The following is a 72,089-nucleotide window of genomic DNA, read 5'->3' as shown; positions in this document are numbered from 1 at the left end:
ATCATCAAAAAGATAAAAAACAACAAATGAGGATGCTGAGAAAAGGAATTTACATTCCCACACTATTGGTGGGAATGTAATTTAGTACAGCCATTATGAAAAATAGTATGAAGATTCCTAAAAAAACTAAAAATATAGCTATTTTACAACCCAACATTTCTACTACTGAATTTATAGCCAAAGGAGTTAAAAAATCTTTATACCAAAACGACACATGCATGCCCAGCACTATTCATAATAGCCAAGAAATAGAATCAACCCAGACACCCTTCAGCAGATGAAAGGATAGAAAAAATGGTAAATTTACATAGTGAACTACTTCCTAATCAGCAAAAAAAGTGAGGTTTCATAATTTATAGCAATATGAACACAACTGGAGAACATTATGCTGAGTGACACAAGCTAGACACCAAAAGACAGATAATACATGTTCTCTCTCCTTTAAGGAATTAGTAAGTCACCTTTTAAAAAAAATACAGAATAGAATTGTGGTCACTCGGGATGAGGGCAAGGAGACAGAAAGAAATTAAGATGGACTTTTCAGAACTGGGAAGTGTGCTGGGGAGGGAGAGAGGCTGGGAGTGGAAAGGTGGTTGAGGATAATTAATGCATGATGTTTGCATGTATGGAAATATCAACAATTTGTACAATTAATATGTGTTAAAATTATCATTTTTAAAACTAAAAAAATCACTGCAGGTAAAGAAAGGGAATTGTGTATAACTCAAATATGCCAAAGGCCTTACATATATTATTAAATTTTGTCTGTATGACTTTGCAAGAAAAGGAACTTATTAAAAATATAACCTTGTTTCTCTCAGATATAAATGTTGATATTCATAGTGATGAAGCACTATGTAGTTTTTTATTTCACTTAGTACTTGGTAGGTTTTGTGCTTTTATTGGTGCATTATAGTCTCACATTATAATGTAAATCATGTTGACAGTGAAATACATGCACATAGCATTTGGTGCCCCCCTCCTCCCTACTCATTTCTCTCCCAATACAGAGTACCCAGATTGACGCTGGTATATATTCACATAGTCTATGGTAGTATTTCTATTAATGAACCTAAGTCTTCCTCCACCCCTACCCTTATATCTCCTCCCTGGCTCCTCTGAGATTCCTCCTTATCACCTGGAGTCTCTCTTGTATCCCAATTACTCCCTATCCTGCACATATTAAAGAAAACATATGATCCATCACTCTTTTTTTTAATTTTATTTTTTTTAATTTTTTTTTATTGGTGCATTATATTCATACAACTTATTGGGGTAAAAAAACTTGTGTGTACAAACATGTACTCATCGCTGATTTAACCCCTACCCAAATCCCACCCCATTCCCTCCCCGTCCCTCCCTCCCTTGCTTGGCTTAGTGATTGACTTCAATATGTTTAAGTACATTGTGAGCTTTAGAGATTTTCCTCTTCCCCCCTCATTTCTCCTCCTTTAGGTTGACTTGTTTGCTCCTCTTTTCTCCCTAACTCTCATATATTAGGGAAAGCATCTGATTTCTTATTTTTTGTGCCTGACTAATCTCACTTAGCATAATGTCCTCCAGTTCCATCCATTTCCCTGAAAATGATGTAATTGAGTTTTTTTTTGATGGCTGAGTAAAATTCCATTGTGTACATATCCCACAGTTTTGTAATCCATTCATCTGTTGATGGACATCTTGGCTGGTTCCATAGTTTGGCTATGGTGAATTGTGCAGCTATGAACATAGATACACATGCATTAGTTTGGTAGTTTGGTTTCTTTTCTTTTGGGTAGATACCCAACAGTGATATTGCTGGATCAAATGGTAGATTTGTTCCCATTCTTCTGAGGATTCTCCATACTGTTTTCCAAAGTGGTTGCGCTAATTTGCAATCCCACCAACAATGACTTAGAGTTCCCACTTCTCCACATCCTCGCCAGCATCTGTTGTTGTTTGTGTTTTGAATGATGGCCATTCTAGTTGGAGTTAGGTGAAATCTCAGGGTAGTTTTGATTTGCATCTCTCTGATTGCCAGTGATGTTGAGCATTTTTCCATGCATTTATTGGCCATTTGAATTTCTTCTTTTGTGAAGTGTCTATTTAGTTTATTTGCCCATTTTGTTATTGGATGCTTTGTTTTCTTAGTGTTGGGTTTCTTGAGTTCTCTGTATATTCTAGATATTAGTCCTCTATCAGTGGTGTAGGTGGCAAAAATCTTCTCCCATTCTGTTGGCTCTCGATTAAGATTCTTGATAGTTTCCTTTGCTGAACAGAAGCTCTTCAGTTTCATGCAATCCCATGTATTGATTCTCCTTTTAATTTGTTGTGCCTTTGGGGTCTTGTTGAGGAAATGTTTGTCTGTGCCTATGTGTTGTAGTGTTGGACCTATGCCCTCTTCAAGGAGCTTCAAGGTGTCTGGTTTAATTTCCAAGTCTTTGATACATCGTGAGTTGACTTTTGTACAGGGTGAAAAAGTGGGATTAACATCCAATTTTCTGCATATGGTTAACCAGTTTTGCCAACACCATTTGTTGAAGAGGCTATCTTTTTTCCAGTGTATGTTTTTGGCCCCTTTGTCAAAAATCAATTGGCTGAAAGTGTGTGGACTTGTTTCTGGATCTTCTATTCTGCTCCATTGGTCTATATATCTGTTCTTTTGCCAGTACCATGCTGTTTTTATTACAATGGCTTTGTAGTATAGTTTAAAGTCAGGTATTGTGATTCCTCCTGCGTGGTTTTTGTTGCTGAGAACTACCTTGGCTATTCTGGGCTTTTTGTTATTCCAGATAAATTTAAGGACCAATTTTTCTATGTCTGTGAGGAATGATCTTGGTAGTTTAATGGGCATTGCATTAAATCTGTATATCACTTTTGGGAGGATGGCCATTTTAATGATATTTATTCTGCCAATCCATGAACATGGAAGATCTTTCCATCTTCTAAGATCTTCTTCGATTTCTTTTTTCAGTGTTTTATAATTTTCTTTGTAGAGATCTTTTACCTCCTTGGTCAAGTTTATTCCTAGGTATTTTATTTTTTTGTGGGAGATCCTGAGTGGAAGTGTTTTCTGAATTTCTTTTTCAGTGGATTTATGGTTGGTGTACAGGAAAGCTTCTGATTTTTTAAGATTGATTTTGTATCCAGATACCTTGCTGAATTTGTTGATCAGTTCTATAAGCCTTTTGGTTGAGTTTGTTGGGTTTTCTAAATATAGTATCATGTCATCTGCAAATAGTGAAAGCTTAAGTTCTTCTTTTCCTATTTGTACTCCTTTGATTTCCTTTTCTTGCTTGCCTTATTGCTCTGGCTAGAGTCTCTAGTACTATATTGAAGAGAAGTGGTGATAGTGGACATCCTTGTCTCATTCCAGTTTTTAGGGGAAATTCTTGAAGTTTTTCCCCATTTAATATGATGTTGGCAGTGGGCTTATTGTAGATTGCCTTAATAATGTTGAGATATGTTCCTTCTATTCCAATTCTCTGCAGTGTTTTTATCATAAATGGATGTTGAATTTTATCAAATGCTTTTTCAGCATCTATTGAGATGATCATGTGGTTTTTGTCTTTGATTCTGTTTATATGATGAATTACATGGATTGATTTTCGTATATTGAACCAGCCTTGCATCCCTGGGATGAACCCTACCTGGTCATGGTGAATGATTTTCTTGATGTGGTTTTGAATGCGTGTTGCTAGTATTTTGTTTAATAGTTTTGCATCCAAGTTCATCAGAGATATAGGCCTGTAGTTTTCCTTCCTTGAACTGTCTTTATTCGGTTTGGGTATTAGTGTGATGTTGGCTTCATAGAATGTATTTGGGAGAGTCCCGGTTTTTTCTATTTCCCGAAATAGTTTGAGTAGTATTGGGATTAGTTCTCCTATAAAGGTTTTATAGAATTCACTTGGGAAACCATCTGGTCCTGGGCTTTTCTTTGATGGTAAGCTCTTTATTGCTATTTTAATCTCTTTGATTGTTATTGGTTGGTTTAAGTGTTCTATATCTTCTTGACTCAGTTTAGGAAGGTTGTATTTATCTAGGAAGTTGTCGATTTCCTCCAGATTTTCCATTTTGTTGGAGTATAGTTTTTCAAAGTAGTTTCTGATAATCCTCTGGATTTCTACGCTGTCAGTAGTAATGTCTCCTTTTTTATCCCTTATCTTCATAATTTGGGTTGATTCTCTCTTTTTTTTAGTTAGGTTGGCTAGTGGTTTATCAATCTTGTTAATTTTTTCAAGAAACCAGCTTTTGGTTTTGTTGATTTTCTGTATTGTTTTTTTATTCTCTATTTTGTTAATTTCTGCTCTAATTTTAATAATTTCCCATCTTCTGCTGGCTTTGGGGTTCAATTGTTCCTGCTTTTCAAGGGCTTTGAGGTGTGTCATAAGGCTATTTATTTGAAGATTTTCTGTTTTTCTTATGTGAGCACTCAGTGCTATAAATTTTCCTCTTAATACTGCCTTCAAAGTGTCCCAGAGGTTTTGATATGTTGTTTCTTTATTTTCATTTGTTTCTAGAAATTTCTTGATTTCACCTCTTACATCTTCTATGACCCGTTCTTCATTCAGAAGTGTGGTGTTCAGTCTCCACATGTTTATGTTGTTTCTCTGGGTCTTCTTATAGTTGATTTCTAGTTTCATTCTATTATGGTCTGAAATGATACAGGGAAGTGTGTAACATTTTTTAAATTTGCTAGTGCTCATTTTGTGTCCCAGGGATGTGATCTATTTTGGAGAAGGTTCCATGAGCAGCTGAGAAAAATGTAAACTCTGCTGTAGTTGGGTGAAATATTCTATATGTGTCCAACAGGTCCATTTGGTTAATAGTGTTCTTTAGTTCTGAGACATCTTTACTGACCCTTTGTCTGGAAGATCGGTCTAGTATTGTGAGAGGTGTGTTGAAGTCTCCCAGTATTATTGTGTTGGGATTTATGTGTGATTTCATATAAAAAAGAGTTTGATTTATGAAAGTAGCTGCCCCTATGTTTGGGGCATAGATGTTGATTATTGTTATTTCCTCTTGCTGGACTATTCCTTTTACCAGTAAAATGTGACCTTCTTTGTCTCTTCTAATAAGTTTGGGTTTGAAGTCTAACTTGTCTGATATCATAGTTGCTACTCCTGCTTGTCTTCGAGTACCATTAGCATGGATTACCTTGCTCCAGCCCTTTACCTTGAGTTTGTTCCTATCTTTACTTGTAAGGTGTGTTTCTTGTAAGCAGCAGATGGATGGATTCTGGCTTTTAATCCATTTTGCCACTTTATGTCTTTTTATTGGGGAGTTGAGGCCGTTTACATTCAGTGTGATTATAGAGAGATAATTTTTAATTCCCAACATGTTAAGATCTTATTTCTGTTTGAGATACTGTTTATTCTTCTTTGCTTAGTTGTCTGCTGGATGGGAATTCTTGTTTCTTTGGTTCTGGCGTGTATTACCCATTTCCTCTTTGCAGTTAATCTCCTTGAGTATTTTCTCTAGCGCTGGTTTTGAAGACATAAATTCCTTCAGTTGCTGTTTGTCATGGAAGCTTCTTATTTCCTCATCTAATTTGATGGATAGTTTTGCTGGGTAGGAAATTTTTGGCTGGAAGTTGTTTTCTTTCAGAGTTTGGAATATGTTACTCCAAGCCCTTCTGGGTTTCATAACTTGGTTTGGGAAGTCTGGAGTGATTCTAATTGGTTTGCCTCTGAATGTCACATGGCCTTTTGTTTTTGTTGCCTTTAAGATTCTCTCCTTGGCTTCCACATTAGGCATTTTGACAATTATGTGGCGTGGGGATCCTCTTCTCTGATCCTGTCTAAAGGGAGTTCTATAAGTTTCCTGGACCTGAGTATCGACTTCTTGCTCTATGTTTGGAAAATTTTCTGCTATTACTTCCTTGAAGAGATTGTTGATCCCTTTGGTTTCACCTTCTTTTCCCTCCTCTATTCCAATTATTCTTAGGTTAGCTCTCTTGAAATGGGCCCATATTTCTTCAATGTCATATTCCTGCTGTCGGGTTTTTTTTTTCTAAATTAGAAACTATGCGTTCATTTTTAGAATGATCATCTTCAAGAAGCGAGATTCTATTCTCCATGTGGTCTAATCTGTTGTTTATACTTTGAATTGAAGCCTTTACTTCATTAATTGCATCCTTTATCTCTTTTTGACTCTCTCTAAATTCTTTTTGAAAGTCCTCTATTATTTCTAAAGTTATTTTCCTAATTTGATCTTCTAGAGATCTTTGGATTTCTGTGTTATCAGATTCTGATGTTGTGGGGTTGTGGGCATTCACTGCTCCATTGTTATTTCTCTTTCCCATGATTTTGGAAGTTTGTGCCTTCTCTGGGTTCTTCCCTGAGTCACTACGAGTTCACTTAAGATGCTCTGGATCTCGTGTCTGTGGTATCTCAGTCACCACTACTCCTTTACTGGGTTGTATCACAAAGTCTCAGACCCAGGGAGTCAATCAAGGCTGCTTAGACCGTGGGGGGTGCCAAGTTGGGCTTTCTCCAGTGGGGAGTTGTGACTATGGTATGATATCTCTGCCACTGCCACTCCCCCACTGGGCTGTACTGCTAAAATCTCCGACCCAGGGAGACTATCTGCGCAAGTCCCTGGGAGTGCAGTACTGGGATTTCTCCCCTAGGGGCCGCAATTTGACTCACGGTTGTTGAGTGCACTGATGGAGCTGTAGTGAACTCGGTGGACTCGCTGCTGCCGCCACTGGCAATATGGCACCACTGCTACGCCCTCGGCCATGATGTGGCGTATTTCGTCTCTGGTTTTGAACTCCGCTCTGAGTCCTTGCCAGTTGTGCTGTGCCCGGCCCTTGGGAGCTTTAGATGTTCCCTGCACCAACAAAACTGCTGACTGCCTCCCGGCTGTTCAGCACCTGCTCACCTTGGCTCGCTGTTCACCCCTCCTCTCAGGCGCCTGGTGGCTGGTTGAGTGGGTTGGTCTAGGGCTGTCCGGTGAACTCACCGCTGCCGCCAGCAGTAAGACGCTGCTTCTGCATCCTAGGCCGCGAGGCCAGAGTACCTCCTCTTTGGATTTGAGCTCTGTTTTGAGTCTCCCTCCTCTCTGGGGCCTGGTGCTGCTAGGGGAGATGTAGGCCGCGCCACTCCAGCCGCTCCAGCCGCGGCTCTGGCTGCTCTGCACCATGGCTCTGGCCGCTCCGGCTGCTCCGGCCGCTCTGCACCGCGGCTCTGGCTGCTCTGCACCGCGGGTCTGGCCACTCCGGACATTCCGCGACGTGGCTCTGGCTGCTCCAGCTGCTCTGGCCGCTCCGCTCAGCTGTTCTGGCCGCTCAGCTCCGGCTGCTGCAGCCGCTCCACTCCGTGGCTCCGGCCACTCCGCGCCGCCGCTCCAGCCAATCCACGCTGTGGCTGTTGCTGCTCCGGCTGTTCTGGCCGCTCTGCTCGGCTGCTCTGGCTGCTCTGCTCGGCTTCTCTGAACCGCGGCTTCGGCTGCTCTGCACTGCGGGTCTGGCCACTCCGGCCGCTCCAGCAGTTCCGCGACGCGGCTCTAGCTGCTCTGGATGCTCCGCTCCACGGCTCCCCCCAATCTGCGCTGCGGCTCTGGCCACTCCGGCTGCTCTGGCCACTCCGCTTCGTGGCTCCCCCAAATCTGCGCTGCGGCTCTGGCCGCTCCACGCTGTGTGGGCGCGGCACTTCGGGCTGGTTTTTTTTTCGGTGTCTTGATTTTCCACCCCTTTTTCTCTGTCCCTTGTATTTACCGTTTTCATTTCTTTGCTGGTGGTGTTTTCTGGCTCTGAAAGGCGCTGGTTTTGTGGTAGTAGAGTTGGATTGTTAGAGGGACTTGTAAGTGCCGCTTTCCTCTGTCGCCATCTTCCCGGAAGTCGATTCATCACTCTTAATGACTGCCTAATCTCACTTAACATAATGTTCTGCAGATCTTTCCATCTTTTTGCAAATAACATAATATTATGTTCTTTATTGCTGAGTAAAATTCCATTGTGTGTATTTCCCATAATTTTGTAATCTATTCATCTGTTGATGGATAACCAGGTTGGTTCCATAGTTTGGCTATTGTGAATTGTGCTGCTATGAACATGGGTATGCATATATTACTGTAGTTCTCTGGTTTCAACCCCTGTGGAAAGACTCTCAGTAGTGATGTGGCCAGATCATATGATGGATCCATTTCCAGTTTTGTAAGGGATCTCCGCACTGATCTCCATAGTAGCTAAACTACAGTGAAAATTATAAAACACTAAATAAAAAATTAAAGAAGACCTTGGAAGATGGAAAGATCTCCCTTGCTCATGGATAGGCAGGATAAATATCATCAAAATGGTCATTCTACCAAAAGTGATCTACAGAATCAATGCAAACTCTATCAAAATGCCAATGACATTTTTCATAGACCCAAAAAATCAGTCATAAGCTTTATTTGGAGAAACAAAAAACCCAGAATAGCCAAAGCAATTCTCAGTAACAAGAACCATGGAGGAGGCATCACAATTCCTGCTTTCAAATTGTACTACAGAGCTATAGTAATTAAAACAGCATAGAATTGGCACAAAACAGGCACAGACCAATGGAGCAGAATAGAAGATACAGAAACCAATCCACACACTTATAGTCAATTGATCTTTGACAAAGGGATTAAATACATATGCCGGAGAAAAGACAGCCTTTTCAATAAATGGTGCTGGAAAAACTGACTATCCATTTGTAGAAAATGGAAATAAATCCTTACCTCTCACCTTGCACAGCAATCAACTTGAGATGAATCAAAGATCTAGAAGTTAGACCAGAGTCTATGAAGCTGTAAGAGGAGGGAATAGGTTCACCACTCCGACATATAGGCACAGGTAGAAACCTCCTCAACAAGACCCTCAAAGCTCGGGAAATTAAAACAAGAATAAGTGGAATGGCATCAAACTAAAACATTTCTGCTCATCAAAGGAAATCATCAAGAGTCTAAAGAGAAAGCCTACAGAATGGGAGAAGATCTTTACTAGCTACCCCTCTGATAGAGGACCAATATCTAGAATATACAAAGAGCTTAAAAACTTTGCATTAGAAAAACAAACAACCCAATCAAGAAACGGGCAACTGAACTGAATAGACTTTTAGCAAAAGAGGAGATAAAAATGGACAATAAACACACGAAAAAATGTTCAGCATCATTAGCAATGAGGGAGCTGCAAATAAAAGTGACACCGAGATTCCATCTAACTCCAATCAGAATGGCAATTATAAAGAAGTCGAATAGCAATAAAGTTTGAGGAGGCTGTGGGGAAATAGTAATTGATGTTAGCAGTGTTTTTTTCTTTGGTTTTTTTTTTTTTTTTTTGGTGGTACTGGGGTTCCTGGAAGCCCTTCTACCTCCGGGCTACACTCCCACACCTATTTTATTTTATTTTATTTTTGGAAAAAGGGTCTCTTAAGCCAGTGAGGCTGGCTTCTAACCAGTGCGATCCTCCTGTCTCTGCCTCCCAAGCGTGGAGATTACAAGCGTGCGCAACCACGCCCAGATAGCAGTCTTCTTTTACTTTGTCTCTTATATCCTCCTTGAATCAGCTTGACCTTTAGAATAGTTATTATCAGTAAATTAAATGTACTTTTCACCTGTACTCTTGTTTGTTTGAGACATTTTCTTTCTTTCTTTCTTTCTTTCTTTTTTTTTTTTTTTTTTTTTTTTGCGGTACTGGGGATGGAACCCAGGGGGCATTCTACTTCCAAACTGCATCCCCAACCCTATTTTTTATTTTGAAACAGGGTCTCACTGAGTTGCAAAGGGCCTCACTAAGTAGATGAGGCTGTCTGCAAACTGTGATCCTCCAGCCTCTGCCTCCCAAATGCTGAGATTACAAGCATGCGCCACCACACCCAGCTACATTTCAATTTTTTGAAGATCAGATTTTGTTACACTCCCTTTTCTTATTCTAGTGCAAATTAAGACAGGAAGTAATAAAACTTTAGGAAGGATGACATACGAAGGACATATACCTAAAATAGCTACTGTCTTTTCTGGAAAATTCATCTAGAGAATGTGATAGTCAAGGTGGAGCCCAGGGGTTGAGCCAGGAATTCACTCTTGAGTTCAACTCACTTGCACACTCAGTTTCTGCCACAACTGGACAGCGTCTGCTCTCATGAGCATGCCCCTGTTCTGCCTACAGTAGCTGTAGACAATAATGCTCTCTAAAGATAGGAGCTGAGCTGCCTTTGGACAATCTCTTGCTCCAAATTTACCAGCCAGATAAATAATTCCTTCTTTTCTGTGGAAGTAAATGAGCAGAAGAAGAGGAACCAGGAATAAAGATGAAATGTCAGGACACTACTGTTACCCCTGAGCAGATCTGATTCCTACTGCCAGGTGCAAATGGAATGACCCTCCTGTCTGAAAAAAAGCATAGGCCAGGTGTTTGCCACAAAAAATGCTGTTGTCTCTACCTACGTGTATAGCATTTCAAGTGTAGACCTAACAACTAGTCAGAATACTTTTATAATGGGCCTTTATGGGAGGCCTCCATCTGTTTACATACTCAAAAGAGGTGTTTTAAGCGGGGTTTGGTGGCACAAACCTGTAGTCCTAGTACTTAGAAGGTTGAGACAGGAGGATTGCAGGTTGGAAGACAGCCTCAGCAAGTAGTGAGATTTTCAGCAACCTAGCCAGACCCGGTTTTGAAATAAAATAGGGATATAGCTAAGAGGTAGAATTCTCCCTCCATTCTATTCCCAACACCACAAAAGAGAGAGAGAGAGAGAGAGAGAGAGAGAGAGAGAGAGAGAGAGAGAGAGAGAGAGAGAGAGAGAGAGAGAGAGAGAGAAGTGTTCTATTCAGCTTTCATCTTTAGTAGAGCTCAGAAGAGGCAGTCAAGATGTATAAAGTGAATGAATGAATGATTAAATGAAGACCTGAGCTAGGCCTAGGAGAGACAGTATCATGTTAGAGGGAGCTGAAGATTCTCCCAGGAGCAGCGTCTGCTCAGATAGTGTAGCCCAAGGCAGCTACTGCAGTGGTTTCTTGAAAAAGAAAATGGCGGCTACTTCTCCAAATCAATCAGAATGAATATCATCAAGGTCTTTCAATAAGATGACATCACATATTTCCTAGGAAAAGAACCCCGTGCCCCTCAAGTTTTCTTGTTGAGAATTTTGAATAGTCCATTTAAAATCCCCTGTGCGGGAGTAACTTTCTCAATAAGACTTCCAAAGCACAGGAAATTAAAGCAAGAATTAATAAGTGGGATCTCTTCAAACTAAAAAGTTTCTTCTCATCAAAGGAAACCATCAATAACCTAAAGAGGAAGCCTACAGAATGGGAGAAGATCTTTACCAGCAATAACTCTGATAGGGGGCTAATATCCAGAATATACAAAGAACTCAAAAGACTCTACACTAGCAAAACAAACAACCCAATCAAGAAATGGGCAACTGAAATGAATAGATGCTTCACAAAAGAAGAGATACAAATAGCCAATAGATACATGAAAAGATGTTCAACATCACTAGCCATCAGGGAGATGAAAATCAAAACTACGCTGAGATTCCATCTAACCCCAATCAGAGTGGCAAACATAAAGAAATCAAAGAACAACAATTGCTGGCGAGGATGTGGGGAAAGAGGAACTCTTTTATACTGTTGGTGGGAGTGAGAGTAGTTCAGCCACTATGGAGATCAGTATGGAGATTCCTTAGAAAACTGGGAATAGATCCACCATTTGATCTGGCTACACCACTCCTGGGTATCTTTCCAAAGGGGTTGATATCAGAGAACTATATTAACATATGCACACCCATGTTCATAGCAGCACAGTTTGTAATAGCCAAAATATGGAACCAACCTAGATCTCCATCAACTGATGAATGGATTGTAAAATTATGGGAAATGCACACAATGGAATTCTATCCAGCTATAAAGAAGAATAAAATAATAGCATTTGCAAGAAGATGGAAGGAACTGGAGAAAATTATGTTAAGGGAGATTAGTCAAGCACAGAAAGAGAAGGGACATATGTTTTCTCTAATATGCCCAAGCTAGGGAGTAGTGGTAATACCAGAGGGACTCCAGATGATGGAGGGGAAATCTCAACAAAGCTTTAATGGAAAGATAGGAGAGGAAGAAAGCTGAGGTTGTTCAATGGAGGAGCTACATACGAATATGTGTAATAGTATAAATATAACATGGTTAACCTGGACACTCTCTATTGGGAGTGGGGAAGGGAAATGGAGGGGGAAAGGCATGAAGCACAATCTAAATGTACACCACTTTCAATGTGTTCCACTTATAAAAAATAAAAATAAAATAAAAAATAAAATTCCCTGTGCTCCAGTACAAACTCAATCCTGCTTTTATTCAGAAAATAGCCTTGCTAGAAAAGCACTCTGGTTGTTTAAACTGATGTTTCCTTTCCATAATTTCACATGAAGTCTAAGTCCAGTTATGTAATTTGAATCCTCTTAAAAAGGATACTTAACGCCAAGCTAGAAATGATCAAAATATCTATACATTAAAAAAAAGATAAAGGTATAAGTTAGAGCTGATTTATAGCAAGGTATCCAACTTAGCGGTAAAAAAGAAAAGCGACTGATGCCTGCAACAAATATGGGTGAATCTCAGAATGCTATGCTGCTGAATGAAAGAAGCACCCACAAAAGCTTCACACTGCGTGAGTCCATGAATATGAAATCCAAGAAGAGGCAACACTGATCTAGGATTATAGAAATCACAAGGTGATGGAAGGGTGGGCCGCTCACTGGAAAGGGGCTGGCAAGACATTCTGGGGTGATGAGCACATTCCTTTCTTTTGGGGGAGAGATGTTGGGGATTGAACCCAGGGGCATTCTACCTCCAAACTCCATCCTCAGCCCTTTTTTAGTTTTTATTTGGGAACAGGATCTGGCTAAGGTGATGAGTGCCTCACTGAGTTGTTGAGGCTGGCTTTTATTTTTTTTAATTTATTTTTATTGGTGCATTGTAATCATATATCACATTGGAATACAAGACTTGAGAAGATATACAAGCACACATCATCCATTTAGCCCTCATCCAGTCCCCATCCCATTCCCTCCCCCTCCCTCGATCCCATGCTTGTTTGGTGATTAACTTTGATACATATGTTTATGTACCTCCTGCATTTTAAAGAGGCTCCATCCTCCCCTATTCCATACCCTCTGATTGGTCACCTTAATTGCTTCACTATAGGGCCCTTTCTATAACTCGACCTCTTCCTGTTGCCCCTTTCCTCCTAGTTATTGCTGATTAGGGGAAGCATCTGGTTTTTATTTTCTGTGATATTTCTCTGTGCATGCCATGTTGCAAGTACCGATCCCACTCTAGACGGCCCCAGTAGTGGCCTGGCTATCCAGTGGACTGATCCAGACCTCGCTGGCTCGAGCAGCGGCCTTGCCTCATGGGAGGCCCCAATTCTGGCCTCACTGGCCCCCACACTGGCCTAATCCCTCGGCTGGCTTCGATCCCGGCCTCGGTGGCCCCAGCATCGGCCTAGCCTCAAGGCAGGCTCCGTCCCAGCCTCGCTGACCCTGGCACCGGCCTAACCCCTTGACAGACTCCTCTCCTGGCCTCGGAGGCTCCAGCACCTGCCTTGCCTCACGGCAGGCTCCGATCCCGGCCTCTCTGGCCTCGGCACCGGCTTAACCCCTCAGCAGGCTCTGATCCTGGCCTCGGAGGCCTCAGTAGCGGCTTTGTTGAGGCTGGCTTTCAACCTGCGATCCCCCCATCTTAACCTCCCAAGCACTGGGAGTACAGGTATGTGCCACCAAGCCCAGAGGTAATGAGCACTTTCCATACCCTGTCTGATAGTTCAATGAATATTCATAATTTTCAAAATTTATTGACATGAACATTTAATATCTACAAATTCAATTATACAAATTAAACCTCAAAAAGCAAACAAAGAGGTGTTAGACATTGCCCACAGCCTTGCCAGCACATTCCATAAGTCAACAATTCTCAAGTTTCAGTGGCCTCCTTGAAAGCAGAGATGACAGCCAAACAATCGGTTTCTGTCTGGCTGCATTTTTTCCTACTAGAAGTAATGAGGTTGACCAGAGGAACAGGTGAGTCACGAGGCAGTTTCTAAATAATTCCATGCTCCTGAATGGAGTGTGCATTGCTCGGCTGCCAAGAGGATTAAATCAGTAATTAATGAGCCCTGCCTTCCACTAGCCAGCCTGTTGTTTCTGATCTAGTTTCCAAACAGACAGGTCTCGAGGGCAATTGGATGTGAATCTCTCATGAGCATTCTCTTCTGGGCACCAGATCAGTGCAAGTATTCTCTGGGTGATGACCAAACTAATACATCATTTTGTTTATCTGTACATGTACAAACCTTTTCCCAACGTGAAGGACAGGAGCTTGCGGGTACTAACCAATCCCAGCTAGCCCACTTCAGCCAGCATTTATAAAATGCTCACTGTTTTGTTTATTATTAATGATACGTCACTACTTTTCTTAAATGTCTTCGGCTTTGGAAACAGACACTGTCTACTATAATTAGACAGTGATCGCGGCTAAGCTATTTCTAATTATTTCACTGGAAGTAAGGAGAGGATCAAATGAGATGACTTATTTAAAGTTATTAGATGAGGGCAATATTTGTAAAGTTCAAGGTGATATTCTTTTGCAACTTCCTCTCCTAGATCCATGTGCTCAACATGTAGGTGGATGGACAGCTTTTATTGTCTTTGGAAGAAAACACTCTGCAGAAATAACTGAGTATTCTGTGAGTTGTCCACTATTCTCTCAGGCTTCTTGCTTCTGTAATATCATAATTATGATAGAAAAATATCAAAATCTTTATAAGCAATACAGAAGAATAAGAAAGCCAGTCATTTGAAGAATCCTTAATGACTTTTTCTTTTTAGCTTTAGAAGTTTATGACTCTTGATTCAATTTATTCAGTGCATGATAATGTTGGGATATGGTCATTTTCTCTTTTTTTTTTTTGAAACAGGGAGTTGCTAAGTTGCTGAGGGTCTTGATAAGTTGTTGAGATTGGTCTTGATCCTTTTTTCTCAGCCTCTTAGGAACTGGGATTACGGGCAGAGATATGGTCCTTTTGAAGTATATAATTTTTGTTGTTGTCGTTTTTTGTTTTTGTTTTGTTTTGGGGTTTTTGTAGTACGAGGGCTTGAACCCAAGGAAATTCTACCTCCAAGCTATACCCATAGCCCTAACTTTTATTCTTTATTTTGAAACAGGTCTCACTAAGTTGCAGAGGGCCTCACTAAGTAGCTGAGCATCTCCACGAACCTGCGATCCTCCAGTAATCTCCAAGTACGGGGATTACAAGTGTTTGCCACCATGCCTGGCTAGTCGTATGTATTTCTGAAAAATCTAGTGTATAAGAAAGGGCCACAGAGGAAGAAGGTGCTGACAGACAGAATAAAGCGGTGGATTAAATAATGAGAGATAGGAGCATGTCTTGAGTGGCAGAAAGACAGGAGGACTCCCACTTCCCAAAGCAGGAGGAAGGGGTTTATTTGCTAAGCTAGATGAAAGCTAGCTACAGCAAACCAGAATGTAGCAAGACTTTCTCAAAAACTGTTCACTTGGGCACAGTAGTGAGCTCACACATGTAATCTCAGTACTTGGGAGACTGAGAGAGGGGGACAGCAAGTGTGAGGCCAGTCCTGAAAATTCATCGAGACCCCATCTGAAAACAAAAAATAAAAAGGGCTGGGAATATAGCTCAGTGATCTCTAGTACTACTATATATATATACTAGTTCTGCTATATATACACATGCATATACATATATATGCACATGTCTGTGTATGTGTGTGCATCCCTATACTGTACTATAGGGATACAAAAACAAAAATAAAAGAAACTGGAAATGTAGCTCAGTGATTCCCAGTACTACAGTGTGTGTGTGTGTGTGTGTGTGTGTGTGTGTGTGTGTGTGTTCTATACTGCATTAGGGTTATATATCCCTGGGCTATACTATCTTCTAGCTCCTGCCAGGACTTTTATACATAAGACATATTGAGGTCTCTGGTAGAATAATATTATCCTAGCTCTCTTCTCTTGGATATCTAAATCAAGAAAACCCATGGACATCACATCTGCATTGCCCTGGATGAATTAAATAACTAAGTAATGCTCAGAGGCTGCTGCATCTACACCCAGACAAGGATTACCCTGTTGTTAATGAATACTCACAGTAGGAATACGTAATCCAACTTGGGATCAGGGTACTTACTGATCAGGAAAGGCTACTTATAAAGGAGATAGAATCTTGATGGTATGTAGATATTATCTGGTTGCAGCAAGAAAGAACAATGAAATCTTGGCAATGGGAGCATCCATTTGGAAACCTCAAAGGCCCTTCAAACTCGACTACCCTCCACTCGACAATTGCCTCTATGCATGTGTACCCCCACCCCACGCTTTGAATTCCTTATTATGGGAAAATGACAAAACCATCCAACCAGTGATACAAAAAGAAACACGGAGTTGACTTTGCCTAATTTCTCTCAACCATTACCAAGCTTGATACTAACTCCTAAATATTTTCTTAACTATAACCCATGCATTGTGATATATGCCATATTATCATTACTATTTAGTTCAAAACATTTTCAGATATTGTATTTGCTATTAAACCCACCCAATGAATTATTTTTCATTCAAAAGAAGTTACAGGTTTGTTTACTTTACGTCTAGGCTGTCATTTTCAGAAATTTCAATTTTTCTGTTAGCATTCTTCATCATTTCATCCAGTTTGTTCATATTTTCTTCGACATTTTTACAACACTTTCAGTTTATCTCTGATTTCAAGTGTGCTCAGGGCAACATCTGTGCTGTGCGTATTACAGGTCCCTGTCACTAACACCTTAGCATAGTATTGTTCCAGAAACTCCTGCTCCGAGTTGCCACCTCCAGGTTCCCGGGTCACACTAGCTCAGTACATGCCTCCAAGCAAGAACTGGTAGGCAGGAGAGTGGACTTTCCTTGAAACTCCTCCAGATTCTAATTGGTCTCAGCAGCCCACAAATAGATATCTAAATCAGCCCACTGATTGCATCTTACTCCAGAAGAGTCTCCCTGCCTGAGTCAGACCCAATCCTCACCCGCCCACTTCTGACTCAGCAGCCGCCTGGAGAAGGGAATGGCCGGTGAGCTTCATTCAAGAGCCATGTGTCTCTCTCTGCAATAGAGCTCCTTTGGACTTCCTTCATTCACAGCAATTTGATGGTTTTAAAAGTATATATGAAATTGCCGGGCGTGGTAGCGCACGCTTGTAATCCCCGCGCTTGGGAGGCAGAGACAGGGGGATCGCGCAGGTTCGAAGCTAGCCACGCGCGCTGGCTTAGGAGACCCTGTTTCCAAATAAAAATGTAAAAATAGGTCTGGGAGTGTAGCCCGGAGATAGAAGGGCTTCCAGGAACCCCAGTACCACCCCCCCAAAAAAAAGTATATATGAAATTATATTTTATTTTTATGTTTTTTTCTGAAAGTTTTTCCCACTTAGTTATTTCAAACCCACTAATACAGTAGCTGTAAGATGACTAGAATACATCTCACCTAACTACACAATGTTTTCTTCACAATATCACATTTGTTGTTTTATTTACTTTTATTGATATATTATAGTCTCACATCATCATGTAGTTCAGAGCGATAGTGACGTACACGTGCATAGCACTTGGTGGGCTTTTCCCCGGCTCTCTCCCCACTCCTTCTTCCTCATACAAAATTGAGATTGGCGTTGATATTCTCACATATATACAGAATGTCAGTGGAAGTGGCTCCTTCATTAATTCTCCTTCTCCCTCCACCACCTTCCCCAAGATCACATCCCTCACCCCACTGGAGTTTCCCATCCATCACCTAAGAAGTCCTTATATCCCAGTTACTCCCTACTTCTCCATATGAGAAAAAACATATGACTCTTCACTTTCTGTGACTGGCTAATCTCCATTAACATAATGTTCTCCAGGGTCATCCATTTTCCTGAAAATGACATAATTTTGTTCTTTTTTATTGCTGAGTAGAATTCTATATCTTTATCTGATATTTCCTTTAAAACTGCAAGGTGTTAATGCTCTATCAGGAGCAAGCGTATTTTGTGAATATTTGTGGTCTAAACCCTGAATATACATTCAATGTATCCATTTTCATCCACCCTTGTTCTGCCACCTGATGCCACCCTCATCTCCGCAGGTCCTCACCCTGCCCCTACTCTTGCTCCAATATCCTTTAATCTCTTCTCCATTTTGTAGTCATAGAACTCTTCAAAGAGCCGATTAGAAGCTCACATCCTCTTGCTGAACACTCTCTAATGGTTTCCTCTTACAGTAAGGATAAAGATTAAAATCCTTAATATGTGCAACGTGGATGATAATGATGTGTAGATGCATCAGTTGTAACAAATGCACTGCCCTGGTGGGAAATACTGGTGACGGGATGTTGTGTAGATTTGGGGGCAGGAGTGTCCTTTGCTGAACAGAAGCTCTTCAGTTTCATGCAATCCCACATATTGATTGGCCTTTTAGTTTGTTGTGCCTTTGGGGTCTTGTTGAGAAAGTTTTTATCTGTGCCTATGTGTCGCAGTGTTGCACTTATGCCCTCTTCAAGGAGCCGCAAGTCTCTGGTCTAATTTCCAAGTCTTTGATCCATCTTGAATTGACTCTTCTGCAGGGTGAGAAAGTGGGATTCATTTCCAATTTTCTGCATATGGTTAACCAGTATTTCCAACACCATTTGTTGAACAGGCTATCTTTTTTTCAGTGTATGTTTTTGGCCATTTTGTCAAAAATCAATTGGCTGTAAGTATGTGGATTTGTTTGGGGGTCTTCTATTTTGCTCCATTGGTGTATGTATCTGTTTTGGTGCCAGTACCATGCTGTTTAGAATTGCATGAAACTGAAGAGCTTCTGTACAGCAAAGGAAACTGTCAAGAGCCTTAATTGAGAGCCCACAGAATGGGAGAAGATTTTTGCCTCCTACTCCTCCGATAGAGGACTAATATCTAGAATATACAGAGAACTCAAGAAACTCAACACTAAAAAAAAATAATCCAATAAAAAATGGGCAAACAAACTAAATAGACACTTTGCAAAAGAAGAAATTCAAATGGCCAATAAATGCATGAAAAAATGCCCAGTAACTTTGGAAATCAGAGATGCAAACCAAAACTACCCTGAGATTTCACCTAACTCCAACTAGAATGGCAACCAGTCAAAACACAAACAACAACAAATGCTGGAGAGGATGTGGAGAAGTGGGAACTCTAAAACATTGTTGGTGGGACCACTTTGGTGTTTGGTCTAAAACATTGTTGGTGGGTCACAAATTAGTGCGACCACTTTGGAAAAGAGTATGGAGTATCCTCAGAAGAATGGGAAGAAATTTACCATTTGATCCAGCAATATCACTTCTGGGTATCTACCCAAAAGAAAGGAAACCAAACTACCAAACTAATGCATGTATATCTATGTTCATAGCTGCATAATTCACCATAGCCAAACTATGGAACCAGCCAAGATGTCCATCAACAGATCAATAGATTACAAAACCGGGATATGCACACAATGGAATTTACTCAGCCATAAAAAACACAAATGCAACATTTACAGGGAAATGGATGGAACTGGAGGACATTATGCTAAGTGAGATTAGTCAGTCACAAAAAATGAGAAAGTGGATATTTTCCCTAATATGTGAAAGCTAAGGGGAAATGCGTCATAGGAGGAACTCTAGATGAATAAGGAGATCCTATAGAGGAGCAAGTAAGACAGCCTAACTGTGGGGAAGAAGGAAACTCTCTAAAGCACATGATGTACTTATTCATATCGTAGTCAACCACGCCAAGCATGGGAGGGAGGGCTGAGGAGGGAGTGGGGTGGGGACTGGGTGGAGGCTGGCTGGGTGATGTGTGCATGTATGTCTACACAAGTTTTTTACCCCATTATGATGTATGAATACAATGCACCAATAAAAATTTAAAAAAACAAAACGGGAGGAGGCTGTGTGCAATTATGCTATAGAGAGTTGGCTAACACAGTGAGGAGTTTGTGTTCAGTCCACTGGCAAACACTGCAACTGGGATATGGCTGGGATGGAACACAGCTGTTTATAGCTGCACCTAACATACAGAGCCCAGGGGAGGACCCTCTGCAAACAGTCCCAGATTCTCCATCCTCTGCAATTGCTGCTTCCCTGACCTTCTTCTTCAGAGGCACCATGGAAGAGGCTTCTTGGCTTGGGTCAAAGCCTTGAAACTGGGAAAATTTTGAGATGCTAACTATATGTGGCAATTCAGTTTTCCATGGCCAAAAACTTTCTGGTCACTGAGGTTTTAATGAGGCAGTTTGGTGATTTCGGTATTTGTAGAAGAGTTTTTTTTTCTTTCTTCTCCCCCCACCTCTCTCTGGTACCTTAGTAGCATTCTACCTCTAAGCTACTACACCCTCAGTTCTATTTTATTTTATTTATTTTTGAAACAGAGTCCTGATACGTTGACTAAATTGCTTAGACTGGACTTAAATTTGCTGTCCTCCTCTCTCAGCCTCCCAAGTACTGAGATTACAGGCACACACCACCACAGTCAGGTGGAAAAAAAAAGATATTAAGTTGCTGTAGTAAGTTTAATGAGAAACACATGGAACACTTTTGAGTCTGTTGTTTTTTTCAGGGTTCATTTAAAAGCACAGCATTTTTTTTGTCCCTGGAAACTGATGTGGCATGTTTTTTTCCTCTAAATATGTCATTCCCTTTCTGTTTTTGTCATTTTTTTAATAGAAAGTGACATTTAAAAATTTGTGTTTTTGAAAGTAAACTATTTTTTCTGAATGTAGCCTATTTTCATGAAGATAATATCGGAATAACCTTTTTTGGTATGGGAAATTGAGCTCGGGGGCATTCTATCTCCAAGCTACACCCCCACCCTATTTTATTTATTTATTTTTATTAGTGTGCATACTCAATTGTATTCTATTTTCAAGTCAGCCAAATTTTCCCTTTCCGACAAAATGTAATGCCTGAAAGGGAAAAGATAGAGTATGACCCACGTCCTTCTCTTTTTATATAACTGCATACATCTGTAACATTGCCACTTTATCATCAAAAGACCATTCCAAAGCAAATTATACCTGATTATAGTGAAACCTCATCATAGTTACTTTTTGGGGGATAGAAGACAATCTAAGGAGGAAATGCATGCACTATATTCGTAATGGTTTTAAACCAAGAGCTTGCTGAATGCAACGTATAGGTCAACTTTAAGGTCAGAACAATCTAATGGGCAGGTGGGCTAAAAACCAGAATTACAAATATATTACTATTTAAATTTGGAAATAAAATCCAGATGGTTCTCCAAAGAAAAGTGTACCAACTTCTATACTTGGTACTCAAGAGAAACAATAGGGAAATAGTTAATACAAAATCACAGCTTTGTTTATCAAAAACACGTTTTTAAGGGTTATGTCCTATAGACCCATAGTAGTTGCATCAAATGCTGTCTGACCAATAATGATTTTCTGCTTCCCACAAGCACTGTGTTTCTTCCCCCAAGAAACATTTTTCAGCTCATCAAACACCAAACCAGATGCAGCAAACCAAACAACAATTATTCTGGCTGAAAGGTGAAGAATATTAAATCAACTCATTGGTTCTTCAATGCTGTATTGTTTCAAATAAAACATCAAATGTTCATGTAGTAGAACCGAAACCTCACTTGCAATGCCTAAACTCTTCTGAAAGGAAACACCACACCAAGAGAAAAATGGTATAAACCAAAGGGATAATATAAAATATTCACATCAACTCCCAAATTTGGCTAATGATTTTTAGTAGTCTTTTAGCATACACACCTATTGTGCTTAAAATTATCAGATTCTTTTATGAGAAATCATATTCCAATTTTACAAGGGTATAGGGGTTTTGGTATATTTAACTCCTCAAGAAAATGACCAGAAGGCTGTATTTTGGAATGCACAAAGCTCTGGCTAGTCAAGTTCTGTATGTGATCATTTTTTTTTCACCATAGTAGAGTATCACAGAGACCTTTAGATATGCCATTATGCACCACAGTGTTTCTCCAAAATGAAACAGACTTTAAAAAGAAGTGTCTTCATTATCATTCTCTCAAACAGTATTTCTCTTTCCCTCCTCATCCTCAGGTCAACTGTCTGATTTTGGAAACTTGGTTTTGAACACATTCAATGTGTCTCTAAGTACTGTGGGGAGAGTGAGTGTGGCGTGACTGGTTCTGAGGCTTGCTATTAGGATTTGCAGCAGGAGTTTATCTGGAGAAGGATCCGATACTAAACAGCACTTCAACAGTATCTATCTGTGTACATCATTACTGCTCAAATCCTGTCAAGCATGGATGCTCCTTGAGAGCTATTCTGCAGAGACACAATTCAAATGACCAAGTTTTGCCATTTTGCCCTCTTGATTCAGTGGACATAATTCCTACATTCATTTTATATTGGGTCAGCGTACCTAAAAATATATGCAACACTAATAGCTTTGATATGTCTTATAATTTGGATATTATTTTCTGTATGAGAACAGACGGTGACAACATGGCACTCATGTCCACCTTAAGGCCATCTGTCTGTAGAGCAAACCACATGCCGATGTGTGTTGCAGAGAGCTAAGCTGAGACAGCCCAATGCATCTTAGCTCTCAAGGCTCAGACTTACATTCATTGGTCATGTGTGTTCCCTGGGCCCATGGGAGATCTAAGAGTGAGTTTTTACAATGTTGATATTTTAATAAGAGCTCCCTCCCAACTCCTACCATGCTTTTATTACAGTCATATAATTCCTTTTCTAACTCTATCCCTCCCTCCCTACCATCTTAAAGGTGCATCAGAGAGTCTTGGTGAGGGCAAACTACTACCAAGCTCCCATGACTACCCATTTCGGCGCTGGTGCTAACCACAGACTAACACTTCGGAATCAAGACAGGGCAAGGGGCAGCCCCCATTTTAGTGGCACACACATACAAAGTAATCCTGCTTTAAATTAGAAAAGAAATTTTAATGTCACAGAATATTTTCCTATAAAAGACATGTAGCAAAGTAATAATATCAATAAAATAGCTACTACTAAAGCAAAGCTTTCGTCAATAAGCTTCAAGGACTTTGAAGGAGGATGGTGGCTTCATGAGGTGGTAGTCCAAGTTCCCACAGTGTGGGCCCTACTGGACGTAGCTGTACTCAGAGAAGTACTGCATCCGGATCCGATCCGCATGCCGATCACAGACTTCCCACAGTGCTTGCAGTTCAGTCGGGCCTGACAGCAGGGAGAAGCAGTCAGGATGTCCTAGGTATACATCCATCGTGCCCAGCGGGTGCCAGCTGCCACCCCACCGTGACTTACACTTGATGCAGATGACCTTGTGAACACCTTCCAGGCAGTCCACACACACTGCATACAGGTGCATGAGACCCCTTGAAGGTGACAAGGAACATCATACTCGATCTCATCGTGTCTCGAGGGGCTTAAGAACAGAGTTCTGTCCAACAGTGGGAACTGTTCAAAGACAGGGAGTGCCTGGTGGCACAAAGCACAGTTTACAACATTTCTGTGGCTTGCTTGGCACTGAGTGCCGCAAGAATGAACTCCCACGGATCCTCACCCTGGCCCACTTGGGCATCGTCTTCCATATTCACATGGAAAGTGTTCAGCTCATGCCTGGGGATGTGGGTGAGGAGCTCAGAGAGGTCCAGCCACTGCAGGAACTGCACAGGGGTGTCGAAATCTGCCCCCTATGAACAGTAAACCCAGCTGGACTGTAATCAAAGTGGGCATTTCTGAACATGTGGCCCCCAGCCATGGCCTTTTTGTGAGGCTCAAGATGGACGGCATTCTTTAAGCTGAAGTGGGCGGGCGCGAGCAGCCAGTGGGTGGGGATGGTCTGGGGAGCCACCGGTCCATAAAATGCCGAGTGGGGGGGGGGGTCGTGGTTCAGGCCTTTCTGGGGCTTGAGGGCTGCATTTTTTCTCCTCCTCCCCAGCCTCCCCAGGGGGCCTCCCTGTGTTTTTCTCTGATCAGACTTTTTCTCATCCTGCATCTGTTTCTCTGGGTACCAATCTGTATCCTTTTCCAGGTTGCCCTGCCTGCCGCGGAAGGCCAGGTCATAGCCCTCCCTGGTCCACATATTCAGGCTGCACTGCCTCTGGTTCCAGCTGCGGGTCCGGCGGATGCAGGTGCATCCAGGTGCTGCAGGGGCATTGCTGCACACCACCTTCTGGTAGTCGTCCTTCTCCAGGTCCACGGGCCTCCCAAGGCTGCAGATCAAGGGTGTGGCACGAGGAGCTTCTGTGGCAACCCACGCAGCTCTCGGGATTTGCGGAGAATTAAGGCTCCCCTTCCCGTTCCCGGCTTCCCCCGCCGCCGCAGCCCGCGCCCGCCCGGGCTCCATTTTCCCGCTCGTCCTTCCCGGCTGCTGTCGGGGCGCTGGTTTTTGCGGCCGCCTTTGGGGCTCCTGGGTTTGGGCACCTCGCCCGAGAGCGTCCTGCGCCCGGCGTCGGCGAAGGAGGGACCAGCTGGGGAGGGAGGCGCAGCCGCTCCCGGCGCCGTCTAGCCCGGCCCGGCCCGAGCCGGAGGGAAAGTACCCCCCCACCCCCAGCTTGATTTGATTCGGCTGCGCTGACACCCGTATTTCTTATTTATTTATTTTGGAATAGGATCACACTAAATTGCTGGGGCTGGCCTTGACCCTGTGATTTTCCTGTCTCAGTCTCCTAAGCCCTGGGATTTTAAGTATGTGCACCCTGACACCCAGCTTCCACTTTGATTTGAACATAACCTTCTGAAATATGTTCTAAAAACTTTCCCTTCTTCCTAATACTAGGTCATTTAACATGTTCGGATGAAAGAAGAAAGAGACGGGGCAAACACTTTATCATCACTCAGCTGAAAACTCCTTTGACCCTTAGTTTCCACAGGCCACTTCCAGTGACAGGTGAGGTGCTGACAACTGACTCACCAGTATTTTCCCCAGACGTCCCGGAGCAGCCTGAGGTTGCCTTGAATTCTCCTTGCTCAGTGAACATGAATAGAGCACCAGAGATTTGGAGCCTTGTCCCCAAATCACGAGGGCCAAGGCCATCCAGGCCTCCACCTTCCCTGTTCCCTTAACAATCCTCTCTCCACCTTCCCTGTTCCCTTAACAATCACTGCAGGAGCCCCTGCCCTCATGGCCCAGTTAACCAGTGGAGTTGGGGCCTGTGGCAGGGAGGGATTTGGAGTCTGGGGGCGGATGAGAGTCTGGTGCCTGCCTTCATGTTGGAGAAAGCCTAAAATTTAGGCTACTGAATGTTATAAAGACAATTTACAGAAGATAGTAGCAGGGCCAGGCCTGGTCAGAAATGTCACCTTTTAGATTCTTTTCTAAGAGCTATATTGCTGATAATTCTGGAAGCACTGTTTATCATTCCAAGCTTCTCACAGATGGTGAGCCAGGTCCACAAGCCAGAAAAAGGCTGGACTATTTAAGACCACCTTTTCATTCTTTATTACCCATGTGGTTTTATTTAACTGAAATGCTTTAGCCACTGATTAAGTATTTACCAACTTTCTTTATTCAAAATTGTTTTCAGATGTCATATCCCATCCAAAACTCACATAAAACAACTTCTAGTAGATAATACACAGTGTAGGAATTTGGAGCTTTGTAAACCAAAGGGCAGTGTCCACTGCCAAGGTAAGAGAAAACGCTACCTTTCCTTCTGATTGGGTCTTGATTTTATGTCTGGTGGTCAGAGATCTCTTCACCCTGGGTTTCTGCTTGGAGAGACCTTAGGAAGTTGGACAGTTGGAGTTAATGGCAGGCTGCAACGTGACAGGTGTGAGGAAGAAAAAGCCTTGTCATGAAAATGAATCAGAGGAAGTAGGGAAAAGCCCATGTCCTTTGCAGTATTACTGGAGAACTGAGCCAGTGGTGAACAACTGCCCACCTCCGTCTTGGAAAGTACTTTTAATTGACACAGAACTGTTTCTGCCTATAGAAAGGGCACATTTTTATTTGTGTGAAGGATAATATTCAGTTATTGTCACTGTTATTACCATTGCTGGGAAGTCTCAGTGTGACATAGGTGTGTGTCAGGCAGCCAAGGGGAAGACTGTTAGACCTTTGGCATTCCTTCTGTGCTTAGGGAATTCCCCAGCCAGTCTTTGTGTCCTCATTTTGGAACCCAGAAGCTCACTCTTGGCCCTGGCACCGGCAAGAGCCTTGGACCGGTCCAGCTGGAGGCACAATGAGCTGTGAGTGCCATGGAGAAGCAGGGCTGGGTGGAATATGTTCCAGTGAGGTTGGGGCCATGGCGCTCAGCTTTCAGAGGCCTTAGGGACAAAGGTCCCAGCACCCACGGGAGTACTTGTAAAGATCTGGACTTTGTTCTTAGCCACATAGGCTATATAGGATTTAGACAGATTCCTACCATTCTTTAATAAATGTATTTTCTGCTAAAAATAGTCAAGATCGATCCTTAACACCCAGACTGACACACTTCATATTAACAATTTAACTTTTTTTTTTTTTTTGGCATTGGAGATTAAACCCAGGGGCATTCTACCTCTGAGTTATACCTCCAGACTTCCTCCCCCTTTTTAATTTTGAAACGGGGTCTTTCTAAGTTGCCGAAGCTGGCCTTGAACCTGGGATCCTTTTTTTTTCAGCCTCCTAAGTACTAGAATTACAGGCATGTACCACCATGTTTGACACAATCTGAAGCTCACTGAGCTCTTCATACCTGAGAACTGCCCTAGCCCTGCTGGTCCTTTCAAACGACCTAAGGGTCTTACTGATTCATATTCCACACCTTGGAACACCACATTGAAAGCATTTCAGAGGTGAACATTAGATACTACATAGTACCTGCCACGCCTCCTGGGAAGGCTGTGTTTCTTCAACCAATCAAGTAGGGCAATGATCCTCAGAACTTTTTTTTTTTTGTCTCAGGAACTCTTTTCAGTCTTAATAATTAAGGACTCACCAAGTTTTGCTTACATGGATAACATCTATTGATATTTCCTTGAAAGTCTGAGAACAAAAAGAGTCAACCTAGTCTTGGTATAATAATAGTTTTTCATGTCTTGCTGACCATTTGAAAGGGTTTTAGGAAACTACTGTGAACACTACTAAGTTAGGTATTTATTGAACACCTGTTGTGTGCACAACAGTGCAATGAACTCTATAGAACATTTGAGAACTCAGCCAAGGGGGACAGCACAGCAGAGCAATGGGAAGAGGCCATCATGTGCACAGAGGAGGACGCTTCCAGGGCAGGTACAGGGTCTAGAGTTGTGAGACACGTCCTACACCATCTAAATTTACCTGAAGATCCCTGGGCAATGTCATTAATTCAGAAGATTTGCTGCTGAATTAAAAAAATATATATATGTATATATATATGTATATATATAACATATCTATTTTTAAAGATGAATATTTTATTAAAAATAAAATTGGCTACCAAGGATGTAAGGTGTGGCATACTTGTAGGATAATTTATTTCCCAGCAGGAAGTGGAGGTGGTAATTTCCTTCTCTGAGCCCTGATAAAGCATGAAGAGATAAGCTGTTTTGAGATTATGCCTCTTCACAATTTTGTTCATGTAGAATCAAGTGTATTATTTCTGTTTGTTGCTGAAGAAGAAACTTTCCAACCAATACTCCTTGTGCTTTCTGGGAAATCTCAAGCATGTACCACACTGCTTAAGTGAGAATCTTTTCTGCCAAGAGCTGCCCTTCCTACCACTTCCTGGAGGAGCTGCTGGCTCAGCCAAGCCCCTGTGACTCATGGCCTCTTCCCCATTTAGGATGGGGATTCTTCCCCATTCACGACGTGGCATTATTAAACTACGCACTGATTATTATCTCTGCTCCTCCAAAAAGATCCGTGTCAGGGACTCATATCCAAATGGGTGTGTGGTCAGGTCAAGGGATAGCCTGAAGTTTTAGGGAAGGTCCAGTGATTTCAATAGCAAACACATTTGTCACGTTGAGGGGTCACCTTCCAAGGGGAAATAAAATCTGTCCAGCCACATAGGATGCATCTATGTAATAGGATGTTTGTATACATGCATGGTGTGTGTGTGTGTGTGTGTGTGTGTGTGTGTGTGTGTGTGTAAAAAAACTAAAGGAGTAAAAAATAAGAGTAAATATAAAGAGTCCTAAAACTTATACACAGCAACACTCAGAGTAATAGTTGTTAACATTTTATCCTATTTTGTTTAATTTAAAATAAAAATACTGGGAACAATGCAGATGGAGTTCAAGTTTGCTTTGCTGCAGTTCAGGGCCTCTGGCCTCTGCACAGCCCTGGAGCTAACAGGGAGCCTGCCTTGGCCGCAGTCTCTGCGCAGTCTTCGCTGTTCTCTGCACCCTTTGCTTCTGTGCAGGGCGGCATCCTTGACACAGCCTGCTCTGGCTCCCTGCCCCGCCTCCCACATGCCTCCCTCCCTAGACTTGGTGTCAGGGACCTTGACCCGTTTGTGTTCAGATTGCCAGTGTCTTGCCATACTCCACACAGGATTACCTGAACAGCTGAGGAAAGGGAGCCAGAGGGTTGAGAGAATCACAAGGTTCCAAGAGCATCTATTTCTCCAACTGCTCTAACCTCACCAGTGGTTTCACTTCACCTCCTTGTCACCACAGCAACAGAGATACCACTCATCTCTGACCCCTGCCTCCATCTTCCCATGCAGTGTGCCAAGTCAAACACACCAGCCTGGAAAGTGGCCCTCTACAGGGGCCCCATCTGACAAGCTGCAAGGCTGATGTCCAGCCTCCTCTGCTTCCCTAATGGGCCATCTACTCCCAACCAGAGAATGGAGGTGCTCTTTGCTAAGGAAAGGAGGATAGGTTTATTTCCCTTCCTTAATTCTTATGTCTTCATATGCATTGCTTTTCTAATTTATCAGAACCATTGTTAAAATAAGAATGGCAGCTAAACAGCAGGAAGGCACTGTCACATTTTTACATGCAAGTATACATGTGTATTTTGAGAACTTCTGTACACACACACACACACACACACACATACACACACACACACCACTTTGAAACAAAGAAACTCCTAGCACTCATTCTTTTTGCAGAAAAAGGCTGAACTCTTCATCTTTGCTCTAAAAGAACAAGGCAAAAGGCTGAATGAGAACGCAAAAGCTACTTAAATGAGCTAAAATGTAAGCTTCATGGGGAGCAGGGTATTACAAAGAGTATGTTTGACTTTCTAAAGTATTTCAACAGCATCTGACATAGAGTAGGTGCTAAGTGATGAAACATGGAAGGAATAAATTACTGACAGCAGACAGGTAGGCGGCGGGTGGGCCAGCACCTTGCTGGCTGGAGAGCCCTGGGGCTGGGAGCAATCTGTGGTGTGCTAGGCTTCTTCCCACTCACTTGCCGCCCTTGCCCACATGGCTTGCGTATTTACTCCAGGGAGCAGGGTGTGGCCAGGAAGTAGGAAATGGGCCAGAGCTATGGGACAGAGGCCAGGCATGGAGATTGCAGATGAGAAAAAGGAGCCAAAATAAATAAATCATGAAGACTGGAATGTACTCAGCAATAGCAGAAAAAATGAAAATGATAGCAAAACCTGACTTTGAAATATCCATCCCTGGCCCTGGTAGCAAGTGAATGCCATTGCTAAAAATTATGTGCTAGATTTATGCCATTCTTTTTTCAGTGAAATTAAACCTTTTTTTTCTATATCTTTATTGTTGATAAATCTTATTTATTTTTGGTGGTACTGGGGTTCCTGGAAACCCTTCTACCTCCAGGCTACACTCCCAGACCTATTTTATACTTTTAAAATTTGGAAACAGGGTCTCTTAAGCCAGCGAGGCTGGCTTCGAACCTGCACAAACCTTCTGTCTCCACCTCCTAAGCGCAGGGATTACAAGCGTGCGTCACCATGCCCGGCTGATAGATCTTTTTTTTTTTTTTTTTTGGTGGTACTGGGGTTCCTGGAAGCCCTTGTACCTCCGGGCTACACTCCCAGACCTATTTTTACATTTTTATTTGGAAACAGGGTCTCCTAAGCCAGCGCGCGGGGCTGGCTTCGAACCTGCGCGATCCTCCTGTTTCTGCCTCCCAAGCGCGGGGATTACAAGCGTGCGCCACCAAGCCCGGCATGATAGATCATTTTTAACAAATAGAGATGAATGCTTTTTAGAGACATTTAATATATGCAGTTGGAATTAGATATTAGTATATTTAGAACTGGAAATTCAGCATCTGCTTCAGAGATACTGAAAAAACTCCCAAGAATTCTTTATGTAACTAAACTTCATCATAAGCTCCCAGGCCATTGAATTGGGGGGGGGGGTGCAAATTCAAACTATCTTTCACATTAGCTTATGCTGTTGGATAAATAGTGCAAGTTCATGTTCAGATTCCCTTCTGTGGCTGGTTATTTCCTTAGAGTGGTTCAATCATTCACCTAAGACATGCATGATGGGAAAGCCTTCTGTGCTGCCTGATCTCCTTCTTGGTCCTCCCCACTCCCAAAGCCACAGTCCCTCTCAGCCCGTGCCCTGGACTTTCTGCCCGCAGCAGTCAGCACACCCCACCATGGGGCCACAGCCCACCTGCCACAGTGCCTCCACAGCCCTCCTGATGGTACTCTTCTCCCAGCTCCTTCTCTTGTTCACCTCATGGACATGGAACTTCCAGAGCTCCCCAGGGCCACCGTGACACACAGAACTGTCACAGTTTTCTGTGTAAATGTTGCCAGCCATCCCTTGACAGTGGCAACCTTGTGTTAGGACAAAACTCTGCTCCTTCAGAGGAGTTGACACTAAACTCCACAACTCTGAGGTCCCACCTAATGTGTCTTAGTGGTCTCTCAAACTAGCTGTCTTTCCCCTTGACCCCATTTGGTTCTGGGGAGAAGGAGGTGCGTTGGGGACATCAGGACTGACAGGTCTCACTTCTAGTCCTTTTATTTGCTGTCCTTCCTTCAGTTTTCTTCCCAGAACAAATCCCTTGTAACCTTCTTTTTCCCTTCTCCAGTTCTTAGAAATTAGGCACATTCCAATCACCAAAGGGTGTTAAAACACACTGTTGGATGTACAGGGTTATCTCAGTAGGTCTGGAGTTGGGATAGAGAATTCCATTTCTAACAAGTTCAGAGGTGATGCCAATGCCACTGACTCGAGGACCACACTCTGGGAAGCACTCACCCATTCTGTGAGCCTCTCTGCCATCAATGCTCCTTTACTAAGCAATTAGCTTTACAGAGTAGCCTTCATGGCTACTCTGAACCATTCTGAAAACAGTTGCTTGGGAATTTGAGGATCTCAAAACTATTATTAGTAGAAAACAAGACATTCTGTAAAGCATAAAAAATTTAATGACCAAAAATATTTAAGGAGTCAAGGCAGACATGCTTCTCCCTTTTCCTTTATATGTATGTCACTTTGGGTAACTTGAGGCAACCGCTTTCTTGGAAGGAGACTAGAGATGTGTGTGTGTGTGTGTGTGTGTGTGTGTGTGTGTGTGTGTGTGTTGAATTGTTGGGTTGTAACATCAAATACTACGCCTATGCTCACATTAAGAAATGGGGCTTTTTAAGAGATGGTAGCTTTCTAACATCTAACGTATAACCCTCACTTTAGCATAATAGGGTTATAAAAGGTGAAGGCAGGAAGTGGGAGGGGAAATGTCTTCTTTCTCGCTTGCCCCTGGAACATGGTGAGAAGACCAAAAGAAAGAAGGATCCTGCTTGTTATGGAGAGAAAGGGAAGAAAGATAACGGAGTATCTGGGAGGGATTTGAGTCCCCAGCACCCAATCTTAGACTCCAGAAAAAGGCTGCCCTCCAGGGGGTTGCTGGCTGCCTCAAAAGAGATGAGGCATTATGAAAAAAAAAAAAAAAAGATAAAAGCAGAACTAAGAATACTTTTCTGCTGGCGTGGTGGTGCACACTTGTAATCCCAGTACTTGTGAGGCTGAGACAGGAGGATCACAGGTTTGAAGACAGCCTCAACAACATAGTGAGACTTTTAGCAGCCTTGTAAAATCCTGTTTCCAAACAAACAAATAAATAGAAAAAAATGAAAAATATTTATTTCAAGAGTACTTGCTTCTCAGTGTTTCATTCAGCACCTGGAACTTCTGGCACTTGTAACCAAGCAGTATATAAAAAAGGCATAACCCTGCATATAGATTATATCAATATGCTGGAAAATCTAGATAAAACTTGTGATTTATAAGGAAAATATAATTTACCAATGTTGTCTCGAGAAGAAAATTCAAGCAGAACAAATTAAATAGAAAATATCATGATGTAACAGACTCTAGGCAAGACTTTCTTGGATTTAGGCAAGCTCTGTTTTTTAATCAAGAAAAAAGAAAATCTAAGAAACAGGTAAGTGCAATTATATATTACTTAGAAATAATTTTGTCCCAGGAATGAAATATGATTAAATGAGAAATATTTAATTAAAATCCATTAAATTGCACTAAAGATCTTGATGCTTCAATATAAACTGAAAAAAATCACTTGATAAAACATAGTATGACTAATAAGAAAAAGTCTCAGCTACTGTAGAAGATGGAATTCTCTTGGATTTTCTAGGTAAGAATCACACTGGCAATGTTTTAAAAAAAATCTGCAGTATTATAATAGATTAACATAAAAATCAAATTGCTTTTATCACAATAGCATTAATCATTTTCAAAACTTATTGGAAAAAGAGATTTCACTACATCAAAAATAAAATCCCCAGAAATAAATATGTCCAAAAAATGGATACTAAAAATCCTGTGAAACTGAGAAAAGCTTGTCCACAGGTAATCTTATTTAAAATGAAGATAAATAGGGTTCTTAAAAGAGAAATACTCAATGTTATGCTTTTCTCCAAATCAATCCTATAAATTTGGTGCAATCCAAACCAGAACTTCAAGATATACTTCCGAGGGAACTAAGATATTTTGGAAAACCATCAGACAGGCTCTACCCCACCAAATCTAAAAACATACCAAACTACAAAGTGAGTCATTTATTAGACATAGCAAGGAGTTCAATTAAAAGACTTAGCATATAATGAACCATTCCAAATCAGAGACAAAGAACTAAATTCACAATAAAAGGTTCTGAGCATACCACTGGATACATGCAGGTCTGTGTTCCTCCTTCACAGAAGTTGAGGCATTAACCACTGACATGTACCCACACACAGGAAAATACATGTAACATGACAGGAGCCCATGTGAGTACTGACACATGACTTAGAAAACAGGATTTGCTTTATGTCTTGGAATAAGATGTGAAGCTTACTTATATTAAAATATAAACAATCTATTAAATGGAAACAGAATTAAACACAGGAAGCTGAGAGGAAGCAGTCAACAGATATACGGATTAATATCTAAGTTGCATGAAAAATGTAAAAAATCCATGAGATAAAAAGAAATCGTTCAATTATAAAGTGAACAGAAGAAAAAGACAATTGAATGGTCTAAAATAAATACATGAAAAGATGCCCATCCTTACCAGTGGAAAACTTCTGAATTAAAACATTTTGCTCACTGGAGCAAATTATAAATAGAAATAAAAATTAGAGCCAATATCAAGTGTCCTTCATTATTATATGGTTATACTGATATTCTTTGGTGAGGGAGAACTATACATTGGCACAGTCATTTTTGAAGCCAATTAGAAATATCTCTGCAAATTAAAAATATTTATCCAATTGCAGGTTTAAGTTCAACCTCAGCAATATAGCAAGAATCTCAGCAACTTGTTAATTAATTAATTAATTTATTTATCTTTTTTTGTGTGTGGTACTAGGGGTGGAACCCAGGGGGCTTTTCTACCTCTGGGCTATACTCCCAGACCTATTTTATACTTTATTTGGAAACAGGGTTTCACTAAATTGCTGAGAGCCTCACTAAGTAGCTGAGGCTGGGTTTGAACCTGTGCGATCCTCCTGTCTCAGCCTCCCAAGCGCAGGAATTACAGTGGTGCACCAACACGCCCGGCTAAGACCCTGTTTTAAAACAAAAAGTAAAATACAGCTGGGGGTGTAGCTTGGAGGTAGAAGGATCATGGGATGAATCCCTAGTACCACAAAGGAAAAAAAAGAAAAAAAAAAAAAAGAAAAAAGTTTATCTACTGGCTCAGCAATTCAAATCCTAAGAATATACTACAGAGAAATCTTCTTGTGCACATAAAGACTCATATAAGATGATGTTTACTTCAGCATCATTTGTAATGGGGGGGGGGCTACATATCTATTATAGACAAAATAAATTGTAAGGCATGATACAAAAATAAAAAGATGTCTGAATATACTAAAATAAAAAATAGAAAAAGTTTCATAATGATATACAAATCTTTATGCAAAAAACTTTTAAACTATACATTTTATGTCCTATGACTATATATACTGAAATTGAGTAGGTTATCAAAAGATTTGTCTGATATTTTAAAAATGTGGTCATTTATTATGTATATAATTTAAATTAAAAATAGAGCAGTATATTTTAAGAAAAATACGCAGACCAGTATATTTTCAGGAAAAAATACTTATATAAAATTATACTTTGCATTTCTTTCTCCCGCAATCCCTTGGCGGCAAAGGCACAGAAAGGTTTGGAAGGTTACCTGCCAAATAATGAAGTAAAAATGCCACCAATAAAAAAAAAATCTCTATGCTCATCTGAAAATAAAAAAAATTTAGTTCATGATCTGTAAAAGGAATGCAATTTTAGTTCATAGCTATTTTCATTTCTTTTTGTTATTTACATTCTTTACAAGGTGCATGATCATATATAGGAGTTTTGCCTTATCTTTAGACTATTATATTGGAAATGGGGAAATAAAGTTTTTAAAGTCATAACTTTAGTCATTACTAACTTTCAGTCATCAGCCTCTTTAATAAGTTGATATGCTTTAAAAAAATTGATTATAAAGCCAGTTCGACTTATTTCATTAGTTTACTATTTCTAAACTGTTAAATAAAAGCACCTTAATATTGGCTAGATGATATCCTTTTAAGGACTGGTCTTTTCTGGAGTCTATAAAACTCATAATATTAGACAAGAACACTACTGGTGCTCAAAATCCAGCCAGCTGAGTTTCAGGAATGACACTAATTTTGAGTGTATAAACTAAAAGTAGTTTTTAGAATACTGTGCTTTTAAGAAAAATTGCTTATTTTTAATTCATGAATTGACGAAGTACTGAACCATAAAAAAAAATGAGAAAAGAGAAAACTGACAGATCATGAGTTTTACATGGTTGAGAGAGAAAAGTGCAGGCAGCCGTTTCTCCCCAAATAAGTCATCACTGAAGAAGAAAAGCCTTTGAAGGACAACCTTCAATGGAATTTGGAATGTCCATTTCCTACACTAGGTTATCTGTTCAAACTTTTTCCTCCAGCAAATTTACCTTGGGCAAGTGCCTGTCACATTTTAACCTCCCTCCTTCCAGAATGCCATAATTGAGAATGCTCTAGGCCTGGCTAGAAAGTCAGACCTATCCCTTGTGGGCTAACACTAGAAGATGTCTGATGCCTTCCAGTAGTAAGAGTCAATGATCCATGTCTTTATCAAAGGCCACCTGGCAAGGAAACACTCCTTTGGCCTTCACAATAGCATTTTATAATTGTATTCTATTTTATCTAACATATTCAACATAATACAGTGATTACAATAACCATACAGTAACTCTTATATGTAACATACTCAAGAATAGGAGCTGGTAAAAACAAATCAAATAATCATATAAATATCTAATATGAACAGATTCAAAATGTCACTTGAGTAGATTCTTTAGGCCTTTAAAATAATGCAGGAGAAATTTTATTTCAAGAAAGTATTTAGCATTCAAGTAGAGGTATTACTGACTAGTCAAGTAGTGCTAAAACTTCATTTCACATTGAATCCATTTAATACATGTCCTTGAGTTCTTTCATTATAAAAGTTTATCTTTTATAACAAAGCACTCTTGATATAATTTAAAATACACATGCTTTGATTAAAGAGTGATTGTAAATGAGTCCAGTTTTCTTCCACCTGTGATGACAATTTTGTCATTTCTTCTAGGAGTACTGGTTCTGAAGGAAGCATTTTAAGGTGTAACTGAAAAAAAAAATGTGAAGGTTAATTATTTAAGTAAACCAAAATTGTACCTGCTTTGAATTAATATTTGCTATCAAGGAACCCAAAAAAGATACTATCTAAAAATCTTTGTTTCTTAAATGTTGGTTTATTACTTTCTTTCATTCCCCTCTCCTCCATCAAAGTCCTTTTTTTTTTTTAACTCATGACCTCCTTTACAGTATCATCACTCCCTTACCAGAACTAAGTGGTCATCACTCTTCATCAAATAAAGTTCTAAAATGAGGTCCTAGTTCTAACAATAACTAACCTTCGGATATGTGGGAAAAGATACAGAGACTATGTGTGGTACTTTTTTTATAATTCTACATGCCAATATTTAAATCTCTAACTTTAAAAAAAATCCGACACAAAAAAACATCTTAGTTATTATTGGGATAAGATGAAGAATCATCTTACTACTGAGAGTTAGTATCATCTATCTCCTTCAACTATGAAAGCAAACCTTCAAAACATGAGTTCTCTACTATGTTAATCATAAAAACATTGTAGTGTCAAATCATGTGAAACTCCTTTAAATGTGCTAGCAGTGAATATTTTTATTTCAGCAGTAGAAAAAAAATTTGACCTTCTCTTCATTATCATAGAAAAACATAAAATATAACTACTTTTAAAAGTTAATAGTTCAGTGCACTGGATCAAATGGATGGTACAAGTAAAATCAAAGGTATAATCAAAACTGTGCTGAGTTAATAAAAACAATAAAAAAAACTACCAATCTGCATGGTCCAATGTGGTACTCACCAGTGATGTGCCTATTTTGAACTTTAACTAAAATTCTATAAAGTTAAAAATTCAGTTTAAGTCATCTTAGATACATTTCAAGTATTCAACAGCAACACATGGCAAATGGCTGTCAATACAGGACAGTATAGCATTCCCACCTTTGCAGAAAGATCTATTAACATTGCTAATGAGGAAGGATGGTGGAAAATACTCTTTCTTACATTCAACTCACCTTCAGAAACAATGCAAGATATGCCTGGGCTAATTCAAAATCACGCTTTCTGTCCAACATCATCCCAACCATTCTCAAGAAACTCTGCATGACATCTATAGACCCACCACAGTCAGGGGACAAGTTTCGTAGCTCTGTGTCAATTCCCGATGGGCCGAGCTCTTTCAGAAGGCTCAGAGCAGCTTCATCTGAATTAAATTTTTAAAAGAATTCAGTTTTACCCTTAAGAAACTGTACTTTTCCTTTCTATCCTAAACAAGATATATTTAAATGGTACCAGATATTCTGTATTAACTTTTCATAAGTCACACAATGCATCCCAAAACAAATGAAAATCAGTAAAATGACAAGAGCAACACAATAAAAAGTTATAAACACACTAAGTATTTTTTCATTTTCAGTTATTTAAGCCAATTTTCTGCTATTAAAGGAAATCTAATGCCTTGTCACACTTTGTGTGTGACACAAATAATGTCACACCCATTAATTAATGAGAATAAAACCCAGCATAAAAAGGCTACCAAGGATGCCGGGCATGGTGGCGCACGCTTGTGATCCCGGTTCTTGGACAGCCTCAGCTACCTAGTGAGGCCCTCTGCAACTCAGTGAGACCCGGTTTCAAAATAAAGAATAAAAAATAGGGCAGGGGTTGTAGCTTGGAGGTTGAATGCCCCTGGGTTCCACCCCCAGACCGCAAAAAAAAAAAAAAAAAGAAATACTAATATAGAAAGATAAAAAAGGAAAGACTCCAAGCCTTATTCTTATCTACCTCAAACCTACTTCTTTCTAGTAGCAAATACTGTTACCTCTTATGTATCTTACAAAAACAACACATTAGAGCCATTTTTATGTGAGTCACTTGATAATTATAATGGCAATGACTATGCTTTTAGCTTTTTGAAACAGAATACCACTAATGACAAAAATCTAATTAATTTTACTTTCTGTCCCTTCATATATATATTATAAATTATAGTGATTTTTTTTGTCCCCCAATAAACACAAGTCATTTACGAGGGCCCATCAGTACCATTTTTTACTTTTGTCCACATGAACTCAAGTAATATTGGTATGAAAACAAAAGCACCTGGATCATAAAACAACACAGTAAATCAATTTTTTTAGGAGAGTGACTATAATTTTTAAATCTTTTTATAGTTACTATTGTTCATTAGTACTAGCTATAGACTGTAACCTTCAAATTGTAAAAATATTAACACACTTAAATCAATTAAAAATTTATTTTCTGCAGGATAATTTGAATATATTTGAAATTACCTAAGACAAGTCTGCTGTATTAATAATTGCATTACAAATCAAATTTATAGATTAAAAACAAAAGGCTTACAAATTACCTACAACAAAACTTTTATATTTAGTGATAAAGGACAGACTTATTATAAATATTGTCAATAAATATATCCATTTCCAAATTGCAATTAAACTAAATTACTACAGAAAACCTAATTTTATCATATAGAAAGTACAGAAAGCTTTCCATAGATTTTTTTTTTTTTTTGGTGGGTCTGGAGATGGAACCCAGAGGCATTTGACCTCCAAGCTACACCCCTGCCCAATTTTTTACTCTTTATTTTGAAACAGGGTCTTATTCAGTTACAAAGGGCCTCACTAAATAGCTGAGGCTGCCTGCGAACCACGATTTCCCGGTCTCAGCCTCCCTAATGCTGGGATTACAAGCATGCGCCACCACGCCCAGCCATAGATTTTTATAATAATAATTTTAATGCCACTCATTTAAAAATTTAAAAGTGAGAATCAGTTCAGATGAGAACTAAAATTTCAATCATTTGTTTTTACTATATTCTTTTAGCTACTAAGAAATTTGGTATTTCCTGCAACTTTTCCTCATATAAGGTAAAATAAGACAAAGGTACTTAAAATAATTTATAATTTAACTTACACTTATTACTTATTAGTCCTTCTTCAAGTTTCAGGCAGAAATCTGATTTTTGAGCCAAAATTCCAAGATTTACCACTTTAGACTTAAAAACAAATACACATTACTCAAAGAACATTAATATCACCAAAATTATACAGTTTATAGTTAAAACCTATTATTAATTTATTCTACATTTGTAAAACTAGATCTTGATAAAGACTATATAAAACATAGGAACATATCCCCAAATACTTAGGATGTTCCAATTTGGCTCTTACCTGCTGAGGATCATTATTTTGTTCAGGTACAACATATCTGGGCACAAGACCAGGAACTGTTGGAATAAAAAACGGTGCTGATTTGGGTACTTTGGGTGGTTCCTTTGGCTTATTCTTTTTCTGATTAAGAGAAAATGAGAAAAAAATTAGTAATTATCCTGCCAACAGTTAATATTTAATTTCAAATCAATTCATAAATACAGAAAAGCAAAAAGGAATGGAACTTGTTCAGATTAAAATGTCAAAATACCATTGCTATTCTTAACCCAGGCTTCCAATGCAGACTTATAAGCAAAATGTCCAGATCCAGGAGCTCTAAGACACAGAGCTCATCTTCCTAACCTGAACTTCTTTGGTACCTCTTAAACAAAATGGATACAAAACAAAATTTACATAATGCTTAATATAAAAGCCTTCTCAAGTCATTTATCTCTAAAAGAATATGTCCAGCTAGAAGCTGACTCATCCATTAAAAAAAAATTTGGTGAATTTTTTTTTGCATGACCCCAATTCTTTTATTTTGCTGAATTTTCATTTTTCCTACTTTAGATCTTTGTGCATTTAAAAAGCAAGAAAACATTCCTGGTTCATAAAAACATTTCAACTGTTTGTAAAATTCGACTAGAATTCCCACTGATCGAATTTAGTTTCAGTGAATTAACTTCTATATATCATCTCAGGAGTATTTGATGAAAGACTGTCTAGTAAAGGAGTCTCACAATTTTGCCTTTCACTAGTCTTTTATTCTTTAGAAACTGTTTAACCCTAGGGAAATTTCTATTTGAAAGAAAGCCATGATCTAACAGAAAATTATTACATGAAAGCAGGACAAAGCACTGCCACTTGCAGCATAAGCATAACCCTTCTTTGGGATGGCAGACACTGCAATAAAAGTCACAGTTATCCTTCTAACTTGTCATTTTTAAGTTAGAAAAGAGACAACCACTGATCTGTAAGGCAAAACAAAAAACCTTTGGGGGAATTCTGAAAATTAATCTTACACAGAAATACAAAAGTAGAATAGTTACCCACAGGACAAATATAAAAATACATCAACTTCTTTAGTATGAAATAGAAATATCAGAAATTTCAGCACATTTTTCCCTTGAAGACAACTCGCTCAGATTTCTGTATGTTTTTATGCAGCGCTGCATGTTAGTGAGGAGTAGCACAGTCTAGAACTTGGCTCTACTCAGGCATTATTCTGGCTGCTCCCCCAGACTCCTCTACTTGTATTTTTTAATGGCTTGCTTTTAAAGCTATGTCGTAAAATGCTCCCTTTAGATTGGCAGCATGATGGAGGGATTTCATAGTTATGTTCCCACTCGACAGACCTTTATGCTGATGCCCAATGTCTCAAAAAATTAAAAAATAAAAACGAAGCCCTAGTTCCATGAGGAAATTTAAAATTTGAAAATTTCGTTTTCCTTACCCAAGACACAGTTGAAAGAATAATCTTTATATCTTGTTATAGTCATCTATGTCAGTGTCCCGAAACTTTACCAGGGCCCACATCATGACTTAGAACACACATAAGCATCAGTGAAGATGTGTATGTGTGTTAGAAAAGTTTCACAAACAATATTTAATTGTACTAACTTGAAGTTTTCTACTCTATTCCTTTAAATTACTTTTACTTACAAACAGAATTCATAAAATACACTTTACTAATTTATGACATAGGTGACCATCTTTCGTGTAATATTTTAAATTTCCCAAGGACACAGGGGCTTGGTTTGCCTTCACTAGTACTTATATCATATTAACCTATGTGTCCAGGCTCTAAAATCTTTTTATAGTTGACAGAGTAGAATGGGAGACAATACAAGGTTAATCACAGTTTAATAAAAAACTAGTGAAATTTTCTTGGTCCTAAACACCCAGCAGCAGATATTCATTATGGTAGCGATTTTTGTTCTCTAATTTTAGAATAAAATTTAAAACATCCAATTTCTAATAGTTCAAGTAGCTACAGATTGTACTTCTGCCATTTTCAAATATCCACAGAGTGCTCTCAAGTTGATATATAAAGGGTATATTTGGGATAAGTACACTACATGCAATAGCATTCAATTACATGGCATGGTTTTTGCTATCTTAGATATTAACTGCTCCTCCTAATGCCCTCAAAGTAAAGCTAACCCTGTATGAACAACATCAACAACAACAAAACCAAACAAGGCTTGCAGGATGTGTGCTTAGGACTCAATATAAAGCAAACTATGGCATTACCTTAATGATATCAAGATTAAGAAGGTTTTTCCACCGTGATTCAGGGAGAAGTGATAGAGTCACCAATTGTTCATTCAACTGTTCTGGTGAATCATATTCTATCATTTCATCACTTGGTTCTATATTTTCTTCTGAAATTTCCATATCTTAAAAAAATTTCAGATAAAACAAATTAATGCAGAAAGAGATTTTTCTCATATAAAAGCAACTTAATGCATTCCAAATCCATTTGTATTCTATAATACATTCACTTAATATAGCCTTTTAAGCTCTTCCCATTTACTTCCTTGGCTTATGCCCTTTTTTAACTGCAAGTCTCATCATCAGACCCCAAACACCTTTAACTGGTATCTTATAGCTACATCAAAATATTTCATATCATTTAAAAAATTTAACTAAAAGAATTAAACTTTGCCCTCTATAGCAACATTTTTAAGTTTGATTTTTTATAATAATATACCTCAAAAATTATTTTGCTATTTTGTAATTACCTTGGGTTTGACAAGTGCCAGGAAGCATCACTACTGAAGGAACATAATCTGGAGGAAGTGGTCGTAATGAGACAACTGAATACAGGGAAATATTGGACCTGTGAAATCAAAACACAAAGTTCTGTTTCTTCAGAAAAACTTCATTATCTAAAATCAATCTCTACAATCTTGAATTTTGCCACAGATTACAATCACTAAAAGAAGATCGAAAATGCCTTTATGTTGCAGATGCCATAATAATAAAAGCTGCACAGAATTATTAATGGCGTCTATTTTTTAATGTAGTACAAAAATGTTTAAGAGCGATCAGTAGTATATAACACTTTAATAAGGTAAAATAACTACTTTTTTTTTTTTTTGGTGGTGGTACTGGGGTTCCTGGAAACCATTCTACCTCCGGGCTACACTCCCAGACCTTTTTTATGTATTTTTAAAATTTGGAAACAGGGTCTCTTAAGCCAGCATGGCTGGCTTCGAACCTGAGCGATCCTTCTGTCTCTGCCTCCCAAGCGCGGGGATTACAAAGCGCGCGCCACCACGCCTGGCTAGTCTTTATATTTTTTATAACAGGGTCTGAGTTGCAAATTGCCCTGCTAAGTAGTTGAGGATGTCTGCAGACCGCGATCCTGCAGTGTCTGCCTCCTGAATGCTAGGATTACAAGCGTGTGCCACCACACCTGGCAAAATAACTTCTATATATTGTTTTGAAAAATACCAATCTTTATTTAAGGAAATTACAACAAAGGAAAGAGGGTCCGTACTACCATTGCAGAAATACTATACCTACTATTGTTCTCTGATTTTAAGTGTTGAAGCCTCATTGGTTCCAGAAGCTAATCCATTTTGCTTAAAGTGAGCAAAGTCTATTTTCACTTTATATTAATTTTTTTTTTATCTTAAAAAGTTTAACATTTTAAATGAGAAAAACAAGCTTTTTTTCTCTTCCTCAAATAAGTTAAGAAAAATCAGACATACAAACTTAGGAAATAGATAATTTTTCTAGACCCATGTGATTTGCCACTTATTTTATGTGGTTACAGTCCCTTACAGGTTCAACACAGTGGAAACTAAAGAGCACCATTAGTTATCTTTATGTGGTCATGAAGAGTCTTGTACTAGAATGGGCCCTATAAGGCCCTCTGCTCACACCTGTGCCTTATCTGATTAGTAAAGCAGGCTGAAGTTCAGAATGACTGGCCAAGGTCAGATAGCAGCAGGATTAGTAGCGAGAAAGTGAGGGTCTCTTTTTTAACCTTTTAAATTAATTTGCTCATTTGTAAATAAAACCCAAATATGATAACAGGAAAACAAATCAATGGTGTAGCTTAAAGTACACACTTTAGCAAAGCTGTTTAAATGATCAGGCAGGTGAATCAGTGACAAACAATTCGAATTATCTGTGTTAACTGTGTGACATTTCTACTGTGTAACAAAACCCAGCTAAATGTAAAATTCAGCAACTTTAATTCTCTGACAGTATCATTGTTGTTGTCTTCTTCCTCCTGAAAGAGATCTATATGATAAAATGATAGAACTCACCATAGGTAAATTCCAAGGTGGTCCACATGGGAAGTTGCTAGAAAGTCTCCAGTAGGGGACATAGTAACATTGAGAGGAGCTGAGTCCAACAAAAAGCAGTCTATAAGGCTATAAAAAAAAAGTAAGATTTTAAATACTTAAGCTTTACTAAAAAGAATATAATTTGTATGAAATTTTTTGCTAAAGGAAAAAGCGATAAGAAAGCAGCTTATGGAAACTAGTCCCAAAGTTTTAAAATGCTGAAGAGGTTTAAAAGTTGAAGAGGAAACAGATGTGACCACATCCAGGTAGGACACTCAGAGAAGCTTCACAGAGATAGTGTTTGAGTTGAGCCTTACAAATGGACAAGACTTCATAGGCAGTTGAGAGGATAGAAAGCATTTCCTGGCTGAAGGAAATGTGGCGAGTAAGGCAAGAAAAAAATACAGCTAGGTATAGTGAGTACAGTTGGGTGGGGCCATTAAGTAGAAGGATAAAGTTGTGTATGGAGTTCTGAACACCAAACCTCTGAATTTGTGTATGGAGTCCCAAATACCAAACCTCTGAATTTGTTTCTATCTTATTGTTGATGGCAAATCACTAAACATCTTTTAGCACACGGTGGTATATTCTTCATTTTCATAAGAAATTTACCATCAGAATGCAGAACATAAGCTGGGCATAGTGGTGTGTGTGTGTGTGTGTGTGTGTGTGTGCACCCGCATGTGTGTGTCTCTCTCACACACACATAGCAATATGCTAACAGTAAGATTATAGTAGTAATTTAATTGTCTAACAATAAAGGGCTGAATAGAGCTGGGAGTGGTGGCATATGCCTTTAAGGCTGAAACAGGAGAATCACAGATTTAAAAATAGTCTCAACAATTCAGTAAGACTCTCAGTAACCTCACATGACTATTTCAAAATAAAAAAGGGCTGGACCTGCACCTCAGAAAAACAATGCCTCTGAGTTCAATCCCTAATACCTCCAAAATGAATGAATGAATGAATGAATGATCTGAATAGGATGATGGCTGCAAAAGTGGAAAGAGGTGGGCTTAAGGAGCAAAGAGAACACTCAGCCCCATCCTGCCAGGAAGTCTCCTTAGGCTGAGTATGAGCAGAAATACCTTTAAAAAAGAGTATACTCTTTTTAAACATAGCTGTTTTATAAGTACTTTATTACTTATGACAATACATTACTCATGGGAAGATACAACCAAATGACTGAAGTCCAGTATCTACATTAAGTAATACAAAAATATTTTAGGAGTGACATAATAGCAGTAAATAATTTTTCTTCCCAGGGTTCTAGGCTATAAAGTATATTGAACACTTAGGTGTACTGACTGTTCTAATGCCTCTGATCCTATGAGGTAGCTCTATCTTTACCATACAAATCAGAAAACTCAGGTCCAGTAAGCTTTAAAATGTGGTACAAGGTAGATAGAAAGCATCCACACCAGGATTTGTATACAATCTGCAACTTTAGCCATTATTAACTCTAGTCCAATACCCATGGAATTTGCTTTAGAGTAGTACAATTCCAGATGGATATACTTGTATGTTTCTACTGCTGCAATTATACATTGCTTCACTTTTTAGGTTAAATTAAGTACATTCATTCTTTAAAAATTAAATATGCTACCACCAATATTCAATGATACCAAAGCCAATGATGCCACTCCCTGGGGAGGGGGAGGCTGGGAAGATCAACGGGGCATTTGGGGTGTTGAATAAAAATAAAAAGGCAGTGGAAATGCCCAAGGAGGTACAGAGTAATTACTTTTCTAATAAAAGGGGGCAGTAAGCCAGTAAATCTGGGAATCTATGTGCTACTCAAACAATAAAAATGCTTACTAAGGAAAGAACTAGGAATTTCCAAAGAGGAGGAATCAAAGAAACCCAAGAGTTACCTAGGGTTGTATGGTAAAATACAAACCCACACTTCTTTATTACCTGTCTTCCACAGTAAGAAAATCAATCCAACCTTGGAGCACATGACCAACCAGAGCAAGGCTGATATCACACTGGGAAGACTGACTCTCCTGTGCTTGTTTGCTCGGGCATTTACAAATGAAGCCACTGTGAGCAATCACCCTCCATTTCCTCATTTGTGCAACAAAACTAATAATAACAACAGTGCCTGTGTTTGTTGGTGTAGGAAAAAACAAAATGCTCAGCAGCACATGGTAAATGTTAGCTTAGTTGGAAATAAGCAGCATTAACCAATATTGCTTTTAAAGCTCTCATTTGCTCCACTTCAATTTTTAACCAAAGAATTACTTTTTCTTTAGTAAAAATATACTTTTGTCCAATCATTGTAGTTGTTATTACATTTTCTTTTTTTCCCCCCTGTGTCAGCCTCTCAAGTACTGAGATTATAGTTGTGTGCCACCATGCCCAACTGTACTTTCTTTTAATGAGTCTAGACAGCTCATCTCTTGCTCTTGTGTTCCACCCAGTGTCATGCATCTGTATTAGCCTAAAACGGCTTGTGTTCATCTAAAAACAAGATATTAGCTGGTTGTGGTAGTGTATGCCTGAAGTCTCAGTACTTGTGAGGCTAAGATGGATGGCAGGTTTGAGACCAGCCTCAGCAACTTAGTGAGACCCTGTTTGAAAATAAAAGGCCTGGGGAAGTAGCTCAGTGGCAGAGCACTGTAGGTTCAATTTCCAGTACAAATAAAATAAAATAAAATATACTAGAGATGTAAATCTAACAGATTTAAATATTTTTGACTTTTTACTAAAAATAAAAAATTTACCAAAAAGCCTAATGCCGAGTCAAAGCTTAGTGGCTTTGAATGCTACTTTCAGATCCTATTTCTTCCATTCCAAAGTTAAGTTTAAGCCAGGCATGGTGGCGCACACTTGTTATCCCAGCATTTGGGAGGCTGAGACCAGAAAATCGCAGTTCACAGTCAGGCTCAGCTACTTAGTGAGGCTCTGCAACTCAGTGTGACCCTATTTCAAAATAAAGGAAAAAAAAATATATATATATACGGGGCTGGGGGTACAGCTCAGAGGTAGAATGCCCCTGGGTTCCATCCCCAGATTGCAAAAAAAAAAAAAAAAGACAAGTTTGCAATTTTTAAAAGACATTTGACCAATTTAGTATTACTGAACCTTCTATTTCTCCTACCTCCTACCTAATGCAAACCAACACTCTTGATATAAAAAGCATGATATGCCAAACTCTATTAGTTGTACAACTTTGACTTAATTCAAATTAAACAATGTTCTGTTTTTTTTTTTTTTTGCAGTACTGGAGATTGAACCCAGAGGCATTCTCTTAGGTACACCCCCATCTCTATTATTTTTTTTTAACTCTTATGTTTGAAACAAGCTCTCACTAAGTTGCTAGCTAAGGCTGGCTGAAAAGCCCACCTGATCCTCCTGTCTCAGCCTCCCAAGTACTGGGTTTACAAGCGTATGCCGCCACGCCTGGAAATGTTCACTTTTAGAAAACAGCATAAGGTCAAGAAGCAATAAACTACCAGTATTTCAATGCTTTCCTCAAAACTGTTTTTTAATTTAGAAAAAACCAACTTTAGGTGAGCTGTCTGAAGCTAGAATTAGATTTTGCCATATTCTATTTTAATTGAAAAAGAAACATACCTGTGGAATAAAAGTCCCTAGTGAGTAGTACTAGCTGGACTCTTTAGTGACAATCTTTAGCTGTGCTTATGCTGATAAGTAGGTGTGCCTCATGCCTATGGTAAACTAGAAGGGAAATGAGAACATATGGGTTTTTCCCTTCTAAATGTCAAGTCCTTTCACAAATGAGGTTATCTAATTCCTGAGAAAGTACTGGATTAGTAGCAAGTTTCATTCCATGTAACAGGTTTCTGACATTGCTATGCTACTGACAGAGAAGATGTAGCATATAAAATGAAAAGCTAGTTTGACCATTAAACTCAATTTCAACTAAAAATAAAGCAGAGACAAAACAAAACTTAAAAAAACATAGGCCTAAAGTGAGAGCTCTATTAAAGAACAAATAAGCTTTCTTAAGATTTATGTAACTTGCATCTGTGTCTCCAAATGACATAAAAATGTTTTAAGAAAGACTTGTAAGTTTTCTCATTATTATATTTTAGCATATTACTGCTCCCTGTTGCTTAGAGATCCAAAACATTCCAAGGATAAAATATCGTCATGTTAGAAAAGCCCCAAACATGTTTATATTAAAAACTAAACAATCCATTAACTACAGATAAAAGTCACATGTAAGACAGTGATTAACCGAAATTATTTGAGAGATTTAAAAATAAACTCACCATCCAGATGGGAGATCCCAAGTCCTAATAGAGCAATCCATCGCAGCACTTATTAACCAGCGACCATCAGGACTGAAGGCCTTAAACAAAACAAAACCACCCATATATATTACCTATAGCTACACTGGCATACATGTATAGGGTTATACATATATAAATTATATCTATACAACACACACACACACAAACACACACACAGAAGCTTCTTAAACACAATACATGAAAAAGATTCAGGCTTCATAAAAAATAAATTTGGGTAAAATTTAGACTGCCTTATTTTATGTTAAAAATGTTAATTTTTACCAGTGATCTAGAATTTAAATAAAGATTGTTTTTACATTAACTACAAATATTTAAAAATTAACAGCACCACCCTATTTTCATACCACAGATTCATTCATTCATTCATTCATTCATTCACGTTATTTATTTATTGAGGTACCAGGGATGTAACCCAGGGGCATACAACCTCTGAGCTACATGCCCAGCCCTACTTTTTATTCTTTATTTTGAAACAGGGTCTCACTGAGTTGCAAAGGCCCTCACTAAGTAGTAGCTGAAGCTGTCCTTGAACCGCGATCCTCCTGTCTCAGCCTCCCTAGTGCAGGAATTACAAGTTCGGATCATCACGCTCGGATGACTTCTATTTTTTAAATGTAGAATTAACAAACTGTGATTAAAATCATTTTTAATGTAAAAAATGCTATCCTGAGAATATCCAATTAAAAATATTTTTCTGGCCTGATTCCAGCTAAAAAGTATTTATAAAAACAAAGAATAAAAGTTCTTATTTACTTGAGTCTATGTATCAGACAGGTTTTCTAAGAATTAATCCAAACCACAATTTTGAAGACAAAGAATAAAAATTCTTTTAAAATATTAAATCTACTAAAGAAGTTCTACTTTTACTTGTACTTTCACTTAAGCTCACCTCTTTCCCCTTAATGTTTAATTCCAATATATAACTTGAAACTGAAATTAACCAGAAAAAATTTCAAAATAAATTTAAATAACGAACTACTTATGTCACCTTAAAGAAGTTATCTAACTATAAAAACAGACACATATCTCTTATGTGTAGCACATAAGTGCTGACTTAGACCAGATGTAAAAGACTCAAAAGGAAAAAAATTTAAGGCTTATGATGGTAGTAGATTGTTCACCCAGAAATCTAAACACAAGAGAGGATTATGAATGTTAGCAAATAATATTGGAATATGCTGAATGCTAATATGTTCATCAGGATGCAGCAATCTTAGGCAAATCTCAGGGTATAGATCACACAATTTACAGAAGAGTGGTATAGAGAGTGGAGGATGGGAAAAAATAACTCTCAGAGGTTAGGTCATGTCATTAATGCAAACAGACTTATGAGCCGGGCGTGGTGGCGCACGCTTGTAATTTCTGTGCTTGGGAGGCTGAGACGGGAGGATAGCACAGGTTCGAAGCCAGCCTCAGCTACTTAGTGAGGCTTTCAGCAACTTAGTGAGACCCTGTTTCCAAATAAACTATAAAATAGGTCTGGGAGTATAGTTCGGAGGTGGAAAGCCCCTGGGTTCCACCCCAGTACCAAAAACAAAAAAAAAAAAAAAACAAAAACAGACTTATGTGAACAGCAGTAATTTGATACTGACTAGGAGAAAGTACAGACACATAAATGAGAAAGTTTGAAAGGAACAGGAAGAGCAAGCTGACACTGACAAGTTTTCAAAAATGCCATTTTCATCACAATTACCCCATTCCCATCCTTGTTCTTACAAAAATCAAAACAAATTCTATTAATGGGTAATTTTGCCAATCTCCTCGTTCCAGAACATAACTTCCTTATCTATTACTTTTAAGAAACGGAGTAGGCACTATGAACTCTCTGATTGTTGGCGTTAGACCTGATGCAGAAATGAAGCAGTTGGATTTATCACTCAGTAGTTAGGATTTTATTTTTCTTTCTTTCTTTTTTTTTTTTTTTGGAGGTACTGGGGGTGGAACCTAAGGGCTTTTCTACCTCGGGGCTATACTCCCAGACTTATTTTATATTTTATTTGGAAACATGGTCTCACTAAGTTGCCGAGAGCCTCACTAAGTAGCTGAGGCTGGCTTTGAACCTGTGCGATCCTCCTGTCTCAGCCTCCCAAGCACGGGGATTACAAGCCTGCGCCACCATGCCCGGCGAGGATTTTATTTTTATTTCTCTTTTCAAGTAAATAAATTTATCTGAAACTGATGCAAAATGACAACAATATATACATAATACAGTCCTCAAATGACAATCAATGACAAAATTTATTTTAAGGTTTTTCTTTTTATAATGAAACATGCTTTTAAAACGAGCTTACTTCTTACCAGATGACACATCCTACTAAAAGAACACAATGGAAAACTTAACCACACTTTAAATTCTTTTGCAGTTAAGATATATTAAGTAAAAAATGTTACAATTATGTACAAATGGAACATTTGCTCTCCAAAGTACATTTGGCCTATTTAAAGAAAAAAAAATTCTGGAATATATACTTCAATCTAAAACCAATTATTCCCTAAAAAAAATATTCTTTTCATTCCAAAGTTTCTTTAAAAATCTCTTGAAAATTAGCCTGCAAATTATTTTGACAATCTATTATAAGATGTATGTAGCTTAAGGCTAATTAAAAGATAATATTCAATTATTTAAACATTTTTAATCCAAGAAGAAACAGAAATGAATCAAGTTGTTTAAACAGATAAGGTTTGTTTTTACCATGTCATTTATTTGGCCCTGGTGTCCAGAAAACTCTCTGACAATCTTCCTAGTCTCTATGTCGAAAACACAAATGGAGAAGTCATCCAAGGCAAGTCCCAGAATGCCACTAGCAAGAAAAATGTCCCAGTTTTAATAAACAACAAATCACTGAATTTTGTTAATCAAATATACCTCTGAGAAAATTAAACCAAATGCTACTCTTTAATCAAAACAGTCTCATTTTCCCACTTAGTAAAGTATGTACTTTTAAGAACTTTTACCAAAAACATCAAAAAGAAAGTCTATTATCATTGAAGGAAAAAGATTACCTGTCTCTATGTAGCAGCATCATGTTTGGAGATGAATTGAGGCGCATAGAATGAATTAAATTTTTGGTTTTAAAGTTCCAGAATTTGAGCAATCCTTCACTACCAGTTGTAACTGTCAACTGGTTTAATCCATCCACTGCAACACCTCTAACAGATCCTGTATGAGCTTTTATGTACATGGGGAAAAAAATTAGAATTAGCATTTCCCATCTAAACAATACATAAAGAATGATTCCTTTACTCAAATATTGTAAAATCCCATTATTTATACCCAAGAGTTTCCAAAACATAGTTAAGGTTTTCTGTATAAGCAAGAAGAAAAAATTTTAGTTTGATATCTACTTTCCCCTAATGTATCCACAACATTTTTTTCTTTGAGTATGTCAACATGGTGTTCATAATAGAGATAACAATTGTATCTCTACAATATCAACAATTGATGATATAACTCCTCTAAACTTACTTAAAATAAAAACAAAAAATTAATACCTTGATCCTTGCCAAACTGTCCTCGATGTAAACCAGACTGCATGTTATACACATCTACAGTTCCTGATGAGAGGCCAATTACAGCGAAGTTTCCACAAGAAGTTATATCAACTGCCTTTAGGGGGAAAAAAATTTAAATCCAAACAACAAAGAAAATATCAGCTGAAATAACAGTCAGGAGAAGTGTTTATCAGGCTGATCTTTAATGTATTAACAGCAGTGCTGAAGTAAAAGCATTCCACTGCCTAATTTCTCCTTTATCTTACGTTTGTAATTGTTTCCACGGTTGGTAAAAACTGAAAACATTAGAATGCCCAGTGAAAAACTTCTAATATTTTAATTATGACATACTAGAAGAGACATAGTTGATATTGCATAGAAAACATTGATTTGTAAGCAGCTTCTAAAAAATAAATGTGTTTAATGCTTAAAGTATCAACTAACAAGATGCCTGTTTTCTACATTGAAAAACCAAGACTGGCTATGTGTCAAGTCCTGGCCAGAGAAATCACTAACTGCCAATGAGTCAACCAGATGTCTGTGCACCTGCCATCATGAGTGCATTGGAAAAACTGCTGAATTCATAGCTAAGTAGATGACTTCCAAGACTTATACAAAATGTTTAATTGATGTTTATTTAACTTTGTAAAGCAACATAAAGTTGATATACCACTATGCATGTCAAGACATAGTTCCAAAGCTTTATGTAAGAATGCTTCACATACACTGATCACTCTAAGTAAACAGCTTACTTCTTAAAACAAAATTAAGGACATGTTTTTTTGGTACTGGGGATGGAACCCAGGGGCATTCTACCTCTGAGCCACCCTTAGCCCTATTTTTGTGTATGTATATATATATATAAAATTTTTTTTAATATAATTTGAAACAGGGTATCACTGAGTTGCAAAGGACCTAAGTAGCTGAAGCTGTCCGCGAACCATGATCCTCCTGTCTCAGCCTTCCAAATGCTAGGATTACAAGCATGCACCACAATGCCCAGCTAAAATTAAGTATTTTGAATAGGAATACACTATGCTTAAAAAGCATTCTATCTTCCTAAATGGAACACAGGCAATAATCTTATTTTGACTATCTCCTTTTATGAGATGTAGTTATATCTTCAGAAGTTAATAGAAATACAAGGCTATAACCTACAAATAAGAAAGAATCTTATCAGTCCTGCCATATTTTTTTAGAACTTAAATTAATTTTAATATAATTTACTGTTGTTAGTGGGCCTGCTTCTAGCAAAGTCTTCTTCCAAACTTATTAACTCTAATGTATCATTTAAGATAGAAAAAGCAAAGTAAACTAAAAAAATAAGTAAACTATGATGATTATCTGAGTAACAAATTGTATTAGGTGCATGGTTTCCCTAACAACTACTTCTGTTTATTATCCTTACTAGTTACTGGCTTTGTTCCAGGGAGCTAAGGCTGTCAAGACAAATGACTCAGCACCAGTTAATTATCATCGTGCACCAACACACACTGAATGCTCTGTGTGTAATTATTAAAGGCTTGAAGTTAAGACTGTAGGTTCCAGAATGAACTGTCTTAGGTTCAAATCCTCGCTCTGCTGCTTACTTGTTTTATTGACCTTAAGCATGTTACTGGGCAAGTAAGCCTCTGTCCTATTATCTAAGAAAAGAAGCTAACAGCAGATCTTATCATAGGGTTATTGTGAGGATATTATGTAATAGTACATGCTGGGCAGAGAGCCTGAAACAAACTTAGCAGCTATAAAATGTTAGCTGTAATTGTCTTTGACACTACTACTACAACTACTACTCGACAGAGTGCAGATGAACTTCCTAAAGAAGCTTAGAACAGAATCTATGTTTTCGAAAATTACATCCAAGCTTAAAAGACTGGCACTTTACACTATGAAAAGCATAAATAATTATAAAGTAATTTGTACATAATAGGGTCAAATGTTGAATTATACTTTTAATAAGAATTTTAAAAAGCAGTGTTACCCAAAAATTACTGGGATTAATAAAAAGTTTGGGCAAGGATGCCAGATGCAAGGTTAGTATGCAAAAGTCAATCATATTTTGATAGGCTAGCAGTCCAAAAAATTTAAGAAAACATTACCACTTAAAATAGAATTGAAAAAAATAAAATAGTAGAAAAAATTTAACCAAAGAAATCTGTGATATGCATTGACAAACAGAAAATATATTGACACATCTAACTGTTCATGGATTAGAAATGGCAATAGTCAAATTTATCTACAGAATCAAAACTAGCTGTCTTTCTCATAGAAATTGACAGGAGGATCATGGTTCGAAGATAGCCTCAGCTACTTAGTGAGGCTCTTTGCAAGTCAATGAGACCCTGTTTCAAAATAAAAAATAGGGTTGGGAATGTAGCTTGGAGGTAGAATGCCCCTGTGTTCCACCCACAGTACCACACACAAAAAAAAGACAGGATAACCTTAAAATTCATGGGACCAGAATAGTCAAAATAATCTTAAAACAGTAAACTTAGAGGAGCCACACTTCCTGATTTCAAACTTTACTACAAAGCTAATATAATCAAGACAAATATAGTAGTGGTATAAAGACAAAAATACAAAAATGACCCATGATCACACAAAAAGATGCTCAACACAGCAAGTCCTGGGGCAATGGAAATCAAAACCACATCGAGATCCTACTTCACATACAGCCTCAAGTAATTAAATAAAACTCTGCAAGTTGAAAAACAACACTATTAGGGAATGACTTCAAAATGTTAAACCATACTCTACAGAATGGAATTAGGAATTAGTAAATGAGTATTACAAATTTATCACAGGACTTTTAAGGAAGGCAACACCGTAATACACAGCTTACTTACTGTGGCAGTGATGTCATCTTTCTTCAATTCTTTGGGCTTGAGAAAGTAAGCACCTATTGTAGATCTCTGGTAATTCCAGGTTGAGCAAGATAGCTTACCTTGATGGCAAGCAACGATACCATCCCAGTCACTCTCACGAGCTGCCTCTAAATAGAAATCAAATCGCTTTTCATTCTCTGTCCCATTCCTCAGCTAATATTAATTATGCATCTACTATTCCACATTAAGTACATTACCAGGTACCAGGGATACAATGGTAAAACAAATGGGTTATCACTGGTAACAATGAGCTTCTAATTTAACAGACTGTAACATTTATGGTGTTCGATGTGTTTTTTGTTGTTGTTTTTGTTTTTGTGTGTGTGTGTGTTGGTACTGGGGTTCCCGGAAGCCCTTCTACCTCCGGGCTCTACTCCCAGACCTATTTTACACTTTTTATTTGGAAACAGGGTCCCTTAACCCAGCGAGGCTGGCTTTGAACCTTCGCTATCCTCCTGTCTCCGCCTCCCAAGCGTGGGGATTACAAGCGTGCACCATCACGCCCGGCTTTGTTCAATGTGTTGTCATACATGTATACATTGGAGAATAGCCAAATCAAGTTAATTAACACATTCAACAACAGATTTTGTTTAGAAGTATTTAAAGTATGATGGTATGAGTATTTTATTTTACTTTAATCATTATTATTATTATTATTCTTTAGTGGTGCTGGGGATTGAACCCAAGGCAATCTGATCTACAACCTCAGCCCTTTTTTTATTTTGAAACAGAATTTTGTTAGGTTGCTGAGAATCTCACTACTTGCTGAGGCTGTCTTTAATCTGAAATCCTCCTCTCAGCCTCCCAAGTACTGGGATTATAAGGCATGTGCCACCCCGCCCAGCTATGTCAGTAAGCACTTGGGAAGAATTTTACTGAAGAATTTTGGAGAGCAACAAATGGCTCCCTGGAAAGAACAATAAATAAGCAGAAATTAAGAGCAGAGAGAGCCATGCAAAAAAAATGCTCAAGAGTAACTGAACAAAACTGAAAACAGCAAGAACGGGAGAGGTAGAAACAGGACAAGGCAAGTGGGGCCACATTTCAAAGGGTCTTGAAAGTCATGTTATGGAGGCAAGACTCTACCCTAAAGGTAACAAAGAAGCCACTAAAAGACTGCAAGCAGATGAATGACACCATTCAGATATGTTTCAGAAAGATTGTTCTGGCTCTAAGAAAACAGACAGGAAGGTTCTCAAAAAATAAAACAAAAAATCGGTGATCAGGTTATAACAACATTGAAATAACCTTAAAACAGAAGTGGTGCTTGTACAGTACTTCTTGACAGTTTTCACTCAAGGACTCCACTATCTATGTACATTTTTCTTAAACTCTTCTCTTTGAACTTAGTTCTACTCAAATGACATAGTTTACCGAGACATCAGTGTACTTAGATCTTTAATCAGAGCTAAGTTCCCACATTTGCTGCCTCAGTTCTTACCTTTCTACATTGGTGACTTTATTATATGAAGCATATGACAGGATAAAAACAACTAAAAGACTAAGTATTACTTATTAATAGCAGTTATGGAGAAGAGTAAATCCTTAAGATTTATAAAAAATTCATGATAAAAACTCATTTTTAATCTTTACACAAGATCAGCACGTGCTTAGTCACCTTTTGGATGTTTATTAATGGAGCAAAGAAAGAAGCACAAAACTAAGGAGGCTATTGTAAAACACAGCAAGAAGTTACTTACCAGCAGCAAACTTTGTGATAGGTGGAAGCCTTACTGACATGGTATTCTGAAGTCCCTTACGTTTGACTCTCTTTTTATTTATTAATCCTGGGGTTGGGAGAGAGAAGATCATAGATATGAAGCCTTCTTAATGAAAAAAATATATAAAAGAAAAGTTACTCATTATTACATAACTATAAAGCTTAAGATATTTTCATTTAAGCCAGAAGCAAAACAAAGATGCTATTACCACTATTACTTGTTTCTAAAGTTTATGTAATTAAGACATGGAAATAATTTGTAAGGGAGGTATTTGAAAAAAAAAGACATAAAAATATTATTTGGCAATGCTATGGTGGTCACTCAAAAGAAAGGAACCAAATAATTATTAGAAATAATAGGAATCTCAATGGGGCAAGTTATAAAATTAACACAAAGAAAGCCTACCAAGTGCCTAAATTCTAGTATTAACCAGTAAAAAACATAGTGAACAAAGATTGCATTCATATTAACAAAATATATAAAATGCCACTGAATACTATGTGTAGGACCAACATAAGGAAACATAAAAAAAAACTTCACTGAAGAACATGAAAGACACACTGAAAATATATCACATTCCTAGATGAGCAGATTTGTAAAAAGATGACTCCAAATTAATTCCAAGAGAAATTATTTAAAACACCAATTTTAAAATGATTCTAAAATTAATCTGGAAGTATACACTTATACAAACAGACAGAATATTTGATTTAAAAGATGAGTTTTTCGCTGGGCGTGGTGGCGCACGTTTGTAATCCCCGTTTGGGAGGCGGAGACAGGAGGATCGTGCAGGTTCAAAGCCAGCTGTGCTGCCTTAAGAGACCCTGTTTCCAAATAAAAAAGTATAAAATGGGTTTGGGAGTGTAGCCCAGAGAAGGGTTTCCAGGAACCCCAGTACCACCCCCCCAAAAAAAAAAATAATAATAGAAAAATTAAAAAAATAAACTTTTCAAAAGCTGGAATCTTGGTAAAAGAATAAAAGGCCCTTTACAGCACAAAGATGGACACTGCTTGCTTTGATGATTTAAGTCTGCTTTCGTATTTTAATGCACTCTACAGATGGCTCAGATTGGGTCACCAATGTTTTTGGGTGGCACTAGTATGCTTTTAATCACTCAAGATGACTTTTTAAATAACCATATAGCAGCATTGCAACCATTTTTATAGCAACTTGGATCTTAGATGTATACTAGTACCTCCTTCATACTGTTTTTATTTTATCAAAAAAAGAGGAAATGTGCCAGATATGGTGGCACATGCTTATGGTACTTAGGCTGAGACAGGAGGATGGCAGGTGGGAAGCCATCCTCCTGTCTCAACCTAGTGAGGCCCTCAGCAAGACCCTGTTTCAAAATAAAAAATAAAATAGGGTTGAGGACGTACCTCAGAGGTAGAATGCCCGATTTCAATTCCCAATACCCACATCCCCCCCAAAATGCAAAAGAAATGTGCTGATGAAATCTATTATCTCACAGAAATTTCAGATGTTTCTTTTGTGACCAGCACCTCATTTTCTACCTTTCAAGTGACCTACCATGTCCCAAGCTCTTGTTGAATTTTTCATGTACCGTGGAAAATGACTGAAGAGTTCCATCTTGACCTGTTGGTATACAGAAAATTCCTAATCAAGTTTCACTGGAACAACTGAGTATGTGAACCACAGATGTTCCAAAATTAAGACTATAAAAAGCTATATGTTACAGTTTAAGACACTTTAAAGTGACTGGTGCTGCCAGGCATGGTGGCGCACGCTTGTAATCCCTGCACTTGGGAGGCGGAGACAGGAAGATCGCACAGGTTCGAAGCCAGCTGTGCTGGCTTAAGAGACCCTGTTTCCAAATAAAAAAGTATAAAATAGGTCTGAGAGTGTAGCCCGGAGGTAGAAGGGTTTCCAGGAACCCCAGTACCACCCCAAAAATAAAATAAAATACAAAATAAAGTGACTGTACCTTTCAATCTAAAAATGTACAAATACCAAATCAAATGAATACTGAGCTTCCAGCTCTTGATACTTACTGACATAATAATGGTAGAAAGTATAAACTCACTTGCACTTAGAATTTGTTGTCCATTTTGTCCATAATATCTGATACTGGTAAGAGGAGCACTATGTCCCATTCTGAACCTCAGAAGTCGGCCTTCACCTGTAGGACCGTCAAATATCCATATCTGCCAAGAAGTAAGATGATAAGGTTCATCCACCATCTGTTATCTGCTCTGCAAGCAGCCAGGTCTCCTTTGAGGTAAATGCTCGGCCACTGTGTGGTGCTTGCCTGACACTGACACTGGAGCTGAGGTTGGGAAAGGAGCTAAAGTTCTCTCTCACTTCACTGCAATACCACCTGCTAGGCTTTTCCCCTTCCTCTTTGCATACATTCTCACTTATTGGCTTCTGGTTCTTTTTTCAGAAAAAATTCCTCAGTGTACTCCCTGGGTATATCTACCCACCTCACTTTTATTCAATGCCCCCACCGGAACCCAAAACTACTACCCTCTTGGATTACTCCAGCGTACACCTATGTTCAATCAAGGGATCTCTACCAATATCTCATCCCAGATTGTTTTTGTCTTCTATGTTCAAGATTGATACATTAGAGCAGGCTTATAATAACCCAAAGGAGAGATGAGAAAGAAAGGCAAAAAAAAAATCATAATACCCGGAGTGCATTGTCAGCACCATTTGTGACAAGAAGTGGCTCTCTATGGAGAAATGTCAGTCCAGCAATTGCTGTAGAGTGTGCATTTCTCATTTGATTGACTAATTTTTTGTCTTCTAGATCCCAGAGTCCGATATGGCCACATGGGCTTCCAGCTGCCATTATTGGATGGCCATCTATTAAAATAAAATACATTAAAAACACACATACAGTCTGAAACGAAATGTAATAATTTTCTTTCTCTTTTAATTTACAAATATAATAGTAAAGACTATACAGCAATAATCTTTCCACTCTATTTCAGTATTTATTTTTATTAAATTATAATACAAAATCTGTCAAGATAATTTCTATGATTTTAAAGTGTTCTTAACATTTATGGCTAAATATGTTAGAAATTACCTGTGCGAAATGAAATGGAAGTAATAGGTCCCCAGTCTTGCCGAAACTTCATTATTGTTTCATCAAATTTAATATTGTGAATGATAACCTGACCTGACGTAAGACCAACAGCAACAACGTCCACAGCTGGTGCCTGGAAATTAAATTACTCAATTTTTTGTTTTCTTAAACAACAGAGCTTTAATAATCTTGATGACATGCACTGCTATTTATGTGTTATCAAAACAAATTATGACATTATTTTCTTAAAGGTGGCAAACAAAATAAAAACAACCCACAAGTATTACCATTCTGGCATACTTTGCCTACCATTCAATTTGAAAGCTCTTATGAATAATTTTTCCATACTACTTTCCAGCTTCAATTCTGCAAGTCAACATCCCTTCCCAACTTCCCAAAGAAAGCTATCTTTTAAGAAAATAGTCACACAGAAAAGAAAGCTTATGTATGTATCACTATAAACAAACAAAAATAAAAATAAAAAAAAAGAGGTAACTAAAAAAAAAAAAAACACAAGAAGACTTGCTACAAGGTATGGCAATGAAAGTGGACAACTACTCAGGGAGTAAAAGATTGTTTATCAAAGGAAAATAGGAAACCTGTAAAATATGCTAAAGGTAAAAATGTTTTATAATTAGCCTGATCCAGGGCAAATATTCCATGATAGCCTTATAATTACAATAGTGTAACATATAAGCCCTGTTATGAATTTCTCTATTTTAATATGAATGAATATCCAATATTACTATAGAATGTAACCAGGCTAAACACTTCTTTAACATGCCATTTTTGGCTATTACATGTGAGACACTGCACAGAAGCTAAAGATACTAAATATGATCCTTGAGAAAATACATATGAAGTGGGAAGGCAACGGATATTTAGAAAGACAAAGGAATGTCTGCTGGTAAAAAACAATGATAAGGGTATGTTTGTTGATGACAACAGACATGCTGGATTTTCTGTATCCAATTCATTCATACATGTTTTGCTGAATCATAAAAACAAAAAGTATTTCTGGAAGAGTCTACCGACAAATAAACATAAGGACTTTGGTTACGATTATTTCAAACTTCATACCTCAGTATCCAGGTAATTTCCTCCGTACACCCTACCCTGTATCATTGAACAACTCATTTCTATTCTGCATAAGGCCCTAAACTACATGCATACAAAACGATCAGTAAACAAACTCCCACAGCAGCCATCAAAAACTTTTGTTGGCAAAGGTGTTATTGTTTTCAATTACATTTTCAAAGCATCATTTCCTCGGGGCAAGTTATAAACTAAGCTATGTTATTTTAAAATCTAAAATATAGTTGACCCCTGAAACTGAGAGATTCTACAACACTGTTGTCCCCTCTTTTTTCCTCCTCTTCCTCCTTCCTCCTTCTCCTCTTCCTTTTTTTTTTTTGGGGGGGGGTAGTACTGGGGAGATGAAACTCGGGCATTCTACCTCCAAGCTACATCCCCAGCCTTATTTATTTTTTTTAATTCTTTATTTTGAAACAGGGTCTCACTGAATTGCAAAGGGCCTCACTAAGTAGCTAAGGCTGTCCGCAAATGGCGATCCTCCGGTCTCAGCCTCCTAAATGCTGTGATTACAAGTGTGAGCCACCACACCCAGCCTGTTTCTTCTTTAACTTAATGAAAAAACAACAACAAAAAACCCCCCCACTAACCTGTTCAAGAGCTGTCACTCCAAATTTCCATCCTGGAAATGTATATAGAAGTTTACTACAAGAAGAAAAATAGTTGAAAGCTATTTCTTTTTTTTGTTGTTGTTGTTGAGGGAAACAAAATCAAGTATGCATTATAGTAACAAGTGATATATATTAAATTCTTACTCAAGTACACTCTACTCTAAGAACATATATCAACTCATACTCAAAATAATCACAAGTCAAATTATTACCATTTTCTAGAAAAAGAAACAGAATATTCTAAAAAGTAATTAAGCTAAGGACATATGATCAGCAAGTAATAGAATCCAGACGAATTCTAGATTCAAGATGCTAATGTAAAACCATTTTATTTACACTAAAATAAAATAAATAGAATATAGGCAGATTCTACTTTTCACTGCACTATGTTTCTAGAAACATCATCATCAAAAGGAATGCATGAGATTTTAACTAAAATAGTACCTCTATGTTTTAAAACAATATTGATGCTGCTCTCAGTTTCAGAATCCAACCATGAATGGTAAATAAGTCCATGGGGCAAAGACAGCTGAAGTCATTATAATAACAACCATTTAAGTATTAAACCATGTATTCACTTATGCAAAAAGGTAGGTTGGCTTAACGATAACTATATAACAAATACTTAAAAGTATAGTGGGGAACGTAAATATTACATAAGGAACCTGAGAAAATAACCTTAAAGGCAGAGACAGTATCTCGCTCAGTGTCCTTGGGCAGCGCACAGAGCAGACAGGCAAACCTATTTAGTAAATTGAACTGAAGCGCTGCTTCAAAATTGAGAGCTAAAATAAACGTTTAGCCTTTCATTTTCAAATCTGTAAGGGTTTGGAAAGGACAATTTGGGTACTCAAGTATTTTTGTTTGCTTCTCTTAATATTACACAGTAAAGTCTGTGCTGCAACCCCCTTCTCTCTGGATAAATGTTCATGTAACAGGATGAGTATTCAAAACCATTTATGTGAGCCCTTCAGCCACATCAATAATATTACAACAGATATTCATCATATCGATCGTTGATGATGAAAGAACTTTTCTCTTGCAAAACATTTCTAAATTCTAGCATTAAATTAATACTGATTTGCTTTATCATCTTTTCCTTCTTAGTTTATTAAAAAAACTACAGTTGCCCAAAATAATCTCCTAATAGTACTTTACAAGAGCTACATAGATTCTTTTCAGTTACTATGTAATATTTCCATGAGGATTTCTGAAGCTATCATGTGTCAGGATGACATGCCCCCTTCCAAATATGTGATGCCATTAAGCAAGCAACTTCAAAGCAGTCATATTTATTGACAACTAAATAAACATACACCAGGGAAGAGAGAACAGACTCAAGAATGCAATAGGAAGTAAGAGACGATGGTAGGGTGAGAACTATGTTATTTTTTTAAATAAAATGCTTACTTGGATTTTACATTCCACAACTGCAGGCTTCCTTGTTCACTGCCCAGAAGTATTTTGTTTAAATAAGTACTTGGATGTAAAATTGCAGAAATTTTAAAAACTGATTTATCAAAAGTCAGTTGCAGGTATTCTTCTATAAAGTAAAAGTTATAAATAATATATAATTTTTAAATAAAATAAACATGTTTCAAATATCCCAAATATTTATCACCTAAAGTAAGTCTTTCACATCAGAAATTAATATAAAATAAATGCAATGGGCAACTTGTGAAAGTCATATAGGCTATCAAAAATTATACACAAGTTATAAGTACTATTAAAAGTTTCACTGCTAAATTGGTTGATAGAAAAAGTTAAATATCAGAGGGATCAGCAAGCTTGATGAACTACTTAGCAGATAAGAGGCAAACTTAAGTGAAACCAAAAATAGCGCTTCTCACACATTTCCACAGAAGAACCTCTAAGAGAGGGGAAGAACTTATAACTCAGTGAAGCTGTTGCTTTTGTTGAGCGTGGGAGTGTAGAAGCAGTCCAAAATTCCCTGGTATCCTAGACTTATTTTAAATTTGTTTGAATTTTTTAACTTCTTTTAACTCATCCCATATTGAAACAAAATTTTCACTAAATTTACCAATAAATTTGGAACCAAAGAAGGTATACTTCGCTTTGTTTTTAGTCTATATTCTATCCAGCACATCACTTCATACTCCCAGAAGTATGAGATCCCAGCTTAAGAAGCACAGATATAGGTGAAAAATATACATACTTTATTCTATTACTTTAAAGATCCTTCCCTCATTATAAACAGCTCCCCAGAGATCTTGGTTCATGTACTATCTTAACAGAGTTGGTTATCTCATGTGGTGTGTGTGTGTGTGTGTGTGTGTGTGTGTGTGTGTGTGTGTGTGTCTTGTACATGCAGCACACATGCATGTGCTGAAGATTGAACCTAGGGGCAATTTAACTACAAGCTACACCCCCAGCTCTATTTTTATTTGGAAACAAGGTATTGCGAAGTTGCCGAGAGCCTCACTAAGTTGCTAAGGCTGGCCTCAAACCTGTGATCCTCCTGTCTCAGTCTTTCAAGTACTGGGATTATAGGTGTGCAATACCATATCCAGCTAGACTTTTAACTACACAAACAAAATCTAGTTCATTCTTACCTTCAGAATATATGTGCCAAATAATCAGAACGCTGTCAGTATCAACAGAAATAATGTGATCCCCAAAGGGTTGCAAAAGATGGATTTCTGCCTTATGACCCTTAAATGTATGCACTACCTACAAAAAAATTCCATTTCAATATTCATTCATTATGCATTATTCATATTATCCAAAACCCATGCTAATTTTAAAAATACTTATGATAAGAAATGTAATCCAACATTTGATTAACCAGGATTAGATGAACAAAACAGCAAGGAACCAGAAATATTCATCACTTTTTCAGCCAGTTCAGTAATAAGGAGGTAAAGCATTGACTAAGAACACAGAAATGAGACTTCTGGGGCTCAGCTTCCCTACTGCCACTGGAGAGGAAGCATGCACCTCAGTACCTAGGTCCTTTACCAATTCAATCACTGCAACTCTCTCTTTATCCTAGAGAAACGCCATGTTGTAGAAAGCTGATCTCTATAGGTTCCATCACCAGCCGGCTTCCAGATGAGGTGACAGGGGCAGGGTACTTCTTCCCTATACTTTTCTTGCTTTGATACAGATACTTACCTTACTGTAGCTGATCCCTCCATAATACATCCCCTTCCCCATGGTTTCAGTTCTCACCTTGCTCCAATAACACTATTTCTTTGCCCTTTGGCCCTAGAAGTGGTACCAGCTTTCTAAAGTTGATGGCCTCTGATGTCTTATCACTACTTTGTTCACCCCTAACTCTGACCACACCTTTGCATAGAGTGCCTTCATTAAAGTCTCTTTATCTAAACTACATACAGTGTATGTGTGTACAAATAAATACACATACAGGTGAAATTGAAATCAATTTTCTCTCCTTCTCAAAAACTAAATATGCAATAGAAAGAAAAAATTATATAGCTGAAATAGTTCAGTGATACACACCTCTTTATTACGGGCAAATGCAGAAAAAACATTCCCATAAGCAGCAAAGACTAGCCTTCCATCAGCTGCCATACAGCAGATATCCTGTGGAACAGAGTTACCTAGAAGATACATAATATGGATTTTTAAGATTATGGAAGATATAGAAACTTTAAATATACATATAACATTTTTTCATGGATATAACTTTAAAATTCTGGAAATGGGCATCCAGTCTTCGTAAACAACTTCAAGAGCATGAAGTTCACTTATATCTCTGGAAAAACATAAAAGTAAATCAAAACCTAGATATATGTCTAAATTTGCCCTTTGGACCAACATCAAGAAACTCCATATGGTATGCTACATCCTGACACTTTTTTGTTTTTTATTTTGAAACCGGGTCTCACTGAGTTGCAGAGGGCCTCACTAAGTAGCTGAGGCTGTCCACGAACCGCGATCCTCTCCGGTCTCAGCCTCCTGAATGTGGGATTACAAGCGTGCACCACCACGCCCAGCCTGATACTTAAAATATGTAATGACAATATGGTTTCTACTCAATCTTCAATACAGTAAATATCACATCTACCTAATTCTCCTATGATATCAATTTCTTGATTCCTGTCTTGCTGATATGGTCATACTGCCCTTTTTCCTTTCCTCTTTTGGGGTGTGGGTGATTAGCAGACAATGGTTGTAAGTATTTTTCTGAGTACATATTTCATTTTGGGATCTAGTTCCCATAATACCACTTTTATGGGCATATCATTCATTTCTGTATTCAACTTAGGTCACAATGTCTTCTGTCTCCAAATCTTTTTTTAAGAATATACATTTATCAGACATACACAAGAGATTCTTCACTGGTCTTTCTTTCTCTCCAAAGGATCATACCTGATATAAAACTTTGTTTTTGAAAAAATATCCCTGCCATTGAAAAATACCCAAATATGACTCTTCCTTATAGTAAAAGAAATGATGGAAAAAGACAAATAAGTATTTAATAACCATACTAATACTAAGAAATGATTCAGGCAGGTTTCATCACTAAATGCTAAAAGCAGCAGATGAAACTTTTGAAGAGTAACAGGGTATGTCCATAGATAGTCTCAATTCCTATCACAAGATACTTATTAACTACAAACGGCAGAAAAATAACTCTAAAATAAAGCCTCCAAACAGATTTACCTTAATCAAACATAACAATTACACCTGCCAGGAACAGGACTAAAAATAGCATGTATTTCAGATACAATTCACTGAAAATTTAGCATCATTTTATTATCATTGTTAGTTCTGCCACAGTACACTATCTGCATCTAACTATGAGGAACCATTGGAAAAACTCTTAAAAAAAAAAAATCAGCCAACCAGGCATGGTGGTACACGCTTGTAATCCCAACATTTGGGAGGCTGAGATGGAAAGATCACAGTTACAACTCAGTGAGACCCTGTTTCAAAATAAAATAATAATAAAAAGAATCAGCCTATATTCTTCAAAATATCAAGGCTGTGAGACACAAAGTTAACTGTAAAGAATTATTCCAAACTTAAAACATAACCCTTTTCCTAAACATTTTTTTTCTGATATAGGTTTATCAGATATACACAATAGATTCTATTTATGTTCCATAGGCCTTAAATTTATGTAAAAAAAATACTAGGCATGCATAAATTTAGAATAAAGTCCATACTTACTTACTGCAACCAGGCTAAGTTTCTGAACCTGTTTAAGAAAAAGAGGATAAGGTAAGTTTTGGCAACAACAACAATTATAATAAACTAATACCTGATAATTAAGATACAACCTCATACATAGATACACTACACTGTCCTTTTTAGAAAAGGAACTCATTGATCCTAGTTTCCATTACTAGTAAAGCTTGTATTTTCATCTACTTCACCAGTACTGGTGATGGAAGTGGTAGTCAAAGGATTTCTGAAAAGGGCTGAAGAGCAAATATTGTAGGCATAGCAGGCCATAAAGTCTCTGTTCCATCTACCTGACTCTGATGTTGTCAATGCAGGCTCACACGTCCCCTCCCCCTTTATAAAAATATCAAAACCATTTATTGACTCTTGGGTCTTACAAAAATAAACAGTGGACTGGACTTTATGATCCCAATATATGACTACTAATTCAGCTGTGAGACCTTGGGGTGACATGCTAGGGTCTAGCCTGGAGGTGGAATGTCCCTGGATTCAGTTCCCAGAATCATTAAAACAAATCAAAAAAACCTCATCTGCAGAAGTCTGACCATAGATGATAATATCACCATGGCTATAGAACAGAACACTTGTAGATCAAATTACTGCCTTGGGAATATCACTTTTTTTTTTAGTACTACTTTTTTACTCCCAAATTATTTTTAGTTTCAGAGGTCATAGCCCAGTGCATTAGTTGATTTGAGAAGCAAAGTTCTAAGTAATAAGCATTGTATGCTAAGATGTTATGGGAAGAGTAAACTTAAAAATGATCTCCAGTATTAAGACTAAAAGAAACACTACAAACCATTTTTAGTGGCTGTATTCTAATGTACAATAGTGAAGTTGTTATAAAATGTATAAATGTGTTAACTTTCCTAATCCAAGGGTTTCTTTGGAAGAACAGGGTGGTGTGTGTGTGTGTGTGTGTGTGTAACAGTGTCAAGAAAGACACTGTGCCAAAGACAAGATTTCAAGAACTCTTAGAAAAGATACATTTTAAGAAAAGAACCTGGGGCAGAATCAAAAGGTGGCAAGCAAGAAACAAGTGTGGAGAACAGTATCAACAAAGACTCCCTCGTGATTAACAACATCACTCTAATTCAATCTTCCTCCATTACCAATCCAGGAGATCTAAGGCAACCGGACTGCTACCAAACACGAGAAGTCCTCTAAATCATAATTAATCTCATCCTCTCCGGTTCTCCCAACGTACTTTAGTATGAATTTCTGATCCAGGTTGTGCCATCAACTACGCAATAATATGGTTCTCAAGTCTTCAGGCAAGAAATTGAGCCTGTGAAAATAAGAATGGCTTTCTTCCTTGAGGGGCTATGCATAGTCTCAGTCCTATGCATACTTTCAAGGAACGACCAACAATCATCCTCTCACAGACCTAGGGCCACAGAACTGAGATGTCCTCCGGCACCTTCCCTTTGGCCAGGCGCCCCTGGCACTCGCCTCCCGTGGACTGCAGGGGGCTACACGGTGCGCACGTGGGTGCGATGGGGGAGCTGACCAGCCGGGCGGGGGTCCGCCCGCGGAGGGGCGCCGGGCGCGGGACACTCACGTCGTACGTGTGGAAGCTCTTGCCCACGCAGGCCGTCACGTAGAACCGGCGCTTCAGCGCGTTGAACCGCACCACGTGCGGGATGTCGTTACTGAAAAGCGCCAAGGCCCGGAAGCCCGCGAACAGCGCGCTCGCCGTGCGGCCGTCCGCGCCGGGTTCCATCTCCGCCGCGGCCCAGCTCCTCGCTGCTCTAGAACCGAAGGAAACCGCGCAGCCAAGGCTTCAGCGCGTCTCCCGGCAAAGCCTGGCGGAAGGGAAGGCTCAGAGCGCTTCCGGTATCCGCTGCCAATCGCGTTTGCGAAGGCTGCTCTCGGTGCAACACCAAAAGAGCTCCCTCCTGAGCCTGCAGGAGAGGTGTGACTTTGGTTCCGCGGGCCACAGTAACCGGCGGGTCGCCTAGTGGTGCTCTCCAGCTAGGTTGCTGCTGGCGTCGTTCTCTGGTGTAACTCAGGTGGGGCGGAACATGGGAAGCACCACGCCCAGAAGGGTGGAAGGGTGACCAAGGGCTTAACCTGAATTGTTGACTCCTTCAGCCTTTTTTTTAATAAGTGTAAGCTCTATTTTTTTTTTTTTTTTTTTTTTTTTTTTGGTCTCAGGCTGTAGCTACTGCCAGTCAACCACGTGGTTATGGGGGGCACTTAAGGAAACACCACCCGCTGAAGACAGAAACGGTTGGCTTAAAATGTACTTTGTCTTAATCTCTTTTTAACACTGAATTTTGTTTTTATCGAGGAAATGCCCTCAAGGTTTCAAAAGAGAGCTTTGCAAGTTGTATAAGGTCATAAATCTTAAGAATTAAATTATTGGGAAGAGATAAGGGATATAGGAGGCTGAGGTTGGCTAATGAAGGAGCTACATTCGAATTTGTGTAAAAATACAAATATAGCATGGTTAACCTGGACACTCGTTGTTGGGAAGGGATGGGGGGAGGCTACCAAGCATAGTCTGAATGTATGACATTTTCAATGTGTTCCACATTTAAAAAAAAAAAAATCTGGTTTTGTCTTGTTTAGTTTTGTTTGCTTGCCTTCTAGTTGAGATCCCTGAGTGGGCTTAGAGGATCTGATAGGGACAAGGTCTGGTAAAAGGTACCCATTGGATCAAGGATGCTTGGATTTCCAGTGGTGGCAGAAAAAAATGAACTGAAGTGGTTCACTGCTACTCTGTAAAAGGGACACCTAGACGCACAGAATTGTTAGCATTTGTTGGGGGGGGGGGCATGGTGATATCCCCTTGAGGAGCTGCAAATGTTGGCAGCTGATGAGGACAGATAATATTCTGATCCCAAATGTTTTTCCTTTTGTCTCTTCTGTTTGTTTTGAAATTCTAGTCCTGTGGGGGTTTTTTCCTTTACTCTTTATCTTTTCAGAAAAAAACCCTTAAAGTGTGCAAACAAGATCATGGGTAATTCTGCTTCTATCCCTAAGAACTCTCTCCTTGAGTAAATATTAAATAAGTAAAAAGCATGCTGGGCATGGTGGCGCATGATTGTAATCCCAGCTTTTGGGAAGCTGAGACAGGATGACCGGGGGTCGAGGACAGCTTCAGCAACTTAGTGCTGCCCTTGGCAACTCAATGAGACCCTGTTTTGAAATAAAGAATAATAAAAATAGGGCTGGGGGGTGTAGCTCAAAGGTAGAATCCCCCTGGTTTCCATCCCCAGTATCGGAAAAAAAAAAAAAAAGTAAAAAGCAAAATAAAGAGGACTTCTTAGTTCATGTAACTTGCATTTTTTTTTTTTTTTTGGTGGTTCTGGGAGTGGAACCCAGAGGCTTTCTATCTCCAGGCTTTACTCCCAGACCTATTTTATACTTTATTTGGAAACAGGGTCTCACCAAGTTGCCGAGAGCCTCATTAAGTAGCTGAGGCTGGCTTTGAACCTGTACAGTCCTCCTGTATCAGCCTCCCAAGCGTGGGGATTACAAGCGTGCACCACCACAGCTGGCATAACTTGCGTTTTTAATAAGTTTGTTTGTTGGTAAAATCAAAACAAGAGATGTCATTAAAAGATTCACAGATTTTGTTTCTTTCAGGTTCAGCCAATTACTATTATATTACTATTATATTGTCTTCCTAGTAGATATTTAAATGTTCCCTGCTTTTTAGGATTTATTTGTTAAAATAATGGCTTAAGGTATTAACTGGCTATTAAAATGGGTTAAATTAAGTATACATAAGTAAATAAATTGTGTCTAAATAAATTCAAAGCTAAACATCATCTGCCAAATATAAAGTATATATATTGTCATAGATGGGTATATAAGAGAACTAAATATGATATATATCTAGTTTCATCTAAATATTTCATAAGAACTTATTAAAGGTATACGGGTCTTATATCTGTGTTTGAGCTAACCAGTAAGTGATCTCTTTATGCAATGTGCATTGTATTTGTATCTTAAGTTACTAAAACTTTTGTCATCTATGTTTAATACCATTCAAAGATTCATCATTACGACCTGGTTTACATCTGTTTGCCTTGACTGAGTAAATGTCTTATTGTATAAGAGAGATAAAATCATCTGTCAGGTAATAAGTTTATTTTTGGTTATTAATGTTACTCTCTAAGATTATAAAAATCTAAAGCTATTTGATTTTTGTCAATACTGTTATTCTACATACACTTGTAGTTATTATTACCTTACTGAGCTGGTCCAGTGTAAAAAAATGGGTCAACTTTCAGAGAATCCTGATGGATATATTAATGAGTTTCAAAACCTGGCTATTATGTTTGGTCTCACAAAAATGAGGAGATATAAATTCTGCTGTTTCTGGGACCTCAGACTCTCATTAATCAGTTTTTGAGTTTGGCCTTTTTCAACAACAGAGACAAGGTAGAAAAATTGAGCACCAGAGGATACAAGTGGAGACACAGGGACAAACCTACTTGATTGCCCTGACATCGGATAATAAGTGCCTGCCCCCTCAGAGACTGGGTTCTGCAAAGTTCAAGAACAAAAGTTTTAAACAAAGAGCATGGACACATACCTTAACAGCTCATAGTTACCTGTTTTGAAGTTGAACAAAATTAGGTCATGTCTTGTTCAACATTCATTTTCAGTAACTTGAAGGAAGGCATAGAAACCCATGAAGGGAGAATTATGTAATAAAGAAGACAAGATTTAAAACTAGGATTTCATTATGTTGGAATAATAGGAAAAATTAAGAAGAAATGCTTGACAGGAGTAAATGTAAAAACCTGTTTTAGGTTAAAATTTTTTCAACAATGTAGAGGCATAAAAACAAGAAACTATACAATGACAGTGCTAAAAGTAAATATACCTGATTTGGATTCCCCTCCTCCCCTCCTCTACAAACCTCTTCCTCTACCACAGACGTACTCAATGATAGTTGTATATAAGAGACATCTAAAACAGAGGGACATGGAAACAGTAAAATGTAGATGTAGTATAATGGAAAAGGGTACAATTCTCAATAATAGCTCTCATGAGTTTTAGGGCATTAAATAATAGTATCACCCACTGGAAAGCAGAGCTTTAGGTATACAAAGAAATAAAACCTAAAATGGCAGTAGGAGACTTTAACATGTCTCTTTCAGCCCCTGAGTGAGAAAGACAAAAGTAAGGCTACAGATTATGAAAATAGCATATTTAGCAGGGCTAATTATGTGTACCAGTAGGTTTACATCAGACACTATACTGTTCTAAAATTCACAATCTTCTTTTCATTGACCATAGCATAGAATGCTAATTGTCCATCAAGGAAACTTCAATACACACAAAAAGGAAATGTACAAACCATACCATACGTTTTTCATTTTTTTATAACATTTGGGAAAGTTCTTACTAGATTAATGTGGTGTATCTCTTTTCATTATTTTTATTTGTTAGTATAAGTAATTTGAATGATTATTTTAATGTATCTACAAATTACACAACAAAATAAAACATATAAATTACCTAATATTCTACAGATAAACCAGAAGACATAAATAAACTGTATTTAATGAGATGACTGAATTATCTCCTCTATTTCCAGTTCTTCATTCTTCCGTGTTCTTTTAGAGGAATTGGGCCCAAAATTTGAGAAAAACTGTGACTGTAATTTTTTACCAAGTTTCAGTAAAAGTTATTATCAGTGAATTCCTACTAAAATGGAGTTAATAGATATCAAGTGCTATCTCTCTTTCCACTTTTTGCACACACAAAAAAAATTAAGGAATACGGTCCAATTCTAGGCCCAAAGGAGTTTCTTTTATGACAGTATTTAAAGTCCTGGGCCATGGCTGTAGACGAGGGTTTTTGAAAAATGGGCACATCCTGAGTTTCCTCAGAAAAAGAAAACTGCTTATTCAAATTATATTCTGAGCTACTCTGGGTAAGGATACTTTTGTATCCCTGCTATTCAGCTGATATCTTGACTCACAGTAGGTGCTCTTTAAATCTTGGATGCATCATATAATCATCTTTTTACCTGTTGGCAAGTAAGATGCATAGAGGAACATTGTACTTCCCTTCTTTTATCATGGCTCAGTCCCAGCACTCAGGATAGGTTAGAGGAACACTTCTAATTCACAGGAAGAATTGATGTGCACCCATGTACTCTATTTTGGCTTACATCATCTATCCCACCAGTGTTTCAAGGACTCTGAGTGGAGAGTTAATGAGAGGGTGCCCATGGCTCCAGCCTACAGCAAGTATTCAGGAATGAATTTAACATCTATTTACCATTGCCCGTTTTGTCTCTTCCAGGTGTGAGGAAGTTTCAATAGGGAAAGG

General features: G+C 38.4%; 1 protein-coding gene and 1 pseudogene across 2 annotated transcripts; both read right to left on the bottom strand.

Moving 5' to 3' along the window:
* Window positions 1–23,037: 23,037 nt before the first annotated feature.
* Window positions 23,038–28,329, bottom strand: LOC308272801 (headcase protein homolog; annotated as a pseudogene). Its single transcript has 3 exons — window positions 28,264–28,329; window positions 26,126–26,332; window positions 23,038–24,497 (listed from the first exon to the last, which is right to left on the bottom strand). The product of its transcript is annotated as a headcase protein homolog (transcript).
* A 7,534-nt stretch (window positions 28,330–35,863) lies between these two features.
* Window positions 35,864–67,512, bottom strand: WDR36 (WD repeat domain 36; the record flags this gene model as incomplete). The annotated part of the gene is made up of 23 exons (XM_080714068.1): window positions 35,864–36,013; window positions 37,011–37,198; window positions 38,932–39,013; window positions 39,189–39,308; window positions 41,421–41,566; window positions 41,912–42,009; window positions 43,451–43,558; window positions 47,713–47,792; window positions 50,447–50,555; window positions 50,758–50,923; window positions 51,247–51,361; window positions 54,093–54,238; window positions 55,832–55,918; window positions 57,387–57,452; window positions 57,901–58,021; window positions 58,510–58,685; window positions 58,912–59,044; window positions 60,594–60,648; window positions 62,025–62,157; window positions 63,188–63,305; window positions 64,098–64,198; window positions 65,775–65,802; window positions 67,351–67,512. The coding sequence occupies 23 exons, from the start codon at window positions 67,510–67,512 to the stop codon at window positions 35,864–35,866; spliced, it is 2,688 nt and encodes an 895-aa protein (XP_080570194.1).
* Window positions 67,513–72,089: the final 4,577 nt, after the last annotated feature.

Source organism: Muscardinus avellanarius (assembly GCF_963383645.1).
Source record: "Muscardinus avellanarius genome assembly, chromosome: 1".
Classification (NCBI taxonomy): Eukaryota; Metazoa; Chordata; class Mammalia; order Rodentia; family Gliridae; genus Muscardinus; species Muscardinus avellanarius.
Note: the sequence above shows the minus strand (reverse complement) of the source record. Positions and strands in the feature narration are given on the sequence as shown.